Source organism: Mustelus asterias, chromosome 7 (assembly GCF_964213995.1).
Source record: "Mustelus asterias chromosome 7, sMusAst1.hap1.1, whole genome shotgun sequence".
NCBI classification, from domain to species: domain Eukaryota; kingdom Metazoa; phylum Chordata; class Chondrichthyes; order Carcharhiniformes; family Triakidae; genus Mustelus; species Mustelus asterias.
This window is the reverse complement of record NC_135807.1, coordinates 135,533,676-135,594,623: the sequence shown is the minus strand read 5'-3', so window position 1 is coordinate 135,594,623 and position 60,948 is coordinate 135,533,676. Positions and strand designations below refer to the sequence as shown.

General features: G+C 45.8%; 2 protein-coding genes across 3 annotated transcripts; one reads left to right on the top strand and one right to left on the bottom strand.

The window, feature by feature from the left end:
• The first annotated feature begins 2,472 nt into the window (after positions 1-2,472).
• On the top strand, positions 2,473-14,943 carry ntaq1 (N-terminal glutamine amidase 1). Of its 2 annotated transcripts, XM_078217160.1 has the most exons (6): positions 2,473-2,722; positions 6,571-6,670; positions 7,753-7,803; positions 8,824-8,972; positions 12,315-12,439; positions 14,368-14,943. In XM_078217160.1, exons 1-6 carry the CDS (start codon positions 2,625-2,627, stop codon positions 14,475-14,477), a joined length of 633 nt encoding a protein of 210 aa, XP_078073286.1. In that variant the 5' UTR covers positions 2,473-2,624; the 3' UTR covers positions 14,478-14,943. The 2 variants fall into 2 exon arrangements, with proteins under 2 accessions (XP_078073286.1, XP_078073287.1); XM_078217161.1 differs by lacking the exons at positions 2,473-2,722; positions 6,571-6,670 and adding an exon at positions 6,947-7,112.
• Positions 14,944-26,142: 11,199 nt separating this feature from the next.
• On the bottom strand, positions 26,143-53,788 carry fbxo32 (F-box protein 32). The gene is made up of 9 exons (XM_078216871.1): positions 53,285-53,788; positions 48,052-48,164; positions 41,952-42,001; positions 41,757-41,849; positions 37,719-37,812; positions 35,300-35,484; positions 32,102-32,284; positions 31,849-31,992; positions 26,143-30,293 (listed from the first exon to the last, which is right to left on the bottom strand). Exons 1-9 carry the CDS (start codon positions 53,395-53,397, stop codon positions 30,204-30,206), a joined length of 1,065 nt encoding a protein of 354 aa, XP_078072997.1. The 5' UTR covers positions 53,398-53,788; the 3' UTR covers positions 26,143-30,203.
• Between the last annotated feature and the right edge of the window lie 7,160 nt (positions 53,789-60,948).

Below are 60,948 nucleotides of genomic sequence, written 5' to 3'. Positions count from 1 at the left end.
TATGAACCACATTGGCATAAATACATGATTTGGGTTATTAATGTCTGGCCTACACGTCATAGAAATTTACAACATAACAAGAGGCCCTTCAGCTATCAAGCATCTATCTATTCTAATTCCATTTTCCAGCACTTGGTCAGTAGCCTTATATGTATTTCAAGTGTTCATCTAAATGCTTCTAAAATGTTGAGGTTTTCCTGCTTCCACCACCCTTCCAGGCACTGAGTTCCAGATTCCCACCACCCTCTGAGTGAAAAAGGTTTTCCTCAAATCCCCTCTAAATCTCCTGCCGATTCCATTAAGTCTGGGACATTTGGTCACACTGATAGCAGAATGAAGGTCAGCTCAAGTTTGAAAGCCTAAACAAGGTACAGACTTGCGTTATCGTGGGGTTGAAGTTACAAGCAGACCAACCATCTTACTGAATGGCGAGCAGGCCTGAGGGGCCTATCCCTCTTCCTAATTCATGACTTGGCAAAATGAAAATGGGGGACAGAGTTTGTGGTCTGCAGAGGTCAGTGTGGGATCCAGGGGGCTGTAAAGTGCCTAATCAAAATATGAGGGGCTGTTCCTCCACTGCTGCCTCACAGCACCAGGGACCCGGGTTTGATTCCTGGCTTGCATCACTGTCTGTTCTCCCCGTGTCTGCGTGGGTTCCCTCTGGGCGCTCCAGTTTCCTCCCACAGTCCGAAAGACGCGCTGGTTAGGTGCATTGGCCGTGCTAAATTCTCCCCGAGCGTACCAGAACAGGCACTGGAATGTGGCGACTAGGGGATTGTCACAGTAACTTCATTACAATGTTAATGTAAGCCTACTTGTGACTAATAAACATTAAACTTAAAAAAAATCTGTCTTGGCTCCTTCTTTGCACTCTTTCAAATTTGTCCACTCCTATATTCTCAAATATCCAAATCTATCAGTGCTGCTCTTTGAGAGAGGGGTGGATTTAAACAAAAACAAGAGCTTTACATTTACAAACTAGCTCCTGCTGCATCGATACCATGACGTGGAGATGCCGGCGTTGGACTGGGGTAAGCACAGTAAGAAGTCTCACAACACCAGGTTAAAGTCCAACAGGTTTATTTGGTAGCACAAGCTTTTGGAGTGTTCCTCCAAGAGTTGTGTTCACAAACAGGGCATACGTAGACACAGGCTCAATTTACAAGATAATGGTTGGAATGCGAGTCTTTACAGGTAATCAAGTCTTAAAGGAATGGACAATGTGGGTGGAGAGAGGGTTAAGCACAGGTTAAAGAGGTGTGTATTGTCTCCAGCCAGGACAGTTAGTGAGATTTTGCAAGCCCAGGCAAGTCGTGAGGGTTACAGATCGTGTGACATGAACCCAAGATCCCGGTTGAGGCCGTCCTCATGTGTGTGGAACTTGGCTATCAGTTTTTGCTCGACGATTCTGTGTTGTCGTGTGTCGTGAAGGCCGCCTTGGAGAACTCTTACCCGAAGATCAGAGGCTGAATGCCCGTCACTGCTGAAGTGTTCCCCAGTAAGAAGTTTAACAACACCAGGTTAAAGTCCAACAGGTTTATTTGGTAGCAAAAGCCACGCAAGCTTTCGGAGCTCTAAGCCCCTTCTTCAGGTGAGTGGGAATTCTGTTCACAAACAGAGCATATAAAGCTTGTGTGGCAAATAAACCTGTTGGACTTTAACCTGGTGTTGTTAAACTTCTTACTGTGTTTACCCCAGTCCAACGCCGGCATCTCCACATCATGAAGTGTTCCCCGACAGGAATGAACACCGCTTGACGATCACCAGGCAGGAGTGTTCCCTTCCTGTCGGGGAACACTTCAACAGTCACGGGCATTCAGCCTCTGATCTTTGGGTAAGCGTTCTCCAAGGTGGCCTTCACGACACACGACAACGCAGAGTCACTGAGCAGAGACTGATAGCCAAGTTCCGCACACATGAGGACGGCCTCAACTGGGATCTTGGGTTCATGTCACACTATCTGTAACCCCTACAACTTGCCTGGGCTTGCAAAATCTCACTAACTGTTCTGGCTGGAGACAATACACATCTCTTTAACCTGTGCTTAACCCTCTCTCCACTCACATTGTCTGTACCTTTAAGACTTGATTACCTGTAAAGACTGGCATTCCAACCATTATCTTGCAAATTGAGTTTGTGTCTATGTATGCCCTGTTTGTGAACACAATTCCTCACTCACCTGAAGAAGAAGGAAGAACACTTGTGCTACCAAATAAACCTGTTGGGCTTGAACCTGGTGTTGGGAGACATCCACACCTGAGTCCCTGCAGGGGAAACCGGAAGCTGCGCGCGCAGTCTGCCACCCAACCCGTACGTCATCAAGCAGGCGTGTGCAGCCACTATTTTCCTCCGGCTTCTCCACACGGGGGAACCGGAAGGTGCTCGCGCGGCCCATCGCCCAGTCCTCACGCCATCCGGTGGATGTGTGCACCCGCTATACCCCTCCGGCTTCCTGCCTCCAACGTTATCCTCGCTGGACGGGTTCCGACCCACTTCAATCACATTGGTTCCTGTGCCAGAGGCTTTTCTTTTCTTGTTTTGAAGCAATTCTCTCTTCCCTTGAATTAAAATTCAGGTGTTTAGCAGTTTAGTTTCTCTTTTTTTTTCTCTGAAGCAACGTTGTTATGAGTACCCCAGACCCTGAGAGGTTAGACCCAGGAGGTGGTAAAAGGCAGATGCCAGCCATTCTGAAGGAGGACTGTGTGTACACCAGCTGTTATTGGTAAGCAGGCCTGACAGAGGACAGATGATCTCTGATGGGTTGTTGGGTTAAAATCCCACATCTTAAGATGCAGCTTTCCTAAAACAAAACATTGCTCCACATTTTTTTTGACAGTATTAAAAAATGGCACGGTGGCACAGTGGTTAGCACCGCTGTCTCATAGCGCCAGGGACCCGGGTTTGATTCCCGGCTTGGGTCACTATCTGTGCGGAGTCTGCATGTTCTCCCTCTGTCTGCGTGGGTTTCCTCCCACAGTCCGAAAGACGTGCTGGTTAGGTGCATTGGCCATGCTAAATTCTCCCTCAGTGTACCCAAACAGGTGCCGGAGTGTGGCGACTAGGGGATTTTTCACAGTAACTTCATTGCAGTGTTAACGTAAGCCTACTTGTGACTAATGAATAAATTTTAAAATGGGCAAAAACCATTTTGAGATCTGGAATGCGCTGCCAGAAAGGGCGGTGGAAGAAGATTCAATGGTAACTTGAAGGGGAACTGGGAAGGGGAAAAAACTGCATGGCTATGGGAAACCAGCAAGGGTGTGAGACTGAGATAAAAATAAAAAATGCTGGATAAACTCAGCAGGTCTGGCAGCTCCTGTGGCATGATGGACAGAGTTCATGTCTCAAGTCTATATGGCACTTCCCACTGTAGAAGGGTCATCGGACTCAACGTTACCAGTAGAAAAATCATATGGACTCAAACCAGTAACTTTCTCTCTCCACAGATGCTGCCAGACTTGTTGAGTTTATCCAGCATTTTCTGTTTTTATTTCAGATTTCCAGCATCCACACTATTTGATTTGATTTATTATTGTCACTTGTATTGGTATACAGTGAAAAGTATTGTTTTTTGCACGCTATACAGACAAAACACGCCGTTCATAGAGTACATAGGGGAGAAGTAAAGGGGGGAGTGCAGAATGTAGTGTTACAGGCAGAGCTAGGATGTAGAGAAAGATCAACTTAATGCAAGTTAGGTCCATTCAAAAGTCTGATGACAGCAGGGAAGAAGCTGTTCTTGAGTCGGTTGGTACGTGACCTCAGACTTTTGTATCTTTTTCCCAACGGGTGAAGGTGGAAGAGAGAATGTCTAGGGTGCATGGGGTCCTTGGTGGCTGCTTTTCCAAGGCAGCAAGAAGTGTGGACGGAGTCAATGGATTTTGCTTTTATTAGGGGAGTGGGACTGATTGACTAGCTTTTCTGAAGAGCTAACATGAGCACATGGGCTGAATGACTTTCCTGCTGTGCGGTAGGATTTTGTAAAACCACTCCTGGTCTTTTTTCCCCTTTAAGAGTCTTTTCAGACAGCAGGTCTGATTTCCACATGTAGAAAGACTGGTACACACTCAGCTCTGATGTGCTCCCTAGGTTTGGTAAGCTGCTGGCATTGTCCATGTTCAGTGTGACAATCTGACCACAAGGATGATGTGCCATAGGACACCCAGTAACTCTGGGGTCTGAAATTAGGCATGAGTGTGACCCCATTGTGAAAGGGAGCGAACAAAAATCTACTTTGCACTTTGTGCAATTTTACAGAACAGAAGGAGGCTATTTGTCCCATTGTGCTTTTGCAACCTGTTTGAAAGAGTATAGAATCATAGAATCCCTACAGTGCAGAAGGAGGCCATTTGGCCCATCGAGCCTGCACCGACCACAATCCCACCCAGGCCCTATCCCCGTAATCCCATGTATTAACCCTGCTGATCTCCCTGATACCAAGAGGCAATTTAGCATGGCCAATCAATCTTACTGACACATCTTTGAACTGTGGGAGGAAACCGGAGCACCCGGAGAAAACCCACGCAGACACAGGGAGAATGTGGAAACTACACACAGACAGTGACCCGAGGCCAGAATTGAACCTATGTCCCTGGCGCTGTGAGGCAGCAACGCTAACCACTGTGCTGACGTACTTAGTCCTACAGGCCAGTTCTTTTTGTCTGTAAACCACCAAGTTCCTCATTCTCAAGTACCTGTCCAACTCCCTTTTAAAATTATTTATGGATTCAGCTTCCACCGCCTTTTCAGGAAGAGTGTTCCAGATCCCAAATATTCTCTTGAGCGAAATCATACCTCCTCAACTCGCCTCTAGATCCTTTGCTAATAATTTTAAATCCAAGGCTGTTTTCCTTGGAGCAGAGGCGGCGAAGGAGTGACCTGATCGAGGTGAACACAATTATGAGGGACATGGATAGGGTAGATGGGAAGAAACGTTTCCCCTTATTAGAGGGGTCAATAATCAGGTCAATAACCAGATTTAAGGTTAAGGTGCAGGAGCTTTAGGGGGGATTTAAGGAAAAGATTTTTCACCCAGAGGGTGGTGGGAATCTGGGACTCACTGCCTGAATTAGTTGTAGAGTTGGGAACCCTCACAACATTTAAGAAGCATTTAGATGAGCATTTGAAATGCCGTAATATACAAGGCTACGGAGCAAGTACTGGAAAAAATGGGATTAGAATAGATACTTGATGGCCAGCACAGACAAGATGGGCCGAAGGGGCTCTTTCTGTGCTGAAAAACTCTATGTCTCTATGATTATGACTAAGACCTCTGATTACTGACCCATTCGTCAGAGGGAACAGTCTTTCTCTACCTATTCTCTCAAAACCTCTCATTATCTTAAAAACCTCCATTAAGTCACCATTTAACCTTTTCTGCTCCAAGGAGAGCAATCCTAATTTTTCCAACCCCAGTTTATAATGTAAGTCCCTCATCCCTCGTATAACCAGGCAAACTTTCTAAGGTCTTTATTGACGAGAGGCCAGCGACCAGTAGCGTACCACAGGGACCCATGTTGGGCCCCCTATTGTTTGTCATTTATATAAATGACATAGATGACTATGGGGTAGGATCGGTAAGTTTGCCGATGACACAAAGATTGGCCGGGTGGTTAACAGTGAGGTTGAGTGTCTTGGGTTACAGAAAGATGTAGACGAGATGGTCAAATGGACGGATGAGTGGAATTTAACCCTGAAACGTGTGAGGGTGACACACTTTGAAAGGTCTGACACTAGGAGGTCCCGAAGAACAAAGGGACCTTGGCGTGTTTGTCCATAGATCTCTGAAGGAGAAAAGGCAGGTTAATAGGACATATGGCACACTTTGTCTTTGTCAGTTGGAGTATAGATTCCAAAAGCTGAGAGGTCATGATGGAGTTGTATAGAACTTTGGTGAGGCCACAGCTGGAGCACTGTGTGCAGTTCTGGTCGCCACATTCTAGGAAGGATGTGGACGCACTGGAGGGGGGTGCAGAGGAGATTCACCAGGATGCTGCCTGGGATCGAACATTTAAGTTATAAAGAGAGGTTGGATAGGCTTGGGTTGTTTTCTCTGGAGCAGAGAAGACTGAGGGGCGATCTGATTGAGGTGCACAAGATTATGAGGAGCATGGACAGGGTGGATAGGGAGCAGCTGTTCCCCTTAGTTGAAGGGTCAGTTACGAGGGGACACAAGTTTAAAGTGGGAGGTTTAGGGGGGGATTTGTGGAAAAACGTTTTTTACCCAGAGGGTGTGGTGACAGTCTGGAATGCGCTGCCTGGGAGGGTGGTGGAGGCGGGATGCCTCACATCCTTTACAAGGGAGCTGGATGAGTACTTGGCACAGCATAACATTCAAGGATATGGGCCAAGTGGGATTAGGTGGGCAGGTTGGGGCCTTTCATGTGTCGGTGCAGACTCGATGGGCCGAAGGGCCTCTTCTGCACTGTAGTGATTCTGTGATTGGTTATGTCTTTCTTGAAGAACTTTGCCCAGAACATTTCAACTTCCAACGTTGGATTTAGAAAGAAAAAGAAATGGCAAATATTTAAGCAAAGAATGTTAACATCAATATTAAAATGTGTTCTTCAGTGAAGAAAATGTGTGGAAGCTTTGTGAATACATAAAGAACAGACGACAACTCCCTTTAGAAGAATGGTACACTGTTTTTATATCAAATGATCAAAGGATGGTAAGTGCAGTTTGAAAATAAAATGTACATTTTTTATTCCAAGGTACAAGACTGTTGCAAAATTACTTTTATGCCTGTAAGACAGAATTGTTACAGCGCAGAAGGAGACTTTTCATCCCATCGTGTTAGCACCGCCTCTCTGCATGAGCGATACACCTAATTCCCCCACATTCTCCCTATATGTGGCAGCACTGTGGCAGTGGTTAGCAGCATGTTCTGAAAGACCCGTTCTTGTACAGTGCAGCTCCTCACTAAACCAGCAGAGGGGTCCCCCGCTTAACCCCTCTTCTCCCAGTCGCATTAGTGAAAATATCCAAGCAGCAATGAGGCCTTGTGGCACAGTTGGTTAGCGCCCCTGCCTCTAAACCAGCAGATCTGGATTCAAGTCTCACCCCAGGACGTGATGGCCAAGGAAGGTGCGTTCATAACGCGGCCAAACAGGGTGAGTATTGATCTGCAAACTCCTTTTAACACACACCAATGGCAGGCAGTAAGAGCAAGAGAGATTCCTGGTCTGCCGTGTGATGAAAGGAATGTTCGAGCCTCTGCCATCACTATCCACAGCTTCTGATTACAGCACAGAAAGGTGTCTGCAGCCCACAGCAACTCAGACTCCCTGAGTGAACTGTAAGACATCATCACCACAAGTAGGAATGAGCTGATCACCATATTATGGACGGCACAGTGGCACTATGGTTAGAATTGCTGCTTCACAGCGCCAGGGACCCAGGTTCAATTCCCAGCTTGGGTCACTATCTGTGAGGAGTCTGCATGTACTCCCTGTGTCTGCGTGGGTTTCCTCCGGGTGCTCCGGTTTCCTCCCACAGTCCAATAGATGTGCTTGTTAGGTGTGTTGGCCATACTAAATTCTCCCTCGCTGGAGTGTGGCGACTCAGGGATTTTCACAGTAACTTCATTGAAGTGTTAATGCAAGCCTACTTGTAACACTAATAAATAAACTTTAAAACTTAAAAAAAAACTTTGTAATAAAAAAGATGAATTGTCACGTTAAAGAATAAAAACTGTGGAATTAATTTTTGTCTAACTTGCATTTTGTTTTTATTTATTTTGTTACTGCAAAGGTGCCCATCTGGAGCCAGCAGTCAGGCAGTGACAATCAGCCTGTAATCTGGGTAAATGATTCCTTTGTTACTCAATATTTATGTCTCTGCTTGTGTAACAATTGTGACTTTTAGTTAAGCAATTAATTGTCTGATCCCTGGAATGGCAGGATTATCATACGAGGAGAGATTGGGTTGACTGGGCTTGTATTTACTGGAACTTCGAAGGATGAGAGGGGATCTCATTAATACATATAAATTCTGACAGGTCTGGACAGACTGGATGCAGGAATGTTGTTTCGTCTGTCTTGTTTGGGGGCAGGGAGAGGGGTCTAGAACAAGGGGTCACAGTCTCAGGATACAGGGGTAGACCGATTAGGACTGAGATGAGGTCTATAAAATAATGGGGAGCATAGATCAACATCTTTTCCCAAAGGTAGGGGAGTCTAAAACTAGAGGGCACAGGTTTAAGGTGAGAGGGGAGAGATAACAAAGGGTCCAGAGAGGAAATTTTTTCACACAGAGGGTGGTGAGTGTCTGGAACAAGCTGCCAGAGGTGGTAGTAAAGGTGGGTACAATTTTGTCTATTAAAAAGTATTTAGACAGTTACATGGGTATGATGGGTATAGAGGGATATGGGCCAAACGTGGGCAATTGGGACCAGCTTAGTGGTTTAAAAAAAAGGGCGGCATGGACAAGTTGGGCTGAAGGGCCTGTTTCCATGCTGTAAACCTCTATGACTCTATGAGGAGAAACATCTTCACTCAGAGGGTGGTGAACCTGTGGTATTCTCTACCACAGAAGGCCAAGTCACTGAATATATTTAAGGAGGAAACAAATTTCTAGACTTTAAAAACTTCAAGGAGTATGGGGAGAGCGTGGGAGTATGGTGTTCAGATAGGGGTTCAGCCATGATCATATTGAATGGTGGAGCAGGCTTGAAGGACTGAATGGCCTACTCCAGTTCCTATTTTCTGTGTTTCTATGTTTCTACAGTACTATATAATTTTTCATAAATGAGTAATAGCAAAGATAGCTTTTGTAATCTGATATACTGTAGTGTGAACATCGGAATAATTTATTTTATATCAGGATTACCATGTTATCCTACTTCACGACTGCGGCGGAGAGTACTGTGAGGTCTATGACCTGGATACAACACTTCCATTTCCGTGTCCCTTCGATACTTACGTGAGAGAAGCCTTCAGATCTGAGGATCTCATCAGACCCGCGTTTCGAAGGTGAGCCAGCGGTTGGTTGAGAGCTGTTCCTCCAATTAATTCTTCACGACTTTTTCTGTGTCCAGAATGTAATGGGTGAACTTTATAAACCTTTTCTAACTATGGAGAGAATCAGCTGGGAAGTTCCATAATCGAAAGAGGAGAGTTAGAGATTGTGGTCTAAAGAATTAGAGGCAGACCTTGCAGGAGTCAGATTAGGAAACATTTTTACATGAAAAGGAAGGTAGAGGTTTGGAACTCTCTCTTCTGCAGCCAGCCAGCTAGATCAATGTATATTTAAAATCTGAGATTGATAGTTTCTTATCAATCTAAGGTATTAAGGGAAATGGGGAAAAGTGGGGAATGTATAGTTACGTCTCAAATCAGCCATGATCTTACTGAATGATGAAGCAGGTTTGATGGGCTAAATGGCTTCCTTCTGTTTCTTTGAGCAAGGACAGGGTGGTGCTTGCATGCTAGGTGACCCACAACCAAATAACTAACCAGGGTTTAAGTTCTAGGCCCCCCATGTGAAAGAATGGCTACTCCTAGAGAATACTGTAGGACACCTCTTGCCGTAAACCATCAATCCATAGCCCGGCATGGTGGCACAGTGGTTAGCACTACTGCCTCACAGCGCCAGGGGACTGGGTTCGATTCCCGGCTTGGGTAACTGTGTGGAGTTTGCACGTTCTCCCTGCATCTGCGTGGGTTTCCTCCGGGTGTTTCGTTTCCTCCCACAGTCCAAAGATGTACTAGTTAGGTGCATTGACCATGGTAAATTCTCCCTCAGTGTACCTGAACAGGCGCCGGAGTATGATGACTAGGGGATTTTCACAGTAACTTCATTGCAGTGTTAATGCCGTGAAGTTGTACGAACTAAGGAACAGCATGATGGGAAAATTGGTCAGCTATTTGGTACAATATAAGCAAGGCTGACTCCGCATAACTTTAAGACTGTATGAATAAGACAAGATAAGGTCAGGGATGAAGGAGTCACCGACCTTCTTCTGTTACATCAAAGGACAAAATAAGGGTATGAATGATGAGACAAAGAGTTCTAGGAGGTCAGCAAGTTATGACATGATTAATGACATTGCTTATGATTCTATTACTAATCGAATTCCTGAATATGCTCTGGTCACGCAAACTGATAATGATTATGTATAAATACTGAACTGATTCTTTGTGCAATTGCGGACTTGAGGAGGAATTAGCAAGTTGTACCAACTGCTCTCTCAACTCAAGTTTCAGCCAAAACTGCATGCAGTCTTTCGTAAATAAAGACAAAGTTCACCAGGTTGATACTGGAGATGAGGGATGTAGCTTATAAGGAGAGATTGAACAGATTGGGTCTATACTCGTTGGAGTTTAGAAGGCTGAGGGGTGATCTTATAGAGACATATAAGATAATGAAGGGGCTGGATAGGGTAGAGGTAGAGAGATTCTTCCCACTTAGAAGGGAAACCAGAACTAGAGGGCACAGCCTCAAAATAAGTGGGGGCCGGTTCAGAACAGAGTTGAGGGGGAACTTCTTCTCTCAGAGGGTAGTGAATCTCTGGAATTCTCTGCTCATTGAAGTGGTGGAGGCTACCTCGTTGAATATGTTTAAATCACGGGTAGATAGATTTCTGATCGATAAGGGAATTAAGGGATATGGGGAGCAGGCGGGTAAGTGGAACTGATTCGCTTCAGATCAGCCATGATCTTGTTGAATGGCGGGGCAGGCTCGAGGGGCTAGATGGCCTACTCCTGCTCCTATTTCTTATGTTCTTATGTTATTAAGTCGAAACGAATTTTGTTGAGTCTTTCTATCACAGTCAAGAAGCAGGAAAGTTTCCACTTCAACATTTGCCCACTTGTGACACTAATAAATAAACTCAACTAAAAGCTCAGCAAGGAGTCAGGAGGAGGAGAGAAAATTAGAAAAAAAAAGAATCATGACAAAAGAAGACTTGCCTTAAAATAGCACCTTTAACAAATGAATATGGCTAAAAGCACTTCACAATCAATAAACTACTTTTTGAAGTGCAGTCGCTGATGCATTTCCTGCATTACAACAGCGAATCTGATCACAGCAAGCTCCCACAAATAAAATTGTGATAAATTATCAGATAATCTTGTTTGAGGGAAAACAGGATGCTGGAAATACCACCCCTGCTCTTCTTCTCCTAGCGGAATCGTTTACACCTGAGAGACAAGGCACGGCCTTGGTTTATGTCCCATCCAATCTATGGCACCTCTACCAGTGCAGCACTCCCTCAGTACGACACTGGGATGGTCAGCCTTGATTTATGTACTCCAGCCTCTGGAGTGGGACTTGAACCCAGAACTTTCAATCTGGGAGGTAAGCATGCTACCTAATGAGCCAGACCTGACATGGGTTTGAGTGAACAATGAGATAGAAAGAAGGAAAAAACTGGTGAAAAGAGGGAGGTGAGGAAAAGAAGGAAAACAGGACTACCTCCAATGAGCAACAGCTTCTGCCATCTTTCTATTATGTGAACTTTCGACAGATTTTTAGATCTAAAGTTTAAAGTTTATTAGTGTCACAAGTAGGCATACATTAACACTGCAATGAAGTTACTGTGAAAATCCCCTAGTCGCCACACTCCGGGTACACTAAGGGAGAATTTGGCATGGCCAATGCATCTAACCAGCACGTCTGTCGGACTGTGGGAGGAAACTGGAGCACCCAGAGGAAACCCATGCAGATACGGGGAGAAGGTGCAGACTCCGGAGTGATGAGGGGTGTAGCTTATGAGGAGAGAGTCACAGAGAGTGACCCAAGCCGGGAATTGAACCCAGGTCCCTGGCGCTGTGAGGCAGCAGTGCTAACCACTCTCAGGGAATTAAGGGATATGGGGAGCAGGTAAGAAACTAGAGTTGAAGTTCAAGATCGGCAATGATTGTATTGAATGACAGAGCAGGCTCGATGGGCCAAATGGCCAGCTCCTGCTCCTATTCCCAGTCTCCATGTGTTCTCTAACTATCAATCTTATTTTTCCACTTTCCTGCTGCCCCTCCACACCACCCAAATTCTTACTACGTTTTATTCCCCTCCCAAGAGTGCCACCTCCTGCGGCGAGGCTAAAGAATGTAATGGACTGTACTCCTCCACAACCATATCAGTGCATGTCTGTAGCTGGACATCCAATTTGATTCTGATGAAGTCTGTTGCACCATCTTTTTTAACATCATTCCCAATGAATGAACGCGGAAATAGCAGCTAGTTTCCTTCTGCCGAGAGTTGTCCCGACCTATGATCCGACAAAAGGAAATATTGATCGGAAAAGATTGGGGCGGGATAAAAAAAGGCAGGAGAAATATAATTCAACAAATCATAATGTTGTTTTTGTTTAGAAAAATGAGAGTGGTAAGAGCAGATCTGTACCTGAAGACATTTGCTTCTGATCGCTCCCATATGAAAGATGCTAATGGAATGTGGCGTATGACTCCTCCACCGTATCCATGTATTCAAACAGCAGGTCAGTGAAACAAGACGTGTTTGGAATTTTACAACACAGTGCCTCAAAACCAGATAATCCGTGTTTTCGGATATAATTTCACTGGCTCGTGTGTAAACTGACATGTCCTTGAGGCGCTGTAATCATATTGGTTCTTGGGTTGAGGGCATCGCTGATAAGACCACCTTTTATACCCATCCCTAATTGCCCCAGGGAAGATGGTGGTGAGCTGCCTCAAACCGCTGCAATCAATTTGGCATGGGTACACCCACAGTGCTGTTAGGGAGGGAGTTCCAGGATTTTGACCCAACCACAGTGAAGGAACGGAAATATATTTCCAAGTCGGGCTGGTGTTTAGCTTAGAAGGGAACCTGCAGGTTGTGGCATTCTCTTGCATCTGCTGTTCTTGCTCTTCCAGATTGTAGAGATCGCGGGTTTGAAAGGTGCTGTCGAAGGAGCCTGACTGAGTTGCTGCAGTGCATCTTTTGGATGGTATACACTGCAGCCACTGTGTGCCAATGGTGGAGGGTGTGAATGTTAATGGTGGTGGATGGGGTGCCAATCAAGCGGGCCGCTATGACCTGGATGGTGTCAAGCTGCTTGAGTGTTTTTGGAGCTGCACCCATCCAGGCAAGTGGGGAGTATTCCATCCTGACTTGCGCCTTGTAGGTCATGGATAGGCTTTGGGGAGTCAGGTGAGTTACACACTACAGAATTCCCAATGTCTGGCCTGCTCTTATAGTAAGAGTTTTAACAACACCAGGTTAAAGTCCAACAGGTTTATTTGGTAGCAAATACCATTAGCTTTCGGAGCGCTGCTCCTTCGTCAGATGGAGTGGAAATCTGCTCTCAAACAGGGCACAGAGAGACAAAATCAAGTTACAGAATACTGATTAGAATGCGAATCCCTACAGCCAACCAGATCTTAAGATACAGACAATATGAGTGGAGGGAGCATTAAGCACAGGTTAAAGAGATGTGTATTGTCTCCAGACAGGACAGCCAGCAAGTCCAGGAGGCAAGCTGTCGGGGTTACTGATAGTGTGACATAAATCCAACATCCTGGTTTAGGCCATCCTCGTGTGTGGGGAACTTGGCTATCAGTTTCTGCTCAGCGACTCTGTGCTGTCGTGTGTTGTGAAGGCTGCCTTGGAGAATGCTTACCCGAAGATCAGAGGCTGAATGCCCGTGACCGCTGAAGTGCTCCCCCACAGGAAGAGAACAGTCTTGCCTGGTGATTGTTGAGCGGTGTTCATTCATTCCTTGTCTGCATGGTTTCCCCAATGTACCATGCCTCGGGACATCCTTTCCTGCAGCGTATCAGGTAGATAACGTTGGCCGAGTTGCAAGAGTAGGTACCGTGTACCTGGTAGATGGTGTTCTCACGTGAGATGGTGGCATCCGTTCTGGTTGGCTGTAGGGATTCGCATTCTAATCAGTATTCTGTAACTTGATTTTGTGTCTCTGTGCCCTGTTTGAGAGCAGATTTCCACTCCATCTGACGAAGGAGCAGTGCTCCGAAAGCTAATGGTATTTGCTACCAAATAAACCTGTTGGACTTTAACCTGGTGTTGTGAGACTTCTTACTGTGTTTACCCCAGTCCAACGCCGGCATCTCCACATCATGCTCTTATAGCCACAGTATTTGTGTAGATGGTCCAATTTAGTTTTTGCTCAGTCGTGATTCCCCCAGGATGTTTGATGGTGTGTTCTTGTGGCGATGTTATAGTTCCATGAGCGGATATATCAATGGGGCAAAGGGTTCATATTTCATATTTTGGAATAAAATCTTTAATCCTTGGGGCAAGGGGAGATTTAATAAAGTGTGCAAAATTATGAAGGTTTTTGGTAAGAGAGTCAGTAAGATGATTGTTCAATATTTTGGTGCCTTGTTGTTAAAAAAAAAAACACATTTCATTTAACCTGTTGTGACTCTGGTTCAAATTTAGAGGCAAAGATGAACATCGATGATTTTATCAGCATGACTCCGACCGTCGGATGTGGCGAGGTCTATACTCTTCCAGAATTCGCCCAACAATTTGGAAGCTCAAAGTTATAATACTTGGAAGAAAACTATTCAAAGTTTCCAGTTTCAGTCCTTGCCCCCTGAGAAGAGAAAGACGCAAGTAATCCTTCCAAGAAACAGCATTTCGGGTATTTGAGATATGCAAAGACCCCCCCCCCACCCCTCCCCCAAAGGGCAACACAGAGCAGCGAGGACGACAGGAATGCAGCAGAGAGAGATTGGCACAAAGGGAAATCATTGATACTGGAAATGGTGATTCTGCAGAGCCTCTCAAATAGGAAATAATGCTCAAGAATGAACTCTTAGCACAAGAGGAAGAGAATGTGATGAACTGTCTCTGACAACCACACACTATCTATTGAACAGATCATGGTGCAGACTGTTCCTTCGAACGATGATAACAAGTATAAAATATATTAATCATATTTGATCAGCGTGGGAATGTGCAAAATATTGTTCATCCACAAAGGTTCAATAAACTTGTAACTTTCGAAGGCTTAACAATCGTTTTCTGTTATTTGTGCTTTAACAATCTGTAGGATTTGCACGTTCTCCTTGTGCCTGCGTGGGTTTCCTCTGGATGCCCCGGTTTCCTCCCATGGTCCAAAGATGTGTAGGTTAGGTTGATTGTCCATGCTAAATTGCCCCTTAGTGCCCCGGGATGTGTAGGTGAGAGAGATTAGTGGGGTAAATTCGTGCGGTTGTGGGCAGAGGGCCTGGGTGTGATTGTTGTCGGTGCAGACTCGATGGGCCGAATGGCCTCCTTCTGCACTGTAGGGCTTCTATGATTCAATCATTTTCCACTGTGCCATGTTAATGTGTATCAAGCAGCATCTGTCTGTGTTTTGTTGCAGGGATTGAGGTGGCCTGATGAATCATGAAAGTGAGGTGCAGCGAATCATTGGGTGAGTTGCCCCAATGTAACTCACTCTGAAGCGGGTGTCAGAATGGTTACAGAACAGAGGAGGCCATTCACCCTCTGTACTGGCTCTTCACAAGAGCAGTTTTGCTAGTCCCACTCCCCCGGCCCTGCTAATAATTTCTCTTCAGGTTTTTATCCGGTTTGTTTTTGAAAGCCGCGATAACACTATTGGGCAATGCATTCCAGTTCCTAACCACTTGCTGCATAAAAATGTTTTTCCTCGAGTCACCTCTGATTCTCTTATCAATCTTTTAAACCGGTGTCATCTTGTTCTCGACCCCTCTAACAATATGGACAGTTGCTCTATATCTACTCTATCCAGACCTTTCATGAAATCCGACCTGTGGTTCTAGCCTGAAGGTTAAGCTTTCACATCCCATCTAAAAGAGAGCACCTCTAATCATGCAGCCGGAAGGGAAAATTAGATTTTGATTTGATTTATTATTGTCACATGTATTAATATGCAGTGAAAAGTATTGTTTCTTGCATGCTATACAGACAAAGCATACCGTTCATAGAGAAGGAAACGAGAGAGTGCAGAATATAGTGTTACAGTCATAGCGAGGGTGTAGAGAAAGATCAACTTAATGCAAGGTAGGTCCATTCAAAAGTCTGACAGCAGTAGGGAAGAAGCTGTTCTTGAGTCGGTCGGTACGTGACCTCAGACTTTTGTATCATTTTCCCGACGGAAGAAGGTGGAAGAGAGAATGTCCGGGGTGCGTGGGGTCCTTAATTATGCTGGCTGCTTTTCCGAGGCAGCGGGAAGTGTAGACAGAGTCAATGGATGGGAGGCTGGTTTGCGTGATGGATTGGGGGTAATGTCATGGAAGTAGTAATCTAGAGGCCAAAGTCCTGGGGACATGGGTTCAAATCCTGGTGGAATTCAAATGCAGTGAATAAAATCTTTAATATATTTGATTGATTTGAGTTATTATTGTCACATGTATTTGTATACAGTGAAAAGTATTGTTTCTTACGTGCTACAGAGACAAAGCATACCGTTCATAGAGAAGGAGAGAGTGCAGAATGTGGTGTTACAATCATAGCTAGGGTGGAGAGAAAGATCAACTTAATACGAGGTAGGTCCATTCAAAAGTCTTGATGACAGCGGGGAAGAATAATCTCAGTACTGGTGACCATGAAACTGTCATCAAATGTAAAAAAACCCATTGTGTTCACGAGTTCACTAATGCCCTTTAGGGAAGGAAATCTGCCATCCTTACCTGGTCTGACTTACACATGACTCCAGATCCACAGCAATGTGGCTGAATATATGGGTGACACAGTGGTTTGTACTGCTGCCTTACAGCGCCAGGGACCCGGGTTTGATTCTGGCCTTAGGTGTCTGTCTGAGTGGAATCTGCACATTCTCCCCGTGTCTGCGTGCATTTCCTCCGGGTGCTCTTGGTTCCTCCCACAATCCAAAGATGTGGGGGTTAGGTGGATTAGCCATGTTAAATTGCCCCTAAGTGTCCAAAGATGTACAGGTTAGGTGGATTGGCCATGCTAAATGTGTGGGTTTATGAGGATAGTGGGGGGGATGGGCCTATCTAAGATACTCTGTCGGAGAGTCAGTGTGGATTTGAGGGGCCGAGTGGCCTCCTTCTGCACTGTAGGGATTCTACGTGTTCTATGTGTAAATGTCCTGTGAAATGGCTTAACAATCCACTCAATTCAAGGGTAACTAGGGATGGACAACAAATGCTGACTTTGCCAGTGATGCCCACATCCCAGGAAAGAATTCCCTCACTGGAGTGTCAGCCTGGACTTTTCAGTCTTGGATTAAGACTTGAATCGTGGACTGTTTGACTCAGAGGCGAGAGTGCTACCCACTAATCCAGTATTGAGATAAAGTTGGTGTGAAAGAGAAAGAACAATGGGACACACTTCCATGGCAGAGAAATGTTCAATGGCTGAAGTCCATTTGAAACAGCCTGTGAACGTCACTTTTTAACACAATGCCAAATGTTGCAGCAAGTTTCTTAAGGGCTTTTGAATTGCTATTTAATCGCTGTACTGGAATTAAGTATGTGGAGAAAGGCAAGTGCATTCAGACAATACACGTCTCCTGTTGCATGACAAGAAGGCAGTGTCAACCATGGCTCAATAGGTATCGCACTCACCCCTTCAGTTTGAACTTTGTGGGTTCAAAACCCCACTCCAGGACCAAGGTGATAGTTCAGTGAGGGAGACCAGCTCTGGTCGGTGTATTGTTAAACTCACCCTCACTGTCTACTCTCTTGGGTGGGTATAAATGATCCCATGGACAATTTCAGAGAAATTTCCCTGGTGTCCTGGCTAGTATTTATCCTTCAATCATCGCAATCATCATTATGGGTGGCATGGTGGCACAGTGGTTAGTACTGCTGCCTCACAGCGCCAGGGACCTGACCTCGGGTCACTATCAGAGCAGAGTCTGTACATTCTCGCCGTGTCTGTGTGGGTTCCCTCCGGGTGCTCCAGTTTCCTCCCACAGGCCAAAGATGTGCGGGTTAGGTGGATTGGCCATGCTAAATTGCCCCTTAGTGTCCCGGGATGCGTGGGTTAGGGGATTAGCGGGGTGAGTGTGTGTGGTTACAGGGATAGGGCCTAGGTGGGATTATTGTCAGTGCAGACTCGATGGGCCGAGTGGCCTCCTGCTGCACTGTAGGGTTTCTATAACTCTATTGTTTGTGGGAGCTTGCTGTTCACAAATTGGCTGCACTTCCTACAGTGCAACTGTGAGTGCACTTCAAAACTACCTCATTGGCGATAGAGTGCTTTGGGACATCCAGTGACCGTGAAAGCTTTTTTTTATTCACTTGTGGGACATGGGCATCGCCGGCTGGGCCAGCATTTATTGCCCATCCCTAGTGACCTTTGGAGGGCAGTTGAGAGTCAACCACATTGCTGTGGCTCTGGAGTCGCATGTAGGCCAGACCAGGTAAGGACGGCAGATTTCCATCCCTAAAGGGAAGCAGATGGGTTTTTCCAACAATCAACAAGGGTTTCATGGTCATCAGTGAATTCTTAATTCCAGATTTTTTTAACGGAATTCAAATTCCACCATCTGCTGTGGCAGGATTCAAACCCGGGTCCCCAGAACATTAGCTGAGTTTCTGAATTAATAGTCTAGCGATAATACTATCGCCTCCCTCCAGAAGCTATAAAAATGCAAGGGTTTCTTTACAAGTTCCCCTAATGAAGCACCTGGGCAGAGAAGTTGCTGGTACATCCTGCTGAGGGCACTACAATCCCCTGGAAGGTACTCTTTCCTCTCCCCCCTCCCCCCCCCCCCCCCCCCTCCTATTGTGACTGCAAGTTTTATGTGTCAGGTGAAAGTTAAGTGAACTGCACTTGGAGCTGTTATCAAATAGCAGAAAGGAATGTTGGATTGTGCAGCTGTCTGCTATTTGAGGCCCTTCCATGTTCTGGAGGTTTCACTTGTTGCTAGCCAGCCACTACCCTTTCAAGTAAACAGTTTACAAAACTGCAAGCAGTATGGCAAAATCAGCTTGCTCCTGTCTTCTGTTTCATAGCGTGTCTCAGAATTAAGCAATACTCTGGAATGAGGTTGTAAATTGGGAATCATCCAAGAATATCCACAGAAAGTTTTAGGGAGGTACAGTAATGTTCCTGGGCTGGTAATCTAGAGGCCCAGGCTAATTCTCTGGGATCATAGGTTCAAATACCACCAGGGCAGCACGGTGGCACAGTGGTTAGCACTGCGGCACCACAACGTCGGGGACCGGGTTCAATTCACATCTTGGGTCACTATCTGTGCAGAGTCTGTACATTCTCCCCATGTCTGTGTGGGTTTTCTCCGGGTGCTCCGATTTCCTCCCACAGTCCAAAAGACATACTGGTTAGGTGCATTGGCCATGCTAAATTCTCCCTCACTGTACTCGAACAGGCGCCAGAGTGTGGCGACGAGGGGATTTTCACAGTAACTTCAATGCAGTGTTAATGTAAGCCTACTTGTGACACGAATACATAAACTTAACCTTAGCTTAAATTCAATTAATAAATCTGGAATGTGAAGTTGGTTTCGGTAATGGTGACCATGATGACCATCATTGGTTGTTGTAAAAACTCATCTGGTTCATTAATGCCCTTTAGGGAAGGAAATCTGCCACCCTTACCCAGTCTGGCTTACATGTCAGTCCAGACCCAGGCAACATGGTTGTCTCTTAACTACCCTCTGAAATGGGCTGGTAAGCCACTCAATTCAAGGGAAATTGGCAAGAAATGCTGGCTTTGCCAGCGATGCCCACATCCCATGAGAGAATAACGAGGGAAAAAAAAACACCTTCTTGTTTAATTATTAATTTATGGGCTGTTAGCTTTGTTGCCAAAGCTGGCATTTATTACCCATTCCGAATTGCCCTTGAAAAGGTGGAGATGTGGCATCTTCTTGAACTGCTGCAGTCCATGTAGTGTAGTACACCCACAATGCTGTTAGGAAGGAGTTCCAGGATTTTGTCCCTGCAATGATGATGATATGACAATATATTTCCAAGCTGGAATTCAATCCCCTTATCATTTATTCATTCCTGTGATGTGTGCATCACTGGCAAAGCTGATACTTATTGTCCACCCCAAGCTGCCCTTCTCCAAATGCAATTGAATGGCTTGCAAGGCTAGTTCAGAGGATCATGTGGGATTGGAACCAAATGTAGGAAACCCAGGTAAGGGTGGCAGCTTTCCTTCCCTGAAAGAGTGTTGATGAAACATTTGGGTTTTGAACAATAGGTTGAGAAATTAGAATTACACAATCCAGTAACATAACTACAAATCTAACACACCCACCTGCTTTCATCTGGTCTTTCCCAAACAAGTCCTGGCACAGGGGTTAGCACTGCTGTCTCAATTCCGGCCTTGCATGAATGTGTGGAGTTTGCACGTTCTTCCCATGTCTGCGTGGGTTTCATAGAATCCCTACAGTTCAGAAGGAAGCCATTTGGCCCATTGAGCCTGACCCGACAACAATCCCACCCAGGCTCTAACTCTGTAACCCCATGTATTTACCCTGATAATCCACCTGACACGAAGGGCCAATTTAGCATAGCCAGTCAACCTAACCTGCTCATCTTTGGACTGTGCCTGGGGTTTTTAACATTTTGAATCAAATTGATGGAGAAGGTGTGGAGCTTGGGGGTCCAGGCAGCTAATGACACGGCCCCCAATGTTCAGGCAATGGAAGTGGGAGACAATGAAAGAGGCCAAAATGGGAAGAGAGGTTTCACTTCTCAAAGCTAGTTGTTATGATGTGGGGGTGCTCTGTATGAAAAGATGGTGGAAGCAGATTCAATCATAAACTTTAAAAGGCAATTAGATAAATCATTGAAAAAGATAGGTTCATGAAAGGAGACCGAGGCTCTTTCAAGGCGTTAAGAACTGAATGGCTTCTTTGCACACTCTATGATTCTGTGGATCTAGCTACTTAAAGGTTCTTGTAATGGCTTTTTTTAAATGGCTTTTTTTTAATGGCTTTTGCCATCCTTTTAGCAATAAACTGATAGGCCCATTACTCACTCAGCCCTCTATCATTCTGAACGTAAGGGGCGGCACAGTGGTTAGCACTGCTGTCGCACATGCCAGGAACCCGGTATTGATTCCCGGCTTGGGTGATTGTTTGCATGGAGTTTGCACATTCTCCTCGTGTCTTTGTGGGTTTCCTCCGGGTGCTCCAGCTTCCTCCCACACTCCAAAGATGTGCAGGTTAGGTGGATAGGCTATGCAAAACTGCCCCTTAGTGACCCAAAATGTGCAGGTTACATGGATTGGGGTGGGGTTACAGGGATAGGGCAAGGGGGTGGGCCTGAGTAAGACGCACTGTCAGAGAGTCGATGCAGGCTCGATGGGCCTCCTGCACTGTAAGGATTCTATGATTCTAATTGCAGGTATCTGTTGCTGTAGGTGCACAATGAGGAAGGGATAACTGGAGCACAGAAACATAAATTGACCTGAGTGTCAGGGGATTAGCAGGGTAAATATGTGGGGTTACAGGGGTAGGGCCTGGGTGGGATTATGGTCGGTGCAGACTCGATGGGCCGACTGGCCTCCTTCTGCACTGTGGGGATTCTGTAATTGAGCAAAGGCTTTGAGCCCAAGGTCCCAAAATTTCCACAGCTCCCTTCAACAATGCTTTCATCTGTTTGGGCTAAGCCAAGCCTTGGAATGTTTCACTTCCTGAAGACATAGTGCAGATGTTACTTTTCTGGCACACGTCCTCAGCTTCTGCATTCACTGTCACTGGTGATAGTTGTTTGGACTGGGTGATCTCACCCTCACGTGCACATCAGCAGAGAACAACATGCTTTGTGTTCCTACCTTTTGAAACTGTCTTGCGCCATAGCCGGTCCACAGATTTCTTTCAAGAATGAAATGATGAATTAATTGAGTATTATGTTTGTTTCAAAGTTAATCCATTTGTGTTCCGAGTAGTTTCAGATTCTAGAATATTACGCAGGACTTCATTTGTGCAACAAGTTATCATTCCTTTCAATTCACTGACATCGTTCTGCATTGTATGAGTCTATTCTGGGAGATCTAGCAGAACGATAAGTTGTGGCATAATGGGCAGCATCCCTGACTCTGAGCCAGAAGCTTCAGCTTCCCAGGACTTGATGGTCAAGGAAGGTGCACTCATAACTCAGCCAAGCAGGTGGATTATCAACCTGCAAACCCTTCCCAACACACGTGGTGGCAGTGGGGAGGGCGTGAACTGGACTACCATGAAAATATTATGATATAGCTTAACACTGTTGCTTCCAGGGTCGCCAGATGTTCCCCTGATTTCGCACCCGTGGGAATCATTGCTGGTTCCTAGAAACGGAAACCAGGCTGTTGATGACCATGCCAGAGGCTCGGAGGTGTGTATAGCCCCCGGTGGTGAGGGACATGGCTGGGCAGTGCACTCATTGTGGGGGTTCCCATGACGTGGGGATTCAGGCGATGGTGGGGGGTTGGGGGAGGGGAGGGTGGTGAATGATGTCCTGACGCCGGCGATGGTGAGGGTGGCAGCACTGAACTGAAGGCCCGATGCCTGCGATGGTGGGGGGAAGGCCTTTACTTTTACTTTGAGATCGAGATACCCATTAAAAAATGGCGCCCTGATCCCTGTGGAGCCTGGATTGTTGGCTCTATCAGGCCGCACCCTGCCAGATTGACAGCGCAAAACATGCTTTTTTATTGACAAAGTGTCAGAATGTCTAAAGCGAAAACCTAGTCGTTTTGCTGGTGAGAAACACGTCAATGTTCAGTCAAAACCTGACACTTTTGCCATTAATTTGGAAAAGTCCACCCAATATCCGTATGACTCTTCTTCAGAGCTGAAGAGAGGGGGAAACATGTTGGATTATACACTCTATAAGAGGGGGTAGAACAGCTGGAACAGAATCTAGGTCAGTGATTAGTGGGAGCTGAGAGAGATTACAATCAAAGATGTGGCAAAAGTTAAGAACCAAGTGACAGATGGCCCGGTGGGGGAGGGGGAGGGAGGGTTTTTGCATTGGGACAAAAAATATTTGGGATATATAAAAATAAAGGTTAGGCTGGAGGAGAAAGGTCAAGTCCAAATAACTCAATGTTGAGTCCTGAGGGCTGTAACGTGTTTTGCTGGAAAATGAAGAGCTGTTCCTCCAATTTGCATTGAGCTTTCATGGAGCATTGCAGCAAGCCAAGGGCTCTCCGATGCCCTGCCAAACATTTGTTCCTCAACATTGCATCGCTGTTCATGGAGTTTGCTGTGAGTAAATTGGCTGCCACGTGTTGCGACATAACAACAGTGACTTGCACCTCAAAGATTGGTTGCAAATCACTTTGGGACATCCGGTGATCACAAAAGTCTTTCAAATGCTTCCTTTAAAACATCTCTAGGAATGTCACAGGAGCATTATCAAACAGGATTTGACACCGATCCCTATAAGAAGGTTTTCACTACAGATGGGCTAAAGCTTGGCCGGAGTTAGATTTTCAGGCTAAAAGGAAGCTAGCAAGGCAGCGAGGATGAGTGGGGGAATCCCAGAGCTTAGGGCATAGGCAGGTGAAGACACGCCCACTAACGGTGGAGCAAAAGTAATCAGGGTTGAGCTTGAGATTGAAGTTATAGGGTAGCACGGTGGCACAGTCGTTAGCACTACTGCCTCACAGCGCCAGGGATCCGGGTTCAATCCCCAGCTTGGGTCACTGTCTGTGCGGAGTCTGCATGTTGTCCCAATGTCTGTGTGGGTTTCCTCTGGGTGCTCTGGTTTCCTCCAACAGTCCAAAGACGTGCCGGTTAGGTGCATTGGCCATGCTGAATTCTCCCTCAGTGTACCCGAACAGGCGCTGTAGAGTGCGGCGACTGGGGGATTTTCACAGTAACTTCATCGCAGTGTTAATGTAAGCCTACTTGTGATACTAATAAATAAAAAAACAAAAAAGACCTTGGCAGGAGAGCTAGAGGAGGTTATAGAGTGAGAGACGGATGGATGGGTCCCTGGAGTGAGTTTAAAAACAAGGATAAGAAATTTCAAAATTGAGGCGTTGCCAGGCTAGGAACTAATGTAGGTCAACTAGTGTAGTGCTGATGGGTGAACAGGATTTGGCGAGAGTTAGGATATTGCCAGCGGAGCTTTTCATTAATTTATCTGAGCCTTCATTTCAGTTTCCAACCCGTTTTGTTTTGTTTCCTCAGCAGACTGTATTTAAGAGAACCATTTCCCTCTGATACACTTTGTGACAAGTCCTTGGCAGACAGTCCGATATGTCAGTAAGATTCTGCCATTCTTTCAACATATTGCATAGCCTTTGGCAATCAGCATGGCGTTCCTGCTAAATCAAAAAGAGGTTGTTTGTTGTTTATTTTGAGACAAGGATTTCTGCAGCTGTCAGAGAAGTGAACACATTGCACTTGTTTTTTGCAAATTAAGTTTCCCCTTTCAGCTTGCACATCACCGGAATTAATCTCTGATAAACGCAGTGTTTAAATTTATCTGCGCAGCACAGTTAAAGTCTGTTTAGATCGCAATTATAAACACAAGCGTTCGCCCAGTCAAATCTGAACTCAGGATGACGCCCCATCAAATGACTCGCACTATTTTGCACTGCGGCCAAAAAGCAGTTTGCAAAATGCATCAGCATTATCCCTAAAGTGACACATTATCACAAAAAGACCCATAAACAGTCGTGAGCAAAATTATAGTGAAACTGTGCAGGGGTAATGTCACTGCGTTAATAATTCAGAGGGCCAGGCTGATCATAGAATCATAGAAACCCTACAGTGCAGAAAGAGGTCATTAGGCCCATCGAGTCTGCACCGACCACAATCCCACCCAGACCCCTACATATTAACCCGCTAATCCCTCAAACCTACACATCTCAGTACACTAAGGGGCAATTTTAGCATGGCCAATCAACCTAACCCGCACATCTTTGGACTGTGGGAGGAAACCGGAGCACCCGGAGGAAACCCACGCAGACACGAGGAGAATGTGCAAACTCCACACAGACATTGACCCAAGCCGGGAATCGAACCCAGGTCCCTGGAGCTGTGAAGCAGCAGTGCTAACCACTGTGCTACCGTGCCCGCCCTGTTCTGGGAATGAGTGTCCAAAACCCACCAGCTCAGCTGTCAGAATTTAAATTCAATTAATAAAATCTGGAATATCAAATTTGTGTCTCTGGAATGGTGGCCATGAAACTATCATTGTTGCCGTAAAGGCCCAACAGGTTCGCCAATGCCCTTAAGGAAGGGAATCTGCTGTCCTTACCCATTGTGGCCCACGTGTGATTCTAGCCCCCACAGCAATGTGACTGACTTTTAACTGCCCTCTAATGTTTTCAGTTCAAGGGCAATTAAGGATAGGTGATAAATGCTGGCGGTGTCCACATCCCATTAAATAATTTTTTAAAAGGCACAGAAACAGGCCATTCTGACCAATGGATTCATGTTGTGGTTTATTCTCCATTTGGGTCTCCTCTCATAACATGTATTTGATTTCGCCCACACCTTTCTATTCCTTCCTCCCTCACGTGGTTATCTAACCTCCTTGAATGCACCTATGCTATTTGTCTCAGCCACTCCACATGGTAGTGAGTTCCACATTCTAATCATTCTCTGAGTGAAGAAACTGCTCCTGAACTTCCCTATTGGATTTATTAGTGACCATCTCATTTTTATGACTCTCCAAGTTTGGCCCTCCAGGTTTGACCCTCTCAAGCAGAAACATCTTCCCTTCCTTTTAACTGCTTGAACCCCTCCCCACATGATTGCCAGAATTCCTTGACAATGACAGAAGTATCTTGTCACCAAAGCACTTTAGTTGTTTTTAAAGTTTATTTATTAGTCCCAAGTAGGCTTCCATTCACACTGCAATGAAGTTACTGTGAAAATCCCCTAGTCGCCACAGTCCGGTGCCTGTTCGGGTACACTGAGGGAGAATTTAGCACGGCTAGTGCACCGAACCTGCACGTCTTTCGGACTGTGGGAGGAAAACCGGAGCACCCGGAGGAAACCCATGCAGACATGGGGAGAACGTGCAGACTCCGCACAGTGACCCAAGCCGGGAATCGAACCCGGATCCCTGGTGCTGTGAGGCAGCAGTGCCAGGTGTTGTGAGGCAGCAGTGCTAACCTCTGTGCCACCGTGCCGCCCTGTTTCTCTGGGGAGGAGATGTGGACAGTATCTCACTCTGGGGTTAAGGCAGGAGATCAGGAAAATCTCCATGTAATTTCCGGACTAATACCCCCGTAGCTTATGGAAGGGGTATATAATTCAATGGGAAAAGATCATTCAAAAAGACACAGATTCCCTAAATTTTAAAGATATCATTTATTAAAAAGATATCAATTAAAAATTTACAAATAAGTATTTTACATCAGAGTATAGTGTTATTAATTTACAGATTTTCAGAAGCGTGTCTCTGGGGAGACAATATGTAAAGTCAATGCAAATGGCATTATCATTTAACATGCCGAAGACCGGTTATGTTTCGACTGCATCAGAATTTTAGGCATGGAGTTCCTGAGATTCAAAACAACAGGAAGATTAATATCTGGAGCCGCGTACTCCAGCTCCAATGTATGAAAGCAGAACTGTAGCGATTAGCCATAAACATGGTGGAAGCAGTAAGCTACTGTCTCTGGAAACTCAGGAACCAGTTTCCTCTTTGAAACAAAATTCACCAAAATCAAGTATCAACACGGGCTTTAAAGCCAAAGATTTAACCTTCAATTCATAAAATCACCACCGTTAAAACCATTCCTTGCCATGGCCCAAATAAATTGTTTGCAGAGTGAAAAATAAATAAATAAATTGGTATTGGTTTCGCAGGATGAGGGATGCGAGGTTTGCCAGTCCTGCTGCAACACTTTGATTCTTCAAACACTTTTGTATCAATTCACAATTCCACCGCAGAGTTTCATTCAAGTTCACTCTGAATGTGATCGAGCGACATTGCTAATGTTCAGACAACCTCCGCAACATCTACCGAACTACAAGACTACCCACCGGTGTTGTAGACTCTCGGCAGAAAGCTCGTATCAAGAAACAACTTTTTAAAAAACCAGGTAAACTCCCATGGAAGTAAAACCGGGGAGAGTTGCAAGACTGGGTTGTCAGTCCCCCCTCCCCCCCCCCCACTCTCATTTTATGTAGGGGGTTTAAAGAGGTTAAAGCCGGACATCTGACCACACCAATGGACCCTCGCCAACTGCTGCCGCTGTGCACCAAATAAGCCATGATCCAATAAAAAGCCAAAATATTGCTGACGAGAGGTCATCAACATGAAGCATCAACTCTGCTCCTCTCTCTGCGGATGCTGCTTAACCTGCTGAGTATTTCCAGCATTCTGTTTTTGTAAGCCACATTCCAAGGACACAGGAGGAGGTCATTCAGCCCCTCGAGCCTGTTCCACAATTCAATGAGATCATGGCTGATCTGCCACCTAATTCCACATACCAGCCTTTTCCCCATAACCCTTGTTACCTTTGGCTACCAAAATTCTATCAGATTTAAACTTTAACAACTGATCTAACATCAATTGCCATTTGTGGCTGAGAGTTCCAAACTTCTACCACCGTGTGTGTGTAGAAATGTTTCCTAACTTCACTCCTGAAAGGTTTGTCTCTAATCTTTAGACTAAGCCCCCTAGTCCTTCATTCCCCATCCAGCGGAAATATTTTCTCTCTTTCTACCCTGTCTGTCCCCGAGTACCCTAAACCTCGATTGGCACATCGCTTAGACTGGGAAAAGATGAACTTACTTTACAGGATTTGGTTTTGCAATGATAATTTTCAGTCCTTATACAAAATGTTAACTCATCCACTATATGGCTTAGAATAGACCAGCTTTGGCATTCAAACTGCTGTGAGCACCCACAGTGGATAAGGAAGTAAATGTTGAAAATGCTCAATGTACATATTGCTGAACTCAGATTAACTTTGAAAACAAAAGATTTTAAATTTCCCCTATTCATTCTGAGCCCACAAGGGTGTCTTTCCTCTCGAGTTTACTGCCACTAGGTTATGTTTAAACAAAGCTGTTGTCTGTATATAGGATAATTAAAGATCAGCTGTATACCTATGTTTCATTCAATGCAGTGTAAATAGGGTACGGTTATACAGTACCAGTGGTCACCTACGCTTAGCATGCATTATGGTACAGTAAACTGTACAGCAGTACAATTACTGCTATTAGTAAAGCCGGTGTAACAAACTGAGAACACATTAACTCAATCCTCATATTCCTTGAGCATAACTCTTCATTAAAGCTCTTAAATTCTTCCAACACCCATGTTGTTCCAAGAATAAAGGCTGGAACATTTCTATAAACAGACAGGAACCTTACTTCTCAAGTCAGTCTCTATTATCTGCACTCACAGAATGGGTGGGGCAGGGGTTGGTGAGCTATCTCTTCCCACTTGCCCTGTTTTTTGGCATGAACAGTAAGAAGTTTAACAACACCAGGTTAAAGTCCAACAGGTTTATTTGGTAGCAAAAGCCACATGTGGTTATTGGTGTGGCTTTTGCTACCAAATAAACCTGTTGGACTTTAACCTGGTGTTGTTAAACTTCTTACTGTGTTTACCCCAGTCCAACGCCGGCATTTCCACATTTTGGCATGAACATAGAGTTGCCACCCTTCCTTGGGATGCGTGTTCCTGGAGGCGTCACCACATGACTGTCTGCTGCCAAATGCCCCTCCGACTGACTCCCGCCATTGGCCATTCGATCCATCCACCCTCACAGCATCTATCCACAACCAATCAGAGAGCAAGTAGTCTCTTCATACCCTGATTGGATGATTATTGACCACCAGTCAAACAGCCATGTTCCATGCAAAGAAGTTGTTTCCGAATGAATGATCAAAAGGTTTCACAGAACACATAGGGAAAAACACACGCAACTTTTTTCTGCCTCTATGATTTTGCTCACAGAGCCATGGCGTAGTATATATATATAGGGAAACTCCAGGACAATGTTGGAGAGTTGACAACCTGAAGGTGGTAGTAGGTTGGAACTGAAGACAAATTGCTGTGTTTGAGGGCCACCCAATGTCAATCTATTTGTCCACACACCCATCTATAATAAGCGGGTGCCTCGTTTAGATATTTAAATGGAGGAGGGGAGGTGTATTAAGATGCATTTAGATCCCCACACCATTCATTCAGGCCTTTCACTTAAACAGACAGGTACAGGCCTAACCAAAGAGTGAGAGTTAACTGAATAAGGCGGCCAGTTCACTCCACTGTCCAATGGTTCTTGAGGAGCAGGAATCCTGGTTCCACAAGGATCTTCCTGCCCCAGGTTAAACTCGGTCAAAGCCCTCACCCAACTCTGGAATAGGTCTTCCCATTTTACCAACCCACCAGATTTCCTCTACCTGCGCCCCCACACCTTACTCGGTGAGCTGGTGACCAGCCCTCGTTCCCTGCTGCCACGTGCACTAAACAGAGGCCCCACTTGCAAAATGTGGGACCTCCCATCTGACATCACAATCAAAAAATCTCACCCACCCCTCCCAATTGTTCTGCTTTCTCTTGCAAGCTACACATCTCTAAAAACAATTCCCTCATCCCAGAACGTCACTGTGTTTGACATTTCCATCAGAACCATTAACACTATAAAGCGTGGGAAGGTAATTATCAATTCAGCATTATTCCCTAATGGTCCAACAAGCCTCTAGTAAAAAAAAGTACAAAAACAGTCGAGGAAGAATATTTGCAACACCAACAATCAAAATTCTTCAGCCAGACTGAGCACAACTTGAGCAGTTGCCCCTCTTGACCCCCCCCCCCCCCACGACCAATATTCAAACAGGACAACTTTTCTGCAGAAAGTGTTAACCCGGCATGTCCCATACTAAACAAAATATCTGGGAAAGTGGGATAACGTTGATGTGTAATTCGGACACATGAGCAGCGTCCCAAGCAGTTGCATTAGTAGAAACTGGTTTGAGTAAGAAATGGTTCCAACTCAAATGAGTCGCAATGAACTGCAAAGTGAGCTCTTTCTGTGAGTTGCCCCCAACCCGTGACACACATCGAACCCATTTTGGGAGCAAGTATGTCAGACTCCCTGACACATTCAACACCCTATTCAACAGCACAACCTGACTTTCTACCTCAGGCCAAAAAAAAATTCACTGCTTTAGTAACTTCCTGCTCCCAGCATCACCCTACCTGATATTTACAAACATTAAAAAAAAGAACAGATTAAATCCACCTCCATTTCAGCTTCACTGTACAAAGGGAAGTATAAATAGTATTGTACATTATTTACACGTTTTAAAGCTAGGTATATAAAATCAGTAGCTCAGTTCTCGATTCCCAGTGGGAATCTCTTCCGCAGTGGACATCCTTTGGAATCTGTGTTCAGAACTTGAAGAGACTGATGAAGTCAAGTGGTGAGACAGAAGTGTACGAACCTTCTGGGTCATTGGCTGTGCAGGGATGATTTGTGTCCTGCAATGACAACAAGAGAGAAATACTTTATAATATTTGTAGTGGGCGGTTTAAAAAAATCCTAGGCCTCCGCATATGGTCAGGTAATTGCATACCCAGTCGCTTGCTAGGGTGGAACTTGAATTTTGCTAAAAAGAGAAATGTCGTCAAAGTTTTTCATCTTGCACTCATCAGGACTAATGTAAGAAGACCAAATTTCAAACAAAATGCCTAAATTGTGAGTGTTTCAAATGTGACATTCTTGCATCTGTCCCAAGATTAAAGCTCTGATGACATGTGTCTCTTTTTCGTAACAACCACACAACCCATAAGATGAAGTCAGCTGTAGCATTAATCTTCGACTGGGGTTTCCTGAAGGTGACAACGTACAATGTGCATTCTACATCAACATACTACTGCATTTCAACAGCAAGTTGGTTGGGCCTGAATAATCGTGGCAACAATTGAAAAGAAAATCTTGTCTTTCTTTGAGATTCTTTCGCAAGGTCTAGACATCCCAAAAGTGCTTTACAGCCAGTGAAATACTTCTAAAGTATGATTGTAAAATCTAGGGAGGTGGAAACTCTGCCATAATTCCAACAGATATCTTGGAGAGAGAGAGAGAGAGAGAGACAGCATATACCCCCAGGGATTCTATCCTGAAGGCATTTTCCTGCTGTGGGAGGAAACCGGAGCACCTGGAGGAAACTCATGCAGACATGGGGAGAACGTGCAGACTCCACACAGACAATGACCCGAGGCCGGAATTGAACCCAGGCCCCTGGCGCTGTGAGACAGCAGTGCCAACCACTGTGCCACCGGGCCTCTCCAACTACACTAAACCCTCATGATCTTAAATGCTTTCTTATAGTGTTAGCTGTGGCTCAGGGGATAGCACTCTCGCTTCTGAATCAGAAAGTTGTAGTTTTGCACATCCCCCCACCCTCCCCCCCAAGACCTGAGCACAGAATTAAGGTTGACACTCTTGGTAACGTACTAAGGGAGTGTTGCACTGTCAGAGGTGCCATCTTTCAGATGAGACGTTAAACCGAGGCCTCCTCTACACCTTCCCACGGAGGTGGACAAAGCAGATCCAGGGGGACTATTTCAAAGAAGAACAGATCAAATTGTCCCCGGTGTCCTGGCTAATATTTATCCCTCAATCGACAGTAAAAGAGCTGATTATCTGGTGACTGTGGGAGGTTCGTGTGTGCAAATTGGCTGCCACAATTCCTCCATTACAGCAGTGATTACACTTTCACTTCACTGACTGTAAAGCACGTTAAGATGTTCTGAGATTGTGAAAGTTGCCACAGAAATGTGTGTCTTTCTTTTTTTCATTAGCAAGCCTTCTCAGCCATTTCTTTTCCAAGGAGGGACAACCGCAGCTTCTCCACATGACCTGTTACATTGCATCATTACAGTTAAATGTGATCAGAATTTGTGGCTTTGAGTGACTGCGCAGTTGAATGATTCTACGCAACGGGAATGAGTGGACCTGTGATGTTGGAGTTTGAGAAGGTGACATTTTATCAAAGGGATCAGACCCTAGGTGTTGACAAAGCGATCAGCGTACCTTCCAGAAGAGGATGTGACAGTGTCGGCAGAATTGCAGTGTGTCCCCATACTGTTCTTTCTTTGGGTAGCACCTCCCCAACTTAAAGTACATCTTCTTCCAGTCCAAGTGGCCTTTCTCAGATAAAATGAGACGTTTGCGAATCTAGAATGAAAGGAGCAGGTCAAAGGTTGAGCGGGTCTCTCGGACGCATGCTGAAGCATTATGTTGGGGCTTTACATTTAAGCCAGATTTTGCCTCAAGCTTTCCATACCTGCCGTTCTGTGAAGTGATAGCGGCACAGTCTCTTCCAGAGCAGACGATCCTCACTCAGCACCTGCAAGGTTGGAGACACCTGGCCCAGATTGACAATGTCTCTTCCATCGGACAACCTCTCCATGATGTTCAACTGCAGACACATCGGGAGGTCAGTGAGGGTCAGTCCTGTAGACAGAGGCTGTAAAATAAAAAACACACGTTGAATATAAATTGTCTTTTAAGGATCCCAAGCAAAATATGTTACAGGATTGTATCCCTAACTCAATTAGCTGTGTTCATTTATCATCCCTCTGTGCTCACTGACCTACAATGGATCCAGAAACACCTCCATCTTAAAATTCACATCCTTGTTCAAATCCCTCCAAGGTCTCCTTGCCCCCCATCCCCCTATGTCCCTCCCAGTCCCACAACCTTCCAAGATCTCTATAATGCAATTCTGGCCACTTGAACATCCCTGATTTCCAAGGCTTCACCATTGATGGGCGCGTTGTCAGCAGCCAAGGCCCGAAGCTCTGAGCCCCCCGCCCTAAACCCTCGTCCCACTCCTTAAAACCGACCTCTTTGACCGAATTTTTATTGTCACCTGTGCTAATATCTCCTAATGTGACTCAGGGTCAAATTTCAAAGGTGCTGTTTTTTTAAAAATACAAATTGCTGTTGTCACAGAATGAGGCCAGGGGAAGGTGAATTGTGAGGGAACTAACTTGCCAAACTTATTCAACAGGACAAAAAGGACTATTACTTGAATGGATGTAAGTTGAGAGAGGTGGATACTCAGTGAGTATCCACCTGTAAGTTGTAAGTTGAGTGAGGTGGATACCTTGGTGTCCTCGTGCATCAGTCACTGAAAGTAAGCGCGCAGGTACAGCAGGCAGTAAAGAAGGCAGATGGTATGTTGGCCTTCATAGTGAGAGGATTTGAATATCGGGATAGGGATGTTTTGCTGCAATTGTGTAGGGCATTGGTGAGACCACAGCTGGAGTATTGTGTGCAGTTTTGGTGTCCTTATCTGAGGAAGGATGTCCTTGCTATAAAAGGAGTAAGGTGAAGGTTTACCAGGCTGATTCCTGGGTTGGCAGGTCTGTCATAGGAGGAGAGGCTAAATCGGTTAGGATTATATTCATGGAGTTTAGAAGAGTGAGAGGGGATCTCATAGAAACTTATAAAAATCTAACAGGGTTAGACAGGGTAGATTCAGAAAGAATGTTCCCAATGGGAGTCCAGAACTAGGGGTCATAGTTTGACGATAAGAGGTAAACCTTTTAGAACTAAGGTGAGGAGAAATTTCTTCAACCAGAGGGTGGTGAATGTGTGGAATTCACTCCCACAGAAAGTAGTTGAGGCCAAAATGTTGTCTGATTTCAAGGAGAAATTAGATATAGCTCTAGGGGCTAAAGGGATCAAGGGATATGGGGGGGGGGGAAGGGGGGGATCAGGATATTGAATTTGATGATCAGCCATGACCATAATGAATGGCGGAGCAGGCTCGAAGGACCGAATGGCCTACTCCTGCATCTAGTTTCTATGTTTCTAAGATAGAAAGTGCAAATGACCGAATGGTTCAGAGGCTAGTGTTGAAATGGACTGTTTTGGGAGGCTACAGCCTTTTGAGCTCAGTGCCCTCAGTTGAGGGACAGCAATGGTCAATCAATCACTTTAGGAAAGATCTGTTAACCTGGGAGTCTCTGCCTTGCTGTGACGATTGTTTTCATTGGAATTATTTTGAATTTTGCCTTGCTGGATTGCAATTAGATGTTAGTGTTGGTCGGGCGGTGGCGGAACGTGGGGGGCATCACCCTCTCCCGCTTATGTCCGCATGTGAAGTCCACACATGTGCATTCACAATGGGAAGTCAATGGTTAGTGTTGAAGAATATTTTTCTCCCCTCACTAGCTTGCCAAATGGCCCTGCCATCAACTCCTTCAGCACAGGCAGGACATCATAACTGAGGCTTTGCAATTCTGTCCACCACGCCATGTGTTGCATTCCTTACTCAGCCTCTGAGGGAAGCGGAGGGCAGAGATTAAGGCACTTTGCAAAATTTAACACACGGGAGTCAAGGTGAGCCATCGGTTCCTTCTGTCTTGGCCTCTTTGCAACTTGCGTCTTACTTCACCTGTTCACTGTGGTTCAGGAGACAACACTCTCACCTTTGTGGAGAATTGTGGGTTCAAGTCCCACTCCATGTCTCGAGCTGATTGTCTAAGCTAAGACTCGCAGTGCAGTACTGATGGAGTGCTACACTGTCAGAGGCGCTACCCTTCACGGGAGATATTAAACTGAGGCCTTGACTTGTGGATGTAAAGATCCCACGACACTATTTTGAACAAGAAGTGAGGGGCTCTCCCACCACAGGTGTCCTGGCCAATACTTTAACCTCAATCATTATTAGGTCATTATAAAATTAATAGGGTTATAGAGTCGCACAATGCAGAAAAGGGAGCTAATGTTCTGGGGACCCGGGTTCGAATCCCGACACGGCAGATGGTGGAATTTGAATTCAATTAAAAAAATCTGGAATTAAGAATCTACTGCTAACCATTAAACCATTGTTGATTGTCGGGAAAAACCCATGTGGTTCACTAATGTCCTTTAAGGAAGGATATCTGTCATCGTTATCTGGTCTGGCCTCCATGAGACTCCAGAGCCACAACAATGTGGTTGACACTCAACTGCCCTCCAAGGTCAACTAGGGATGGGCAATAAATGCTGGCCCAGCCAGCGACACCCATGTCCCACGAATCCTCTTATTAAAAAAAGGTTCTTCGGCCCATCAAGTCTACACTGACAATAACTACCACTAAAGGCGCGCTAATCCCATTTTCCTGCACTTGCTCCATATCTTTGAATGTTTAGATGTGTCAAGTGCTCACTCAAAATACTTTTGAAAGGTTGTAAGATTTCTGGTCTCCACTACCTTCCCAGGCAGTGCATTCCAGATTCCCACCACTCTGAGTGAAAAAATATGTTCTCAAATCCCCTCTGAATCTCCAGCCCCTTACCCTAAAACTATGCTCCCTCGTGATGGACCCCTCAACCAATGTGTGCAAGTTAGTTTATTAACTATGAAGCCCTTTGGAATGTCCTGAGGTCAATTTAAATGCAAGTTGTTCTTTCTGCACAAATTGCAGAGACTGATATAGGTTTAAACAGAAAAGGCATCTCAGAGTGGCTGATTACGACTATCACTTACTCTGATGATGTGAATATTGTTCAGTTGCTGCTGCCAATGCATAATGACCTCCATCCTGTACACCCAGGTGTTAATGTTTCCCACCAGTACACATTTGCCCACACCATTCACCAGGGCGCAGAGGGTCGTGTAGAGACTATTCAACAGCTCCTTAATTAATCGAATATCCTGCTGGTCTTCAAGCACTGAGCAAAACCAAAAGAAAAACACAAATATGTGAACAAAAGTATCCTCCATATTGAAAACAGACACACAGAAAATAGTTTTACTCTAACCCGGTGGCAAAAGAGGAGGGGGGAGGGGGTGGGGGTGGTACAGGGGAACTTGTAGGGCTGCAGGTGATTGCCGATATAGAGGTTCGAATAAACAATGCAACATTCCTTATGGCTGAATTACAACAACGATGACTTGCATTTATATAGCGCCTTCAATGAAATGAAATGTCCCAAGGTGGGGCTTTGCAGGAGGATTATCGGACAAAATTTGACCCTGAGCCACATAAGGAGACACAAGGGGAGGTGGCCAAAAGCTTGGCCAAAGTGGTAGGTTTTAAGAAGAATCTTATAAGGAGAAGAGGGCGGTGGAAAGTTTCATAGAATCAGGTCCAGCAGGCCCGAGGGGCAGGGGAGGGGTCTGAGGGGGTGGAGGAGTCTGGAAGGGCCAGCAAGGAAAGGTTGGTGGGGTGATCTGAAGAGGCCAATCTGCCAGCTTAGGAAACACCACCCTTCCCCCCCTCCCTCTCCCAGCTCCCCCTTCTCCTGCCCCCGTCCCCTCCTCCTCCCCCTCCCCCAGGTGTCCCTTATTTCACATCTCTTCCCCAGAGCCGGTTTTAGGTTCTTCATGGGAATCACTGGTGGAATCCATCACCAGCTTCTCAGTCCTAAAGACTTTATGATTGGCGGGCAAATGCCGCAATGACCTGACATAAAACTTCGGAATACCACCAAAACAAAAGACTGGTCCTTAGAACTAACTATCCCCCCCTCAAAATAACCTTCAGCGTTTGACTCTCTAAGCATTCACTACATTACAGAGGAGATACTGAGGGCTACGTTATCAATCCAAACTGAAGCTGCACTCTGTTCTTTATTCCCTATCTCTTGACAAGTGGATTAGCACAGGAGGATTTGCCAGAGCCACGCACTGATGTCTTAATGTCTTCTTAATGGATTCTTAACTGTACAGGAATACAAATAGAAATGTAGAAAACAGGAGTAGCAGGAGACCATTCAGCCCTTGGAAGCTGCTCCCCCATTCATTACGATACTTTTCACTGTATCCCAATACATGTGACAATAATAAATCCACATTCTCATCACTTTCTGTCTAAAAAAAAGTTTATGCCGAGTTCTCAACTGGATTTATGAGTGACTCCCTTTTAATTTATGGCCTCTCTCCATAAGTCATAGAAATCATTGAAACCCTACAGTACAGAAAGAGGCCATTCAGCCCATCGAGTCTGCACCGACCACAATCCCACCCAGGCCCTACCCCTACATATTTACCCACTAATCCCTCTAACCGACGCATCTCAGGACACTAAGGGCAATTTTTAGCATGGCCAATCAACCTAACCCGCACATCTTTGGACTGTGGGAGGAAACCGGAGCACCCGGAGGAAACCCACGCAGACACGAGGAGAATGTGCAAACTCCACACAGACAGTGACCCAAGCCGGGAATTGAACCCAGGTCCCTGGAGCTGTGAAGCAACAGTGCTAACCACTGTGCTACCGTGCCGCCCTAGGAAAGGAAAGTGGAAACATTTTCTCTACAGCTACGCCGATCAAACCCATTTCATGATAAGAAGAACCTCTATGAAAACCAGAGAATAGAACCTCCACCTTTTCCTGATAAATGCACACAATTTTTACAGGTGCACCATAGAAAGCATCCTTTCTGGTTGTATCACAGCTTGGTATGGCTCCTGCTCTGCCCAAGACCGCAAGAAACTACAAAGGATTGCGAACGTAGCCCAGTCCCATCACGCAAACCAGCCTCCCATCCATTGACTCTGTCTACACTTCCCGCTGCCTTGGAAAAGTAGCCAGCACCCTGGACATTCTCTCTTCCACCTTCTTCCGTCGGGGAAAAAGATCCAAAAGTCTGAGATCATGTACCAGCTTCTGCCATCAGACTTTTGAATGGACTTACATTATATTAAGTTGATCTTTGTCTACACCCTAGCTATGATTGTGACACTACATTCTGCACCCTCTCCTTTCCTTCTGCCCTATGTACTCTATGAATGGTATGCTTTGTCTGTAGAGCTCGGAAGAAACAATACTTTCCATGTGACAATAATAAATCAAATCAACCCTTCAGTTTAGGCATTGTTCCAGTAAATTCCTTTCCTGCACCTTTGCCTGTGTCCATTCTTTACTCTGTGCAGAGCAGAGCTGTTCATGGTTACCGCTTACCTTTCTGTACGACTTTCTCCAGAATATTCATGTAGTTTTTCTGGGCAATCCCACTGAGGGAGGTGAGTTGGGATTTTGCTATCAGTTCCAGCAGCTGGAAATAGGAAATAAGGCTGATGTTATTCAAGCCCAGCAGAACTGTTCCTCCAGTCACTCAGCTATTTCTACTGTGACAGCTCCAGCCACCGTAACCCGACACGTACAGCTCATCCATCCTATTATCAAGAGCTTTGTTTGTGAAGGATATCAATGTTTCTGGGTAACAGGTAGCGGCAGAAGGGGTTGTTGAGTGAATTTCAATATTACGAATTTTGGCCGCTTGTGAACTAACTCTACAACGTTTCCCCAAAAGTTAATTTGTACAAGTTTGTTACTGAAAATGGTTAAACGATAAAAATAGAAAACATGATTATTGCTGAAAAGAGACGTGTCGCCGAAACTTTTCATCATGCACTCATCAGGACAGACACAAAAATACCAAATTTCAAACTCTCACACCAATTTATACCACACTTTCAAAGTTTATTTATTAGTGTCACAAGTAGGCTTACATTAATACTGCGATGAAGTTACAATGAAAATCCCCCAGTCGCCACACTCCGGCGCCTGTTTGGGTATGCTGAGGCAGAGAAATGTCTGCTGATTGGTTGGCAAGTCGATTCTGATTGGCTAAGGTGTTGCCATGGAGAAAACAATGGGGAACTACAAGCTCCCCAAGATCCTGGGTAATTCAGAAAAGATGCAGGGTTGCACATTATCTCCAATGGGTTAGCCCTCTGCGGTGGCCCGGTGGCACAGTGGTTAGCACTGCTGCCTCACAGCTCCAGTGACCCGGGTTCGATTCCCGGCTTGGGTTACTGTCTGTGCGGAGTTTGTACATTCTCCCCCGTGCCTGCGTGGGTTTCCTCCGGGTGCTCCAGTTTCCTCCCACAGTCTGAAAGATGTGCTGGTTTGGCGCATTGGCCATGCTAAATTCTCCCTCAGTGTACCTGAACAGGTGTCGGAGTGTGGCGATTAGGGGATTTTCACAGTAACTTCATTGCAGTGTTAATGTAAGCCTTACTTGTGATGAATAAATAAACTTTACTTTACTCTGCCAGAGTAACAGTCACAAAGTTGTTGCACAAATGAATGATCTGGTCCTCAGAAGAGGAGGAGTAATGAAGGAATGACCGATCGGCCATCAGTTTCCTCACTCAGTTACATCGCTCTCCCTGTCACTCAAATACTGAGCGCCACTGATGAGAAGGGCTTCCTGCTTTAGTCTATCTATTGACCCTTTTGGGTGCAGGGAGTTAAACCCGCGGTCCTGGCCAATATTTATTGTTGAAAATAGACACATACTATCAAACGTTTCCATCTGATACTCATCAGGACAGCTACACATTACATACCAATAGTAAAGGGAACAACAATTTATACTGCACGAGAAGAGAGAACTGATTGGCTAACAAGTGGACTTCGATCTGACATTTATCACTAAAACAAAACCCTGTCATGATCAGATTGCTGCTTGTGGGAGCTTGCTGTGCACAAATTGACTGTCCTCTTTCCTGCATTACAACACTGACTACATTTCAAAAAGTACTCAATTGGCTACAATCTGCTTTGGGATGTCCTGTGGTCTGAAAGGTGCCGTTTTCAATCCAAGTCCTTTCTTCAGGATCAAAATACAACCCCTTCACCTGAATGAGTCCTCCCAGCTCTTGCACTTTCATAACCAGGATGGCACGGTGGTACAGTGGTTAGCACTGCTGCCTCACAGCGCCCAGGGATCCGGGATCGATTCCCGGCTTAGGTGACTGTGTGGAGTTTGCACATTTTCCCCGTGCCTGCATGGGTTTCCTCCGGGTGCTCCGGTTTCCTCCCACACTCCAAAGAAGTGCAGGTTAGGTTGATTGGCCATGCTAAATTGCCCCTTCGTGTCAGGGGATTAGCAGGGTAAATACGTGGGAATACGTAGATAGGGCCTGGGTGGGATTGTTGTGGGTGCAGGCTCGACGGGCCGAATGGCCTCCTTCTGCACTGTAGGATTCTATGGATTCTATGATCTGGAGACGGGTGAACTTTCAGTTCACTGTCTGACCCTGAACGGCACCTGTTGATGAGTGGAGTTAATGAGTCACAAGATGCAAGCTGGTGCGGGAGGGGGAAAACATGGCAGGAATTCCAAACAGTTCCACTTCCATCAACACCTTCCACGCCACAGCAACAACACACTGGGATACTGTATCAGCTGCTGGCTTTGTCGCTCAGCCTAATGACTTGACTCGTGATTGATAGCCGGGGCTGCGATTGCAGAGTGTCCTGGTCTGACTCAGGGTAATGGATCCCCATTCAACTGGACGGTGACCAGCAAAAACAGATCAGTTTCAAGGGTTTGTGTGTCATTAAGGGTTGCAAAAATCCACTGACAGATATCAAAAGAAGAGGGGCCATCCTTGGAGACAAAGCAAATTGCCTTCCCCAAATAACTCAACGTTTCATGGGATTACAGGCTGTTGTTAAATGGTGAAAAGGGCCTTTTAGATAGAAATGCATGGCATTAACAGTACCAAAACGTCCCATACCACCCATCTGGTCCATGTCAATCTTTATGCTTCACCTCCTCCCACTTCTCTACCTCTTAATCCCATCTCACATTCTCCTTCTATTCCTTTCTCCCTCACGTCCATACCTAGCTCCCCTTACATTTATCTATAATATACACCTCAACCACTCCACCTGGTAGTGGGGTCCACATTCTCAACAATCCCTGGGTAAAGAAGATTCTTGGATGTATTAGTGACTATATTAGATTTATAGATCCTACCTCTGCCCTCCCCTGAAAGTGCAAACATCTCTATGTCTACACTACCAAACCCCTTTCATAGTTTTAAAGATCTCAAACAGGGGCGGCACAGTGGTTTGCACTGCTGCCTCACAGCGCCAGGGGCCAGGGTTCGATTCCGGCCTTAGGTGACTGTCTGTGCGGAGGTTGCACCTTCTCCCTGTGTCTGCGTGGGTTTCCTCTGGGTGCTCCGGTTTCTTCCCACAGTCCAAAGATGTGCTAAATTGTCCCTGAGTGTCTTAAGGTGTGTAGGTTAGGGGGATTAGTGGGGTAAATAGGTGGGCTTACGGGGATAGGGCCTGGGTAAGATGCTCTTTCGAAGAGTCATTGCAAACTTGGTGGACCTTCTGTACTGTAGTGATTCTATGAACTCACCACTAGAGAAAAGAGCCCCAGTCTATTCTACCTTCCTTGTTAAATGTATTGATTTAAATTAGACATTAATCAGGAATCTGATTTGCTCCGGTTAGGTATTCAGAAAGGTCAGTGACGTATTCATCTATTGAATGCTGCTGGACAAAGGCAATATCCGCCACTGCCTTGTGTTACACTTGGAAAGCTGATTCAATTTCAGATCAGTGAAATTTCCATTAGATGGAATTACTTCTGGTCCAGTCTGTATAATGAGGGATTCATTGTAATCCTGAGCAGTCCTTGTAACGGTGTAAAATTACAAGTTAATAATGAATGAGGCAGAAATAAAGCAAAAGCAAAGACTTGCATTTATGTAGCACCTCACAGGACCACCGTTTGTCCCTGAGCACTTTACAGCCAATGAAGTACTTTGAAAATGTTGTTACTGTTACAATGTGGGGAGACATGGCAGCCAATTTGCACACAGAAAGCCCCTACAAACAGCAATGTGATAATAACCAGATCACCTGTTTTAGTGATGTTGATTGAGGAATTAATATTGTCCCAGGACATTGGGCATAATACTCTCCTTCGAAATAGTGCCATGGGATCTTTTACGTCCAGTTGGTAATAGCAAGCAGGACCTCAGTTTAACGCCTCGCCCAGCAGTGCAGTATACCCTCAGTACATTACTGCAAGGTCAGCCTTCACTTCTTTGGGCTCAAGTACCATGGCAGGGACTCGAACCCACAAGCATCTGACTCAAGAGGCTCAGAGTGCTGTCCATCGAGACACGGCGGAAAGAACCCACCAAAGCAAAACTCAACCACAACAGAATTGTAAAGAGCACCTACCCTCACAACATAATTAAATCGTCTGGAATCAAGAATGGCACTCGAAAAGTCTAAACGGTTAAATGCTTCACCCAAGGTGCAATATCCGTGACGCTGGAAGAGAAGGAAAAGGCTATCAATATTGTTGGTGGAGGTCTGATTAATGCAGGATTGGAAAATACACTCTGTTCACTGATATATCCCAATGTCACTCACCTCTTTGGTGCTTCCTTTGTGAACAGAAATCCAAGTCTCTTGGTGGAAATCTAAGGGTAAAAGTGAAAATAGTGGCCGTTATTTGGTGACTGCAATAATAGCCTAAGCAAATACTCAAAAGTCCCATTTGATTTTAAAGCAACATGTATCTGAACATTTGTTCCCAGTAACTGTTAAACATTGCAGTATAACTATACACATCTATTCACCATCATCGGCAAGTCTCGAATTATTTTGCTTATCTGTGTAGCTCTGGAGAAATTCAGTCAACAATGCTAAATTTTCCAAGGTTATGACGTTCGATGGGCTGAACGGCCTGCCCTTGCCCTCAAGCTCTGCTTTTACAGTGTCTCACCTCATCAAGCCCATTCCCTCCAGGTCATGCACAGCCCCTCCCTACCACTGCCCCACTCTCTCCAAACAATTCATGTTACTGACCACAAGTAAACCCTCAAAGATCACAGAATCCCTACAGTACAGAATGAGGCCACTCGGCCCATCGAGTCTGTACCGGTGACAATCCCACCCAGGCTTTATTCCTGTAACCCTACTAATCCCCATGACACTAGGGTCAATTTAGCATGACCAATCAACCTAACCCACACATCTTTGGACTGTGGGACAAAACCGGAGCACCCGGAGGAAAACCCACGCAGACACGGAGAGAATGTGCAAACTCCACACAGTCACCCGAGGCCGGAATCGAACCCGAGTCCCTGGTGCTGTAAGGCAGCAGTGCTAACCACTGTGCCGCCCTGACAAAGCTTGACCAATCACGATCGGCGGGGGTGGGGAGGGGGGCGGTGCTAGCTGAGTTGCTCCTGCCGAGAACCGGCATCGCTCAATGGTCTGAATGGCCTTCCTTTGCGCTGTAACCATTTAATGATTCCAAGCCACCAATGCAACTCTGACCAACTGGATCCACCAGATGGCTCATCATAGAACAACCATGTGTGAATTGTCGCATATTCGGCAATCTATTTCTAACCCGGTCACCTTCAATCCCTTTGTACATGTTATCCAACTTCCTGTTGCAATGATTATTCAATGCAGCAGCAGCTGTATTGGCTGAGAGTTTATATCACGTCTGTCAGTCTGCACAGAAGGGAACATTCTGCTATCACTTGGGATTTATAGACTATCATACTAAACAATTTAATCTTTAAAGAAAGTCAACATTCATCTTTCCATTCCTTTTATTACAGTCTGGAAAAACCCACAAATATCTGAATCAAGTATTTCAGCATATAAGGCTGTGTTTGGTTGGTAGGTGAATCAGTTTAAGATTTTGTGGGTCAGGTTAACCCAGGCAAAAAAAAAATCATGAACAAAATTTAAATAAAGTACCACAGAATGTTACAGCACTGAATAAGGCCATTCAGGCCACCTTGCCTATGCTGGCCCTTTGACATGGTGGTTAGCGCTGCTGCCTCACAGCGCCAGGGACCCGGGTTCAATTCCAGCCTTGGGTCACTGTCTGTGTGGAGTTTGCACGTTCTCCCCTTGTCTGCGTGGGTTTCCTCTGGGTGCTCTGGTTTCCTCCCACACTCCAAAGATGTGCGGGAGGAATGGCCATGCTAAATTGCCCCTTAGTGTTAGGGGGAATAGCAGGGTAAAAAGTGGGGCTATGGGGATGGGGACTAGGTGGGATTGTTGTCGGTGCAGGCTCGATGGGCCAAATGGCCTCCTTCTGCACTGCAGATTCTATGAAACCATAAGAGCCTAACCAGAAACCTCTTTGAATTGTCTACCTTTGGTACATTCAGAGATCCACATGGATGACACCAGGTTATAACTATCAGGGAAAGCAGAACAGGCCTTTTGTCTGAAAAAGAGAGGTGGTGAAGAAGGCATATGGCATGCTTGCCTTTATAGGACGGGGCATAGAGTATAAAAGTTGGGGTCTGATGTTGCAGATGTATAGAACGTTGGTTCGGCCGCATTTGGAATACTGCGTCCAGTTCTGGTCGCCACACTACCAGAAGGACGTGGAGGCTTTGGAGAGAGTACAGAGGAGGTTTACCAGGATGTTGCCTGGTATGGAGGGGCTTGGTTATGAGGAGAGATTGGGGAAACTGGGGTTGTTCTCCTTGGAAAGACGGAGGATGAGGGGAGACTTAATAGAGGTGTATAAAATTATGAAAGGCATAGATAGGGTGAACGGTGGGAAGCTTTTCCCCGGGTCGGTGGTGACGTTCACGAGGGGTCATAGGTTCAAGGTGAAGGGGGGGAGGTTTAACACAGATATCAGAAGGACATATTTCACACAGAGGGTCGTGGGGGCCTGGAATGTGTTGCCGGGCAAGGTGGTGGAGGCGGACACACTGGGAACGTTTAAGACTTATCTAGACAGCTATATGAACGGAGTGGGAATGGAGGGATACAAAAGAGTGATCTAGTTTGGACCAGGGAGCGGCGCGGGCTAATTGTTCCTGGTTTCTCGTTTCAAGGCTTCATTCTACGATCATCTTGCTGGTGCCAGTACAGAGTGAGACTGCGGATAGTTGGGAACCTGTCTCGGGGGCAGGGGATTCATATGGTGTTCGTGGAAGTGGAAATGACTAGGGTTGGGAAGCATTTTCCGATCGGGGCCATTGTGATCTCCTGGACTCGTTTCGATCGCCTCAGGGGGTCGGAGAGGAATTTCCCAGATTTTTTTTTCCCCATATTGGCCCTGGGGTTTTTCACTCTGGGTTTTCGCCTCTCCCTGGAGATCACATGGTCTGGAATGGGGGGGTGGGGGTAAGTTAATAGGTTGTAATGAACAAAGCATCGTAGCTGTGAGGGACAGCTCGGTGGATAGGATATTGGTATGTAGATAGGCTGGAAAATTGGGTGGGGATCCTGGATTCAGGATTCAATCCTGGACCGGGGAGCGGCGCGGGCTTGGAGGGCCGAAGGGCCTGTTCCTGTGCTGTATTGTTCTTTGTTCTTTGTTCTTTGCTAAGCCCGAGAGAGAGAGGCCGTTTAAATTTTGAAAGGGTTTGATATGGTAAGGCATGGGGAAGATGTTTCCGCTGGCAGTGGAGATCAGAACCAAGTGCCATAATTATAGGATGGTCACAAATAAATCCAATGGGGAATTCAGGGGAAACTTCTTTACCCAGAGAACGGTGAGAACATGGAACTCACTCCCGCAGAGAGTAGTTGAGGTAAATATTTTAGATACTTTGAAGAGGAAACGAGATAAGTACATGAAGGAGAAAGGATGATATGCTGAAAGGGTGAGACAGAGGGAGGTGGGAAGAAGTTCGTCATAGAGTCATAGAGGTTTACAGCATGGAAACGGGCCCTTCGACCCAACTTGTCCATGCTGCCCGTTTTTTTAAAAACCCCTAAGCTAATCCCAATTGCCCGCATTTCGCCCATATCCCTTTATACTCATCGTACCCCTGTAACTATCTAAGTGCTTTTTAAAAGACAAAATTGTACCCGCCTCTACTACTACCTCTGGCAGCTTGTTCCAGACACTCACCACCATCTGTGTGAAAAAATTGCCTCTCTGGACACTTTTGTATCTCTCCCCTCTCACCTTAAACCTATGCCCTCTAGTTTTAGACGTGAGGAATATAAAGACCAGTATGGACCAGTTGGGCCGAATGACCTGTTTCTGAGCTGTAAATGCTACGTATGGGACGCGATCTTACCGCCCGTTCACCCCACGCTCCCGCGGCAGCAAAATCGGAGAATTTGGCAAAAAGCCACGTTTCCGTTCACTGCAACGGGATGGGAAAATCCCGATGGCGTGAACGGTTGGAAAATTCCAACCATGGCCTCGATACTGAAAACACCTCAGCAGGAATATCCTTGGAGTTTCCAGGCTGTCACTTCATAACCAGAGTTCTCACCGTACCTCTGGTGAAGTAGTGGTGATGGTAGAATGGGAGCAGCTCCGGGGACGATCCAGGCCTATGACCCAGCAGACAGATGCAGGCCTGATAAACCAGACACTTAACCCTCCCCCGAGAGCAACCTGTTTATCTTCTCCCTCCCCCTGCACCGGAGATGACAGCAGCAATCTTATCTCAGGGTGGCAAAGACGCAAAAACATTGACGTAATCCCATCAGTCTAATCTGTCAGGAGATTTGAAACATTTTTAGCTAAGGTCAACAGAATCAGTACTGCCTCCCTGGGACAGCTCCATATCCATCCCTGACTATATACCTACTGGGAGGTAGAGAAAATGTCAACAATACATATTTCACATGACAATTCCACAGTGAAAATAGCAAAGAACTTGCATTTGTATAGCACCATTCAGGATTTCTCTTTAAACTTTACAGAAAATAAAATGTTTTTTGAAGTGCAGAACTACTGTGATCTAGGGAAATGTGGCAGCAAATTTGTGCACAGCAAGCTCCCACAAACAGCAACCAGATAAAATACTTCTGCGACGTTGGTTGGGAAATAAATATTGACCGGGACACTGCAAAGAACTCCCCTGCACTTCTTCAAAACAGTCCCACAGAAGCTGAGAAGTCAGGCAGGGTCTCAATTCGATGTCTCACATAAAAGCAGCATCTCTGACAGTGCAGCACTCTCTCAGGAGTTAACATATTGAGCCTGAATGGCTCTGACGAAGGATCATCCAGACTCGAAACATTGGCTCTATTCTCTCTCCATAGATGCTATCAGACCTGCTGAGATTTTCCAGCATTTTCTGTTTTTGTTTCAGATTCCAGCATCCACAGCAATCTGCTTTTATTCCAGGAACACTCCTTTCCTGCCCATCAAATCCCAGAGCGGGATTTGAACCAGGGCCTTCCAACTCAGAGACAAGAGCGCTACCAACTTAGCCACACCATCTTCGCTGTTTGCAATGGCTTGAGGTGATAGTTTGATAGACAACACTGGATGGTTACTTGGCCATTATCACATTGCTATTTACAATAGACAGGCATGTTTTTTACATTCCACAAGTGACCACATCAAGATAGTTCACTGAATGCACTTTGCTATGATCTGAGGTGCTGAGTAAATGCAAGTTCCTTTTCTTCAAACTGAACATCTAACAAAAGAATACCCTATTAATACAAGAGCAGTGATGTACTGCTGAAGCTGTACAAAGCTCTGGTCAGATCCCATTTGGAGTATTGTGAGCAGTTTTGGGCCCCAGACCTAAGGAAGGATGTGCTGGCCTTAGAGGGGGTCCAGAGGAGGTTCACAAAAATGATCCCAGGAATCATATGAAGAGCAGTTGAGGAATCTGGGTCTATACTCAATGTAGTTTAAAAGGCTGAGGGGGGAACTAATTGAAACTTACAGAATACTGAGAGGCCTAGTTAGAGTGGACATGGAGAGGATGTTTCCACTAGTGGAAGAGACTAGAACTTGAGGCCACAACCTCAGAGTGAAGGGACGCTCCTTTAAAACTGAGATGAGGAGGAATTTCTTCAGCCAGAGGGTGGTGAATCCATGGAACTCATTGCCACAGAGGACTGTGGAGGCCAGGTCATTGAGTGTTTTTAAGACAGAGATAGATAGGTTCTTGCTTAATAAGAGGATCAAGGGTTATGGGGAGAAGGCAGGAGAATTGGGATGAGAATCATATCCGCTATGATTGCATGGCAGAGCAGACTCGATGGCCGAATGGCCTAATTCTGCTCCTATATCTTATGGTCTTATAATCTAATATGCTCAATATTTCTCCAATGAGGATGAGCATTGCACCCACTCCCATTGCTATTATGGGAGACTCCAATAAGTGGAACATTTTTATAATAACTCCAGGAGTTGGCTGTAAAGGAACAGTGTTTTACTGCATAAAGTAAAGTAAAGCAAAAACCACCAGCCCATTGGTGATCACAAACAGGTCCCAACTGGGACAATGGAATAATGGGCCCACTCATGGTCTTGCTTTATACAGAGCATGGTTCCACCTGGTGAGTTAATTACCAATCCCCAAGGAGCTCATATTCAATGAGTCTTACAGGGAGGTCAATCAGTGATTCCCCATGCAATTCCTGGGAGTGATCACAATTTCCCAAAGACGAAATTATAGCACATTCTCAAAGGATGGGTTAGGAAGATAAAAGTCATGCCTTAAAGAGGTTAGCAATTTTTAACATTTTGAAATGGCCTCAGTCAGCGGAAACTCACATTGGATCTTTGTGTTGTTATTCAGCAAGTCCTTCTTTCTCTTCTTTGTCATCATGTCATACCCAACACTGTTCAAAAAGTTCTCCTTATTAAACTCCTCCTCGTCACAGAAACTGGAGAGACAAATGTCAAACATGAACTGTACTGCAAGGACAACACAAAACATGACTCATTACTCAGAAGGAAATGTGTTCTGCTTCAGGCCACGATGAGGAAATGGAAACGCATTGACATTTTATTTCCCGCATTGCTCTGTGGGGGAGGAACGGTGCGCAGAATACAAAAACCACGGCCTGCTTTCTCCAGTTCCAAACAAGGGCGTGGAGCGAAGTTTGATCGGGCAGAACCTACAGGGAATGGGAGATCTTACACTCGTCTCAAAGCTTCCTCAAGTTGAAGATGTACAGCTACAAAGAATTGCATAGAATTCACTGCCCAGGAACAGGGAGTCTGACCAACCTAGGGTTGTCAGCCCTCCAGGAATCGTGTCTCCAGCGATTGAAGATACGTCTCCAGGACAACCCAGAAAAGGGACATAGGGAAAAAAAATTGGTGTTTTTTTCACTGTCTTTGAACATTTCTATCGATTGGCTCGAAGAATATCGGAGATGGCAAAGAAGCCTGTTTGACTTGACAGTCGAAAATCACTCAGTTGGATAACGTGAAGTCTTATTGCTTTCCGTTGGGCCTGAGGAAGGCCCACGATGTACACAATGAGCAATGAACAGGTCACATTACCAATGGCAGGCGTGTGGGGGCAGGGCAGTTGGCGGCAGGAGGTCATGTGACCAAACCTCCAAGACTACGTCTACAGTTGCACTGCCAAGCCAACCCCCTGCTGGTATCTATGCTCCCTATGGGCCTCATCCTGCTCAGTTAGCAATGCTGAACCTCACTCCAACTAATATAAAACTTCTTAAACCAGTTTGACTACTAATCCAAGCCGCTTCGTAGTCGTAAAAGGATTGAATGTCACCTCTGTGGGTTTCCGCCCTCTCTCGAACCAACTCCATTTCAGAGCTGGCTTCAATGTGTATTTTCTTTTGCTATTGTCTCGTCGCCACCAAATTACCTTTTGTGTGCCGATGAATTCAGTTCTGTTTTGACAAGGCTTGGTTCCTACAAGTTACACCCACTGTTACCTTAGAATCTGACATACAATAGAAGGGGATGAAATTGCACACTGGCGCAGTCTATAGATTGGAAGCAATTGTTCTGTGGAATGACAGAAGTTTGCATTAAGAGACGATGGCTTTGCAAGTCACGCTATACACGTGAGGGAGAAAGGAATAGGCTGATGGGGTGAGGTGAGGAGGAGTGGGAGGAGACTGCTGTGGGTTTGTTGGGCTGAATAATCTAAATTCTAATTAATCCTGAGCTAAAACAGAACCAATTTCAACTCTTCTAAACATTGGGAACTCTGACTCGAAGGTCTTACAGTTTAAATAATCTTTAGCACTTTTTTTTTAGTGTTATGATGGGGGAAGTTCAAGGTTCTGAACCGACATGACAATCTGTAGCCGCACGATACCATTCAGCAGAGGAAACTGGCTCTGAAACAGGCAACCATACGCAAGTTATTTATAACATTGATCTGTGGCCTGACTGAGAGCGTCCCATGTCTGTAGAGTGAGCTCAGTAGGATTTGAAAAACAAACGTCGCCCTGGAGGGTAGAGAATGCAAAACGAAAGCTGCACCTACAGGTCGTCCCAGGCCAGCCCCAGCCAACTCTTCCCACCCTACACTTACCCAGAGTGACTAGCTGGAAGCTGCTTCGAGAGAGACGTTTGAAAGATGTTCAGCGGCAGTCTGTAAACTGGCTCCCTGGCAGCCAGCCAGCCAGTGTCAAGGAAAGCAGCACAGACTGGCATGCTGCGCGTTTGAGGAGGGAGCAGGGGGAATGAAAGGAAACAACTGCTTTCAAAGAATGATTTGATGACCAATCAGTCCTCGCCAACCAATTTAAATCCTGTCACTCATTATGTAAACTGCCAGACTCCCCTCACCTGAGGAACAGGCCATTCAGCCCCTCCAGCCCATTACATCGACCATTCAATCAAACCATGGCCGACCCCTATCTTAACTCCATCTTGCCATCTGGGTTCCATAACCCTTGATAGTCATATCCGACAACCATCTATCAATCTCAGTTCTGCTGTTTTCATTTAACCTCCAGCTTGTTGCGGGGAGAGAGTTCCAGAATTTTCACCACTGAAGAAGTGCTTCCTCACGTCACCCCTGAAAGGCCTGGCACTGATTTTAAAGTTACCCTCCCCCCCTCTCCGGCTATGAATTACTCCCTCCCCCACAATGCCGTCCCGAGTATGTTTACACTTGCAGCATCACTTTCCCAGGATGCAGTGCCTCAGAGTAAACAAGCTTGCTGCGCAGATCTACGATGCGTTGGCCAAAATAAATGTGGGGAAAATTAATCATCTTGAGAAAATATTTGAATGTTTTGGTATGATACAGAGTGAGAGTTCTCCACCCCATTGAGTTAGGAATGGACTCCAGCATGTTCTGTAAACACTGCTTGTGTTTGATGACTTTTATCAAGACAAAAGATAATTCAGAAATCTTTGGAAAAGTCAAAAAAGCAGCCAAACTTCAAAAGTAATGTCTTAAACACTTTAGAATCAACATGAAAGGGTATCATATGGCAATATACTGTATATGTTCTTGGGGACATGAGCATCACTGACTAGCCCAGCATTTATTGCCTATCTTTAATTGCTTCTCGGCCTTTTGGCTAAGATCAAGTGTAGTATGGTCAGCAGCCCATGGTCGGCCGCACTTGGTTGAGGTCATTAGGTTACACTGAAGCTTCATATGTTTCATATGAAGCAATTTTAAAAGTGGCATCTCGGCCTTTTGGCTAAGATGCAAATGAGATCAAGTCTTGGAGGAGGAACCTCCCCTTTCTCCAATCAGCTTGGCTCATGTAGATCAGGCCCAGGACAGGGTGGTTTGGTTGCTCGCCCTGTCTTGTCAGCCTGGATCTGAAATATCTCAACTTGTTGAGACTCTGAATTGGATTTGATTTGATTGAATTGGAAAAGTATTTTTTAAAAATTGCTCTTGAGAAGGTGGTGGTGAGCCGCCTTCTTCAATCGCTGCAGTGCGTGTGGTGTAGGTACACCCAGAGTGCTGTTAGGAAGGGAGTTTGAGGATTTTGTTCCAGTGAGGTAACGGAGATATATTTCCAAGTCAGGATGGTGAGTGGCTTGGAGGGGAACTTGCAGGTGGTGGTGTTCCCATGCATTTGCTGTCCTTGTCCTTCTAGGCGGTAGAGGTGATGGGTTTAGAAGGCAGTGTTGAAGGAGCCTTGGTGAGTTGTTGCAGTGCATCTTGTAGATGATGCACACTGCTGCCACTGTGAGCCAGTGCTGGAAGAAATCAACGTTTAAGATGGTGGATGGGTTGCTTGGACATGTCAGAGATTTAACATCATGTGTTTGTTCCCCTGTGGCTCACTTAGTAAGTGCAGATATCTGTGCATCCAGAACCCTCCAAGATACCTGCACTCGTTGTGCATCCTCAGTTTATGTTGCCCAGCTACAGGAAGCTCTAGAATTCCTTTTCAAAACTTCGCCATGTCTCTCTCTTCCTTTAAGAAGCCCCTTAAAACCTACCTCTTTGAACAGGCTCCCAGTCACCTGTCCCAATATCTCTTTATACGGCCCAGGGCTCACGTTTCATTTGATAACGCTCCTATGAAGCAGCATGTTAAATGTGCCATATAAATGCAAGTTGGTGCTGTTAGTGTTGACTTTGAATCCCAAAAAGATTCCAGATCTGATGGAATCTGGAATCTACAGACTCGAAATGTTAGCTCTGTTTCTCTCCCAATAAGATTCCACCAGATCTGCTGAGTCTTTTCAGCATTTTAGTCCAGATTTCCAGCTTTTGTATGTGTTTTGCTTTTATCCCAGATCCAAACTCCAGTACTTGTCTGGCCGTTTCTTTCGAATGCCCCAATGCCTCATCCCTGCCTCCTGATCTGTGTCGGAACGAGGACGTGTCTGGACATGGGTCAGATATGCCCGACAAATGCCACCCATGCCGACTAGAGTCTGCTGACACCAACCATCTGAGCTGACTCTGGGGGGAGTGTCAAACGTCAGCTGTCTGGCCACTCTCCTCGCCCCCTTCACCAAGAACCTCGCCATCCCACTAATCCAACTCTCTCCCGGAAACCTGGAATGACAACAGGCTATGTCCGCCAGGACAACAGCAACTGTCACTCAATTGCTCTGGCAGCTTATTATTAACGTGGGTGTTGTAAAGATCAGGAATTGTCAGGTCACAGGGAGAGGAGGGCAGACAACAGGTTTCACACAATGGGGGACAAGAGGTGCTTGTTTGAGCCCTACACAAGAACAGTACAGTAAATGGACAGTACATTGTCCTTCATCAACACTATTTCCCAGAAAACCCAAACAGAAGGGAATCTAAGATACAGGATAACTTTTTCTTAAGGCATTTTTCTGTTTGTGTTTCAGATTCTGGCATCGGCAGTATTTTGCTTTGATCTGTCACTGGGATCTGTTTGGTTTACCCAGCTGTTCAACTGTGACATCTCAAAAAAAAAGTGACGTTCTCAGTGTCCTTTCAGACCCAAACCACAATTTTATTACAACAGAAATCTGGACTGCAAACCTCATCCCCCAGAGTAAAAAAAAACCCTAATCTGCTACAACATTTCTCCAGAATCCTTTAGGACACAATGTACACTCACAATTTCGCCTAAGAATAGATACTTTGTTGAACCCATAATTAGAAGCCCCAGGTTTTGTGTTTATTATTTTTCATCACAAGATCTCAGACTCTGAAAGTGTGTGTTTACTTTCAGACATGCAGGTAACTGTCACACTGTTCTTTCTCCCTGATTTTAAAACCAATTTGTTTCGCGCCCCCCCCCCCCCCCCAATTCCCCTATGCTGTTTCCTCCACTCTCATTTCCTCTATCCTGTTAGTGATAGCATTTTAACACCCCAACTCTCACCAGAATAACTCCCTCCCTCCCTCCCTCTCCACTAATAGTGGGATCAAAGTTCGAATTTAGAGACTTTTTTAATAAAAAAAGTTCAATCTATGTCCTGTTAAATGACAAGAAATGTCTTGAAAATAAAATAAAGATACAAAGAAACTCAGGAAGTTCTCGCAGTAGTTTATCCTGGGGTTGAGTTGAGGGTGTGTGTCTGTGTGAGTGGAGGTTGCAAGGTAACTAACCTGTTGAGCGGCGTTACATTATTGTTTGTCTCATCGTTGGATCTCTTCCAGCCGTTGTCAGTTTTGATCCAGCTCTGGCCGGGGGACCTCCAATCCTGTCCCAAAAACGGCATCTTCAGAACAAGGAAGAGAAGTTGCCGCGATTGCTACAGTTACTGCTTGTTGTTGCCAATAAAATAGCGTCAGATCTGAACTTTTCGCAACTACACTGTTGCTCCTTCAAACCGAGATGCTTTTATTTTGTTCAGTTGTGCATCCGCCTGTTTCCCTCTCAAGTGTTCTGATCTCTTCCTCTGTTTTGCTGCTTCTGCTCTCTCCGCTTGAGCTTTGCCTGCTCCTTATTTTGGATCCTCCTGTGGCTTTGTAATTCTGCTATGTTGTGCTCTTCTCTCTCTCTCTGTTTCTTTGGAAGCCGCACAGTTTCAGCAGCCTCCTATTTATTGAGCTCCTTTGTTGCCGGAAGAGAGCGGTGGCACCGCCTCCTCTCCCCACCCTCCCCCGCCACCCCCAACCAGGTCAGATTGCACAGTGCAATCCCAAACCATGCCGCTTGTTCACATGACACATTGTTGTTTCCAGCCTCTGGAACAGTGTGATCTGCTCGCGGTTTGCACAATAACAGGGGGGGGGGGGGGGGGGAGAACCTAGGCAATATTACAAACTCCCACAACAAACCCATCCCTCCTCCTCCACTGGACTATGTTACCTAGCCTTCATCCTCCAGCTTCCACGAATTTGTTATTGACTAGGAGAGGTCAGCGGTGTTGGGAGCTCACAAACATCATTTCAGCAGCTGGGATTGAGGTTGAATCTAAACTGACAGAGAGGGAGTAGAAGTTTAGGACGCTGGGTGTCATCTGGCATCAGATCTGGGGGATTTGTTGACTGAGTAATAAGCCCTTCTGTTGCTGAAATGTAACAACCTTGTATTTACGTCGCGACTTTAACGCAATAAACGTCCCAAAGAGAATGGGGGAAAGTTTGACAGCTGAACCAAAGTTTGGCTGTAGAGGTAGATTTTAGGGAGTGTCTGAATGGAGGAGGGATAGGGATTTCATAGAATCCCTACAGTGCAGAAGGAGGCCATTCGGCCCATCAAGCTTGTACTGGACTCTAGACATTATTTTACCCAGGTCCTTTCCCCCACCCTGTAATCCATTTACTATGACTAATCTACTATGGTGGCACAGTGGTTAGCACTGCTGTCTCACAGCTCCAGGGACCCAGGTTCAATTCCCGGCTTGGGTCACTCTCTGTGTGGAGTCTGCACATTCTCCACGTGTCTACGTGGGTTTACTCCGTGTGCTCTGGTTTCTTCTCGTAGTCTGAAAGACAGTAAGAAGTCTCACGACACCAGGTTAAAGTCCAGCAGGTTTATTTGGAATCACGAGCTCTCAGAGCGCTGCTCCTTCATCAAATCCGAAAGACGTGCTGGTTAGGTACATTGGCTATGCTAAATTCTCCCTCAGTGTACCCGAACAGGCGCCGGAGTGTGGCAACTAGGGGATTTTCACAGTAACTTCACTGCAATGTTAATATAAGCGTACTTGTGACACTGATAAATAACTTTAACTTTAATCCACCTAACATGCACATCTTTGAACGCTAAGGGGCAACTTAGCATGGCCAATCCATCTAACCTATATACCTTTGGACACTAAGGGGCAATTTAGTATGGCCAATCCACGTAACCTACACATCTTTGGACACTAAGGAACAATTTAACATGGCCAATCCACCTAACCCCGCACATCATTGGACAGTATGGGGCAATTTTGCATGGCCAATTCACCTAACCCACACATCTTTGGACACTAAGGGGCAATTTAACATGGCTAATCCACCTAACCTATACAGCTTTGGACACAATGGGGTAATTTAGCATGGCCAATCCACCTAACCTATACATCTTTGGATTGTGGCTGGAAACCAGAGTACCCGGAAGAAACCCACGCAGGCACAGGGAGAATGTGCAAACTCCACACTGACAGTCACCCAAGGCTGGGTTCCTGGCGCTGTGAGGCAGTAGTGCTAACCATTGTATCACCGTGCCACTGGAGTGGTGGGAGCTGGAGGGCGGGGGGGGGGGGGGGGGGGTGGGGGGGGCGGGCGGGGTGGAATTCCAGAGTTTCGAGCTGAGGCAGTTAAAGGCACAGCCACCGGTCATCTGTTTAATTGTTTCATGGGATGTGAGTGTGACTGGTAAGGGCAGCATTTGTTCTTCGTCTCTACTTGCCCTTGAGAAGGTGATGGTGAGCCACCTTCTTGAACCGCAACGTGGCTGATCTGGTAGGCACACCAATGGTTGGAGTTGGGTTCCCGGAATGCCTGGGAATCCGCCAGAATCAACATCAGTCTCCCAGTGGCCAAAGAAAGAAACAGTAAGAAGTCTCACAGCTCCTTCGTCAGATGGAGTGGTCTCAGAGATCACTCCATCTGACGAAGGAGCATTGCTCCGAAAGCTTATGGCATTTGCTACCAAATAAACCTGTTGGACTTTAACCTGGTGTTGTGAGACTTCTTACTGTGCTTACCCCAGTCCAACGCCGGCATCTCCACATCAAAGAAAGAAAGCCAGGAGATTTTAAAATGATACTTTAAGCAACTCAGTCTCATAATTTGTACTTCTGAGTCACAGCTGGACCTCCAGTCACCAGTAGAAGTGGAAGAAATTATAACATCCCATCATGAGGCATTGCCATGTGGTGACATCACATTTGGCTAAATGCCACCCAGTCCAATTCAAAGCTTAAACCGGAAACAAAAGTCAGGAGGAATCCCATTGGCTAGGACTTTGGCAAGTTGCGATGGCATTGGTGAAGTTCGGGGTGGCACAGTGGTTAGCACTGCTGCGTCGCAGTGCCAGGGACCCGGGTTCAATTCCAGCCTCGGGTCACTGTCTGCACATTCTCCCCGTGTCTGTGTGGATTTCCTCCGGGTGCTCCAGTTTCCTCCCACACTCCAAAGATAAGTTAGGGGGATTGGCCATAGTAAATGTGTGGGGTTATAGGGACAGAGCAGGGGAGAGGGCCTGGGTAAAACACTGTCAGAGAGTCGATACAGACTCAATTGGCCGAATAGCCTCCTTCTGTACTGTCGGGATTCAATGGCTCTATGAAAATTCTGTGAATTTCATTAAGGGATAGGGCGTAAGCAGTGAATGTCTGTCCAAGCGTGATTGGAGCAAGCGGGATTCAGATCACGTCAGCTCACATCTTTTCATTAAAAGTAGATAGAGAGAGAAAAAGCATTCACTTTCTCCTCAGCTTTTAATATTCCAGTTTGAAACCACAGTGTCAGATCGAGCTGCTTCAGAGTCGATAAAGCTCTTTTTAAAATCTCTAAACTTTAATCGTTATTCACCCTCGGTGCAAAATTGCAAATTTGTCCTGTTTGTCTAATCAAAGTTTCCTCTCTCTCTCTCATGCTCCCTTAAAACCCACTCACGCCACGCTGCCAGCTTTCTGTGACGTCACTGCCACTGGCATCTCCTGGGACATGTCCAGCCAGAGTTGGCAACCCTATAGTAGAGCAATTAAAATCAGGGGATGCTCAGGAGCCTGGACTGAGAGGAATGCAGATGGGTTAGAACCACACAATCCCCACAGTGCAGAGAGAAGCCACTTGGCCCATCGAATCTGCACTAACTCTCCGAAAGAGCATTCCACCCAGACCCTCCCTTCTGCCCATAACCCCACCCATTTACCATGGCTATTCCATCTAACCTACATATCTTTTGAACATTAAGGGGCAATTTAGCATGGCCAATCCACCTAACCTACACATCTTTGGAGTGTGGGAGGAAACTGGAGCACCTGGAGGAAACCCACGCAGACACGGGGAGAACGTGCAGACTCCGCACAGACAGTGACCCGAGGCTGGAATCGAACCTGGGTCCCTGGTGCTGTTAGGCAGCGATGCTAACCACTGTGCCACCATGCCACTCCACTGGTTGTGGGGCTGGAGGAGATATAGAGATAAGAGAGGGGCTGTGGGGAGAGTGCATTGGGGATTTGAAAACAAGGATGAGAATTTTAAAATTGAGGTATTGCTTAACTGGGAACCAGTGTAGGTCCGGGAGCACAGGGGGTGATGGGTGAATAGGACTAGGTGCCTGGTTGAAGCAGAATTTTGGACAATGTCAATTATTCAATGATATAAATAATGGAATACTGCTCTTGGCTGAGTAATGGCATGCAATTGAACATATAAAGCTTTACAGCCCTAATTAAGTAGAGTAATTAAGATGATTGCAAACAAAACCAGAGGGAAGATAAGAAAATATTTTTTACACGTTAAGTTGCTGTGATCTGAAATCTACTGTCTGAAAGTGGCACAATGGGTTAGCACTGCTGCCACACAGTGCCAGTGACCTGGGTTCAATTCCAGCCTCGGGTCACTGTCTGTGTGGAGTTTGCACGTTCTCCCCATGTCTGCGTGGGTTCCCTCTGGATGCTCCGATTTCCTCCCACAGTCCAAAAGACGTGCTGGTTAGGTTGATTGGCCATGCTCAATTGCCCCTTCGTGTCAGGGAGATTAGCAGCGTAAATACATGTGGTTACAGGAATAGGGCCTGGTTGGGATTGTGGTCAGTGCAGATTCGATGGGCCGAATGGCCTCTTTCTTCCCTTTTGGGATTCTATGATTCTATGAATGGCAACTTCAGAGATGCTGTTTCTCTGGTGGCAAATCTTGAGGTCTCCTTCATACTTGCTTGGAATTGACTGCAGCGGGAATAGCTGCACGGAGCTCTCAGGCACACAGTGGAGTTTGGCCACTATCATCATGTCCTAACCTCCTGCAGCTCCAAGACTGCCCGTGATCTTTGCGTTCCTCCAATCCGGGCCCTTTGAGCATCTTCGATTTTAATCGCTCCACCATTGGCGGCTGTGCCGTCAGCCCGAAGCTCCGGAATTCTCTCTCTAAACCTCTCTGCCTCTCTAACTCTCTCTCTTTCTTCCAAGACACGCTTTACAAACTATCCCTTAGACCAAGATTTAGGTCACCTGTCCTAATGTCTCCTTTTGAGGCTAGGTGGGCGGCACGGTGGCGCAGTGGTTCACAGCGCCAGGAACCCGGGTTCAATTCCAGCCTTGGATCACTGTCTGTGCGCAGTTTGCACGTTCTCCCCGTGTCTGCGTGGGTTTCCTCCGGGTGCTCCGGTTTCCTCCCACATTCTGAAAGACGTGCTGGTTAGGGTGCATTGACCTGAACAGGCGCCGGAGTGTGGCGACTCGGGGAATTTCACAGTAACTTCATTGCAATGTTAATGTGTGATTAATAAATAAACTTTAAAAATCTTTTAACCCTTCCCAATTCAAATACATTAAAAGGAGTCAATTTAACCAGGCTTTCTTGAGTTAAAGAAAGGGTGAGTTTATTAGTTACTAAAATGTGAAAATAATAATAAAAATGTGACATGCAAAGCACATAGGTTAGAAATGAGAAATGAGTCCAAAGATAAAAGTTAGAAAAAGTTATACAAATCAGTCTGTGGCTTGTCTGAAATGTGTTGCCCTGCTTCCTTTCGACAGCAGCTTTGCTGACCTGACTTTTCTTCAGCAATCAGAGATGAGAGAGAGTGAGATTTTGTACCTGCAAGTCTGTGTGTGTGTGTGTGTGTGTGTGTGTGTGTGTGTGTGGGTGTGTGTGGGTGGGGGGGCGGGGGGCGGGGGGAGTGAATATTCTTCAGCTACGACCTTCACAGCACACACTAGCACAGTGAAACTAGAAAGTCAGACTAGCCCGACTCGCACATAGAGACCTGGGTTGCAGTTGGCATTTAATCCCTTTTCTTGTGTATTCCTGGAAGGGGGAAAACACAGTCAAGTCTGGGGATATAACTCACAGGAGATGGTTTCTGCTGAGATGGTAATTGGCTTTCATTATCTCCACAGGAGATTTACAGTTCAGTTTTTGCATTCCATCTCTTCCTTTGAAATACCTCTGCCTGAATAAGATATGGCATTCCGAAATCTCTCTCAGGACTGAGTATAATCCACATTGGAATTCCAGCAAGTGGCTACTTTGTATTCTCAGCCAGTTTTTGCTTGTATGTTCTTTTTGTAAAAAATACATGTCTTACTTAAGAGTTCAACATGTTTGTACGTAATTCAGAGCTGCGGTCCGTTATCCTGACAGAAGTCATGATGACTTGGAGGGAAATTGCAGGTGGTAGTGTTCCCAAGCTTCTGCCTCCCATGCCCTTCTCGGCAGTAGTGGTTGCAATTTTGGAAGGTGCTGTCTAAGGAGAATTTGGTGAGTCGCTGCAGTGCATCTTGTACATGGTACACACGGCTGCCACTGTGTGCCAGTGATGGAGAGTCAATATTTAAGGTGATGGATAGGGTGCCAATCAAGCAGGTTACTTTGTTCTGAATGGTATCGAGCTTCTTGAATGTTGTTAGAGCTACACTCATCCAGGCAAGTGGAGAGTATTCCACCACACCCCTGGTTTGTGTCTTGTAGATGGCAGACAGGCTTTTGGGAGTCAGGAGATGAGTTATTTGCCACAGAATTGCCAGCCCCTGACCTGCTCTTGTAGCCACATTATTTAAATGCTGGTTTAGTTAAATTTCTGATAAATGGCCACCCTCAGGATGTTGATAGTGGGGGATTCAGTGATGATAAAACCATTGAATGTTAAGGGGAGATGGTTGAATTCTCTGTTACTGGAGATGGTCATTGTCTGGCACTTCTGTGGCAGGAATGTAACTTGCCACTTGTCAGCCCGAGCTTGAACGTTGTCCAGGTCTTTCTGCTTTTGGGCATGGACTGCTTCAGTATCTGAGGAGTCGTGAACAGCGCTGAACATTTTGCAATCATTAGCGAACACCCCGACTTCTAACTTATGATGGACGCAGGGTCATCGATGAAGCAGCTGAAGTTTGTCGAGCCGAGGACACTACCCTGAGGAACCCCTGCAGTGATGTCCAGGGACTGAGATGATGGACCTCCAATCACCACAACCAGCTACCTGTGTGCCAGGTATGACTCCAGCCAGCGGAGAGTTTTCCCCTGATACCCATTGATTCCAGGTTCGCTCGGGCTCCTTGACGCCTCACTCGTCAAATGCGGCCTTGATGTCAAGGGCAGTCACTCTCACCTCGCATCTTTAGTTCAGTTCTTTTGGCCATGTTTGAACCAAAGCTGTAATGAGGCCAGGAGCTGAGTGACCCTGGCAGAACCCAAACTGAGCATCAGTGAGCTGAGGCTGAGTTAGTGCCACTTGATAGCACTGCCCATGACACTTTCTATCACTTTACTGATGATCTGCATTGTTGGAAGTACCATCTTTCAGATGAGACCTTAAACCAAGGGCAGACCTGCAGTCTCAGATAGATGTGAAAGATTAGAACATAGAACAGTACAGCACAGAACAGGCCCTTCAGCCCACGATGTTGTGCCGAGCTTTATCTGAAACCAAGATCAGGCTATCCCACTCCCTATCATCCTGGTGTGCTCCATGTGCCTATCCAATAACCGCTTAAATGTTCCTAAAGTGTCTGACTCCACTATCACTGCAGGCAGTCCATTCCACACCCCAACCACTCTCTGCGTAAAGAACCTACCTCCGATATCCTTCCTATATCTCCCACCACTAACCCTATAGTTATGCCCCCTTGTAATAACTCCATCCACCCGAGGAAATAGTCTTTGAACGT

Coding starts and splice junctions, on each gene's coding strand:
- ntaq1 (XM_078217160.1), top strand. CDS start 2,625: ATGAGTACCCCAGACCCTGAGAGGTTAGACCCAGGAGGTGGTAAAAGG. Junction 2,723..6,570: donor GTGTACACCAGCTGTTATTG/GTAAGCAGGCCT, acceptor TGTGTTCTTCAG/TGAAGAAAATGTGTGGAAGC. Junction 7,804..8,823: donor ACAATCAGCCTGTAATCTGG/GTAAATGATTCC, acceptor ATTTTATATCAG/GATTACCATGTTATCCTACT.
- fbxo32 (XM_078216871.1), bottom strand. CDS start 53,397: ATGCCGTTTTTGGGACAGGATTGGAGGTCCCCCGGCCAGAGCTGGATC. Junction 37,813..41,756: donor GATTTAATTATGTTGTGAGG/GTAGGTGCTCTT, acceptor TCCTATTTCCAG/CTGCTGGAACTGATAGCAAA. Junction 35,485..37,718: donor GGAGAAAGTCGTACAGAAAG/GTAAGCGGTAAC, acceptor GGTTTTGCTCAG/TGCTTGAAGACCAGCAGGAT.